The sequence below is a fragment of the Camellia sinensis genome, chromosome 9 (genome assembly GCF_055761805.1).
Source record: "Camellia sinensis isolate YWXY chromosome 9, ASM5576180v1, whole genome shotgun sequence".
Taxonomy (NCBI): Eukaryota; Viridiplantae; Streptophyta; class Magnoliopsida; order Ericales; family Theaceae; genus Camellia; species Camellia sinensis.
The window spans coordinates 142,602,194-142,674,282 of record NC_138969.1 but is presented as its reverse complement, the minus strand read 5'-3'; the positions used below and the strand labels follow the sequence as shown (position 1 = coordinate 142,674,282).

At 40.2% G+C, this 72,089-nt stretch overlaps 1 protein-coding gene and 1 pseudogene across 2 annotated transcripts; both read left to right on the top strand.

Annotated features, from left to right (window-relative positions):
• The first annotated feature begins 22,868 nt into the window (after window positions 1-22,868).
• LOC145798781 (uncharacterized) lies at window positions 22,869-34,196 on the top strand. The gene is made up of 2 exons (XM_082887736.1): window positions 22,869-23,014; window positions 33,036-34,196. The coding sequence occupies exons 1-2, from the start codon at window positions 22,975-22,977 to the stop codon at window positions 34,067-34,069; spliced, it is 1,074 nt and encodes a 357-aa protein (XP_082743862.1). The 5' UTR covers window positions 22,869-22,974; the 3' UTR covers window positions 34,070-34,196.
• A 4,226-nt stretch (window positions 34,197-38,422) lies between these two features.
• Window positions 38,423-42,580, top strand: LOC145798782 (protein MID1-COMPLEMENTING ACTIVITY 1-like; annotated as a pseudogene). The gene is made up of 6 exons (XR_014340399.1): window positions 38,423-38,627; window positions 39,641-40,076; window positions 40,287-40,372; window positions 40,687-40,758; window positions 41,602-41,708; window positions 42,318-42,580. The product of XR_014340399.1 is annotated as a protein MID1-COMPLEMENTING ACTIVITY 1-like (transcript).
• The last annotated feature ends 29,509 nt before the right edge of the window (window positions 42,581-72,089 follow it).

Sequence of the window (72,089 nt, the reverse complement as noted above, 5' to 3'; positions counted from 1 at the left end):
AAATGTTATATTTTTTTTCTTTGTTAGTAGATTATGTGAATTTGTGGTTCCAAACCGAACCGAATTGTATTTAAATGGTTTGGTTCGGATTGGTTCCACGATTGGAACAGTTCTAATTGTTATGGAATCATAGACAACGGATTAATCCTAATTTTATTCCAAATCAAACCAATCCAGACTATGCTCAACCCTAGTTATGGAGGTGAAATGTAATTGTAATAGTGGTGGAGATGTGGTTGTAATGGTAGTTGTACCTGTCCGGTTCAAACGTCTCTTCAATCACAACAACTGAATTGTTTCTTCTTCCCATGACACGTGACACGCCCTTATTGGCCTATTGCAGCTGTCACGCCGTCCTCGTACTTCGCATAATTTGAACAGTTCCCGCCTTTTGCCCCTTCTCTTTCCACAAAACAACCCTTTGTTTCTGAATCACTTACACCATTCACTCTTTCTTCTCTCCTTTCGCCTCCATTGTTCTCCATCCTTTGCAACTGTGAAGCTCGTGCTCGCTGCTATTTTCTACTTCCATTTCCTTCTCTTCACCTGGTAAGTTTTTCAAACCTGTTTTGCTTTTGTGGTCTTTGCATTTGCTTTCTTTCATTCTTGGCACACTGTTTCTGTTTTTGCAAAACATATTTTCTTGCTCTACCTTGCATTTTTTAGGAAAAAACTTCATAAGAACCCCATAAACTTCATGAAGCTGTCTGCAGAACACTTAGTTTAATCCAAAATTACAATATAACCGAACTAAAAAGTAATTTGTAGTCGATGTCATTCTATCAGACTACTTAATCGAACTAGCACTCCATGTTGGTACCAGTAGTTTCAATAAGTCAAACCACTTCTAGATAGACCTTAGCCGAGGTATCCAATCGAACTAAGTCTGCACTTAGCATACTGGGAAACCTTAATTTCCACCGATCTAGGTCTTTGGAGCTAAACCAGCTTTCTTAGTTTTTAGACCGAACTCAGAAAGCTGCCCCTAGGCGCTCAACCGGTCTAACATTACCTACTAATCCATCCGAGCTACCAAGCACCTTGTTGAAACCGAGATAGAACCTGTAACATCCTACATAGCCAAAGTAGGACTTCTTTTTTCTTGCTTCTTATTTTGTAGCACGATCCAGCAAACTGTGCTTAACACCTTTATTTTTCACTTTGCAGACTTAGGTTACCCAGATACTCCTTTGGGCGCTCAACCGATCTACACAGCACTAGTCTTCGAGCGGGATAACACAACTTTTAATTTATTCATAACTTATAAAATAAATGGGGAAATATAGGTTTTTAGTAAACATTCCAGGTGGCTTGGCCGAATTCCGAAGGGATTATAACATCCCTGACGATGTCCACCTAACCTTAGCCGAAAAAGATGTTATACCTTGGGGAAACCAGGGCTTTGTACCCTTTACCCTTTTATCAATAATAGAAACCGGACTAAGATTTCCAGTCCAACCCTTAATTTGTGAATTCCTTAGGCAAACGAGAATATGCCCAACCCAGCTTTCCACCAACTCGTACCGCATTATAATGGGCATATTCGAGCTAAACCACCGAGCTGGCATTAACCTTGGCTTAGCCGAAATCTTCCACCAGTACTCCATAGGGTCAAAAGAAGACGGCTGGGTTTACTATCTTAGAATACGCCGCCGCCGAGAAAAAATAATAAAAAACACACCAGACAAAGACTTGAATGATGATGACTTTTTCTGGGTGTCTGGCAATTTTGAAGACTAGCAAGCCCAGATCCCTGGCCGAAGTATAAACTGGAATAAAGGCGAACCTGGTATAATTTACTTCGGTTTGTTGTAATGCTTTGTTTTATTTCGGTTACCTATTCCTGAACCGAACTAACAGTTTGTCTGCTTTATGCAGATTCAGCCCATCTTCAATCCTTGTACAGTTACCCTAATCTGAACACTATCCGTGCCGCACTTCGTTTTCCAGAAAGAAGTTGGGCCAAACTTCTTAATTTTGAGCCGACATACCGTTACAGCGGTCGCCGAAAAGCCAAAGTAACAGATTTTCTGCTTGAGGACGCCCCAGAACCGGACCCAACTTTGCCCCAAATTATCCTGGTCCCTCTCACAGCCGAACAAGAAATGGCCAAGAGAAACAGAGTCAGGGCCCTCTTGACCGAAACCAACAGACCCGAAGTACCGCCACCAAGCCAAACGCAACAGGCCGTTGTGGCCCTTCCTTTTCAACAGCCTTCTTCATCTCGGGTGAACAAGCGTGCCCGGACTAGCCAAACCGAGCAGCGCCTTGTGGACGAAGATGAGACCATTCTTCCGCCACCAAGCCTTCCACCGAGCCCTCAGCCGGAGCGATCCGACCAATCTAGCTCTTCCAAGTGGGAACCCAAGCTCACTTTCCAGAACCGAGATATCCAGGACACCGACTCGGTGGTCGCAGAGAAGGATCACGTACTGGCCTTCAATCTGGCCAAGAGTGTGTGTCTTCCAAAAGACATGGAGCACCACCACAACCAACTGAACACCGAACTGAAGTCCATCCGGTCTTCAACGAAATCAATGATTCTGGTAAGTAGGTTTTTTCGATCTTTCTAATTCTTCCAAGTTTTAGCTCGGTTAAAAAGAAACAATTCTTTTGCAGGCCATTCAGAAAAACAATATCACTCACAGGCGAGTGTTGGAGCTAAGGAAAACAACTAGGCAAGCCATGGCGGAAGTCGAAGCCAAGACTGCCGAACTAAATCAATCCCAACAGAGGACGGCCGAGCTGGAGGCCGAGATAACTCGTCTAATCGGACTAGTTACCTTGGCTAATACCGACAAACAGAGAGCGCTAACCGAGATGAAAGACAAGTACTTGCGGGAACTGGCAAAACTTGAGGGTGTTAAGGACGCCGAAATAAACGTTTTGAAGAAGAAAGCTGAAGATGCCGAGCTGAAGGGCTTCAAGGCAGGCGAAGCTGCATACATCCAGCAGTGTGAAGCTGCGAAGGACTTGTTCTTCAAGTGCGGCTGGAGGGGTGCGTGGAGCAGCTCGGTTGTGGTCCCGACACCGAGGTCTACAATGCTCCTCAGTATTTTATTCCAGCCTCACTGGCGGAGTATGCAGCCGATCTTCAGAAGCAATTCCTTGAAGCGTCTGACGATGACGATGAAGAGAATGAGCCAACTGACACTCCGGTTGACAATGTTCCAGCTAACCAATCAGTTCGGGCGGAGCCTGCGATAGAAGATTTGACCATTGAGCAACCTGCTGAAACCGAGCTCCAGGCCGAGACCGAGACCGAGACCGAGCTCCCAACTCAGACTGTAATTCCGTCTGAAACCGGACTTCGGATTGATGCCGAGCTGGATGTCGAAATAGATGACCTTTTTAGCTGATTTTGTATTTTTTTTTCTTTTTCTCCTTTTTGTTTCGACTTGTAACCGGGCTGGGAGCCCCTCCCTTGTAATCGCTTTGAACTTGATTAATGAGAATCATCTTCTTTTGCACTAACTGTTATTCCGGTTTAAATACTTTATTCCAGTCCTTGCTTATCAATCTGACTAGGCTGACTTGCCCACCACTCTTTAGCTGATATAAATACTGCGGCTGAAGAGTACAAAGAGTTGGTTTAATCCCGCCAACCACTTCTTCAGCCCAAACCCTTATTTCGGCTGAAGAGTAATAAGAGTTGGTTTAATCCAGCCAACCACTCTTCAGCCATATCCTTACTTCGGCTAAAGAGTAATAAAAGTTGGTTTAATCCAGCCAACCACTTCTTCAGCCCATAACCTTACTTCGGCTGAAGAGTAACAAAAGTTGGTTGAATCCAGCCAACCACGTCTTCAGCCATACCCTTACTTTGGCTGAAGAGTAACAAAATTTGGTTTAATCCAGCCAACCACTCTTCAGCCATACCCTTACTTCGGCTGAAAAGTAACAAAAGTTGGTTCAATCCAGCCAACCACGTCTTCAGCCATACCCTTACTTTGGCTGAAGAGTAACAAAAGTTGGTTTAATCCAGCCAACCTCTAAGTTAGTTTTTCCAGCCAACTTAGAATAAAATGTTTGGTTATTCCGACCAAACGTCCTGCAGCCTGGATCCTTATCCTAGGCTTAGGAGGGGTGTTGGTTTAATCCAGCCAACCTCTAAGTTAGTTTTTCTAGCCAACTTAGAATAAAATGTTTGGTTATTCCGACCAAACGTCCTGCAGCCTGGATCCTTATCCTGGGCTTAGGAAGGGTGTTGGTTTTTCTAGCCAACCTTTAGATTGGTTTTTCCAGCCAACCTAAAGTAAAGTGTTTGGTTATTCCGACCAAACGTCCTGCAGCATGGATCCTTATTCTGGGCTTAGGAGGGGTGTTGGTTTAATCCAGCCAACCTCTAAGTTAGTTTTTCCAGCCAACTTAGAATAAAATGTTTACAATGTTCCTAACTTCACTAAAACTAACTTTTACAGAAAACAACTATGCTGAAAAGAATCGACTTGTTTTATTGAGGAAAGAGAAAATTACACATGTTTGTAAGGGGAAAGCTAAAAATAAAATAACTTGAGATTGGCGGTGTTCCATGGCCTGGGGATTGCTTTGCCGTCCTTGTCTTCTAGGTGGTATGCCCCTTTGCCTGCTAACCCAACCACTTTGTAAGGACCTTCCCAATTAGGCCCTAGCTTGCCATCTCCTGGCACCAGGGTGTTTCCCATTACTTTGCGCAGCACCCAATCTCCGATTTTGAATTGCCTTGGATGCACTGTTTTGTTGTATTTCTTGGATAACTCTTGTTGATATGAGGCAATGTGGACTAGTGCTTTTTCTCTTCTTTCTTCGGCGAGGTCGAGCTCCAATGCTATGGCTTCTCCATTCAAGTCTGGATCAAAATTTTCGCTTCGAATTGTGGGGATGCCAACTTCCAGTGGGATTACTGCTTCCATGCCGTAGGCTAAGGAGAATGGTGTTTCTCCTGTTGATCGCCGAGGTGTGGTGTAGTAAGCCCATAAAACATAAGGAAGTTCCTCCGCCCACTTGCCTTTTGCCTTCTCTAATCTTTTCTTCAGTCCATCGAAGACAACCTTGTTTGATGCTTCTGCTTGGCCATTTGCTTGAGGATATGCTGGTATAGAATTGTAGAACTCTATTTTGTATTCTTCACAAAAGCTTCTAAAGATTTTGCCATCAAACTGGGTGCCGTTGTCTGATATGAGGGCTTTAGGTATGCCGAATCGAGTAATGATATTTTGCCAGACGAACTTCTTCACATCTTTTTCCTTGATTGATGCCAATGCTTCTGCTTCCACCCACTTTGTGAAGTAGTCTGTTGCTGCGAGAAAGAACTTCCTGTTTCTGGGTGCTGTTGGAAGTGGTCCTATTATGTCCAAGCCCCACATTGCAAAGGGCCATGGGCTGGTCAATGGTAAGAGTTCTCTGGCCGACTGATGTATTTGATGTGCGACCTTCTGACATTTCTCGCACTTCTTCACATACTTCTCGGAGTCTGCTTGCATGTATGGCCACCAGTATCCTTGTGAAATGGCTCTGTAAGCTAATGATCTTCCTCCTTGGTGGCTTCCGCACACCCCCTCATGTATTTCGAACAAGAATGCTTCTACTTTACTGGGGTGGACACACTTTAGATAAGGTCCTGAGAAAGATTTTTTGTACAATGCCATAGATGGGGAGAGCCAAAATCGCTGCGACTTTACTCTAATTTTGTTGGCTTCTTTCTTTTCTTCCGGTAAGACGCCATCTTTTAAGAACAATATGATGGGATCCATCCATGAGGGGCCTAGCTCGGCGCAACATACCTCTTCCGCTTTGGGGTCTTCAATGCTTGGTCTTGGTAAGTAGTTGATGAGCAACGGATGAGGGATGGAAGTATCTGCCATTGAAGCAAAGCCTGCTAGTTCGTCTGCTCTGCTGTTTTCCTCTCTGCCAATCTGTTCTATCCTCACTACTTTAAATTTCTTGATCTCTATTTTGACCAATTCTTGGTACTTGGCCATCCTATCATCCTTTGCTTCGTAGTCGCCAGAAATTTGGTTTACCACCAGCTGTGAGTCGCTGTAGACCATTAGTTCGGTGGCCTTCATGTAGAATGCTGTTTTGAGTCCTGCAAGAAGTGCTTCATACTCTGCTTCGTTGTTTGATGTTGGGAAGCCAAGGTTGATTGCTTGCTCCACAACCAGGCCGTCTGGTGAGATGAGGACTATGCCAAGTCCTGCACCATGCCGGTTGGATGCTTCATCCACAAAGAGCTTCCACATCTCTCCAACGAACAACTTCCAGCAAGTGGAGGGGTCAGATGATGTCGTGGGGTTAAGAATGTGGCTGGTGTTTTCTTCAAGGTCCATGCTTGCGGTCTGCCCCTCGCTATCTGATTGTACCAAGTCTTTATTTGTTGGTGAGTCTTGGTTCGGTGTAGCTTGGTTTGCTTCTTCCTTGCTATCTTTAGTTTGGTCTGCCATGGAATCTGATTGAATATCCTGCACTAGGGGTTGCGCTATTCCGGCGTCAATTTCTATTCCTGGTTTGGTTGTATCAGTTAGGTCGACTGGGCAGATATGATGACTTCCTGGGGTGAATTCTGCGACAAAGTCTGCCAAAGCTTGGGCCTTTATCGTGGTCCTGGGTTGGAACTTGATGTCGAATTGTCCCAACTCAACTGCCCATTTCAAGATTCGCCCAGAAAAGTTTGCCCTCTCAAACAGAGCTTTTAATGGGAAAGCTGTGAGGACAACTATGGTGTGGGCGTGAAAGTAGTGCAACAACTTCCTTGAGGCCATCATCAAGGCCATTGCCAGTTTTTCCAGTGGCAAATACCTTGTTTTGGCTCCCAGCAATGTCTTGCTGACATAATAGATGGGCAGATGTTGAATTCCTTCTGCACGGACCAACACTGCGCTAATTGCGTGCTGAGAGACTGCCAGGTACAGGAAGAGTTCTTCTCCAGGTATTGGGGTGACTAGCAATGGCGGAGAAGACATGTATTCTTTCAAGCTTTCCAGAGCTTGGTCGCATTCTTCATCCCATTCGAACTTGGCTTTTAGTGCATGGAAGAATGGTCGTAGTCTGTCCGATGACCGGCTTATGAACCGATTGAGTGCAGCTGCCATGCCGGTGAGATGCTGCACTTCTTTTACTGAGTTTGGTCTCTCCAAATCCTGGATTGCTTTGATCTGGGAGGGGTCTGCTTCTATACCCCGGTTGGTCACAAGGAAGCCCAGGAATTTGCCAGATCCTACTCCGAACGCACACTTGGATGCATTGAGGCGCAACTTGTGTTTCTTCAGGATCTCAAACATCTCGCCTAGGTCCTTGAGATGGTCATTCTCATCCTTGCTCTTGACCACCATGTCGTCGATGTAAGCCTCCATTGTTCTGCCTAACAATGGTTCAAACATCTTGCTGACCATTCGTTGGAATGTTGCCCCTGCGTTCTTTAGGCCAAAGGGTATGACCTTGTAACAGTATAGTCCTCTTGGAGTGGTAAAGGATGTGACCTCCTGGTCTGGTTCATGCATGAAAATTTGATGGTAGCCTCTGTATGCATCCAGAAAGCTAAGTCGGTTGTGCCCCGCCGTTAGGTCGACCATTTGATCTATCCGTGGTAGAGGAAAGCTGTCTTTCAGACATGCCTTGTTGACTATTTTGTAGTCGACACAGACACGCCACTTGCCATTCTTCTTTGGCACCACGACTGTGTTGGAGATCCATCTCGGATAGTGCACCTCTCTGATTGCTCCTGTCTCCAGCAGGTTTCCTACTTCTTCCGCCACTATCTCGGCATGGTGGAGTGCCGATCTACGCGTGCGTTGAATGATTGGTCTGGCGGATGGGTGGACATTGAGTTGGTGACAGATGAAGTTGGGATCAATGCCTGGCATGTCGTATGGTGTCCAGGCAAACACTTCGATATTAGAGGTTAAAAATTCCAAGACCTCTAATCTCTCAGTGCTGGACAATGATGAACTGAGCAAAAAGAACTTATCCAGGTTCTTTTCATCTATTCTTACCTCTACCAAGTCTTCCACCGCTTTCTGATTAGCTACTTTGCCTACATCTGCGAACAGTTCTTTGCTCTCAGGTTCTTCCACCGAATGAATGTATCCTTTGGCAGCACGGCTGCCATTCACCATGATAAAGCATTGCTTGGACATAATCTGATCTCCATAGACCTCTTCAATTACACCGGTATCGTTGGGGAACCGCATTACTTGGTGGTAGGATGACGCCACCGATCGCATGACATGCAGCCATGTTCTGCCCAAGATGATGTTATAAGTGGAGGGGACCTTTAATACCCAGAACTCTACTTGTTTTGTCACGCTTCCTGCCTTGACTGGGAGGATTATTTTGCCAACGGGCCATTCTGGCATGGAGTTGAATCCAATCAGGGGAGATACGACAGGTGCCAAGTCTTTATCTTGTAACTTCAACTGTTTAAAGGTGTCGTAGTATATTATTTCACATGAACTACCTTGATCTATCAAAATCCGCTTGACGTCAAAATCCTTGACTCGGAGAGTGACAACCAAGGCATCATTGTGAGGGCAATATATCCTTGCCAAGTCCTTATCCGAAAAAGACATGACGTTCGTGGCCTCTGTCTTCCCCTTTTTGATGGCAGGTTGGGCATTTTGTACCTCTCTTAAATGCTCAGCCTTTTTGATTGATCCTCTAAGCTCGCATACACGCTCGGGTTCGAAAACTCCATGTATCACATTGATAACGCCTTGAGATGGGGCGTCGATTGGCATTCCGTTGGGGTTATTATGGTCCTAGGGGGCTGGTTGGGCCCCTCCTTCAATGTATTTATCCAGGTGACCTGCTGCCACTAACTCCTCTAGGTGCTGTCTCAATGGCGTGCAATTTTCAGTGCGGTGCCCCTTTTCTTTGTGGAAGGTGCACCGTGATCTTTCGTCATAGTCCTTCTAAGCTTCCCCAAGCTTAGCTGGCCATCTGACGAAAGGCTCATCCCGTATTTCACTTAGAATTCGATAGATCGGTTTCTTGAAGACCGTGGTTATGGCAGTGCGGACTCTCAACCATCTTTTATCCTGGTCCTCGTCGTTGTCTCGTCTGCCTCGTCCGTTTTTGCTTGGATGGTCTACCGTGTTGACCTTTGCTGAGGCCTTCGTCTCTGGTACTGTGGTCGTGCCAGATTTTGTTTTGGCACGTGCGCCATCCTCTTCTACCCTGATGTGTTGATGCACTCTTTCCATCAAGGCTTCCATAGTGAGGGGTGGTGTCATGGTGATTGAGTCCCTTAATCTGTTCCCGACCGGAAGGCCTCTCTTATATTGTGCAATGGCGAGCTTGGTGGGACAGTCCCCAATCTGGTTGAATGTCTCCCAGTAGCGACTATTGTAGGACCTTAATGTCTCTTTTTCGCCCATGTCGATGGAGAGTAGCTGGTTAATCTCCACTGGGGTTTTGGTGTTTGTTCTGAACCTTGTGACAAACGCCTCCGCCAATTGCGCCCAGGAGGCTATGCTACCTTCTGGAAGTTTTTCAAACCAAGTCAAGCCTAGATCGCCAAGGCTTGACGGGAAGAGGATGCATATTAGAGCCTCGTTTCGCCGATATACCGCCATAACCTGGCGGAAGTGGCTTAGGTGAATGTAGGGGTCCATCTTTCCCTCGTACGTAGTGAATTTAGGCTGAAGGAAGCCTGTAGGTAGGGGCGCGTTTTCAATTGCCGAAACGAACGGCGAGGTCTGCAGCCTTGCTAATGCTTTGTCCGTCGGTTCGTAGGCAGGGCGTGGTAATGGCATTCCAACCTCGACGCTTCCATGAGATCGAGGAGCCAATCGTTGAAAGGCAGAAACTCTGCGAGGGTCGCGCGCCCTGGTGTCCTCCTTCCATCGTGCCTTTTCTTCCAGCATGATCCGCAAATCGGATGATCTTGGCAACTCCGTCTGTTTGGATGATGTTTGGTGCGAGTGTGAGGGTCGGTAGGTACTTCCCTCTGTGTAAGACCTCAATGATCTCGTTCTCTCAGACCTGGAGTAACGAGTTCTGGAGGTTCTAGACTGAGTATCGCCTGTCTTGAGGCTTCTACTCTCTGCTTGTGATGGTGTTGAATGCCTTCCATGGCCTTTTGAGCGGCGAGGGGTCGTCTTGTTTTTGCACCCCTCTCCTGTCGCCACTTCTTTTCCCTTCATCTGGTGCTTCAAGGCTTCCATGTCCGCCGTCATCTTCCTTATTAATTCGTCTTGCTCCTTCACGCAGTCCTCCAGAACTTGAGGATCAATCCTCTGCCTTTGCCTGTCAGGACTTTGTGAATGAGAGTGACGGGGGCTGTTAGTCCGCCTCCCCCTAGTATCTCTCCTGGAGTTATGTCGTTGGGGCTCCAAGTCCGCCATGGGAGGGATAGAAGGTAGTCCTTCATGCCTTGCACCCCCATCTGGTGTTTGCCCGTCGATGGCGGACTGTGGTAAATCTTCATTGTGCGCCATTGTTCCTATAGAGGTAAAGCTTGATCAAGAGGTTTTGTCCTGTCTGTAGTTCCCACAGACGGCGCCAATTGTACGGGAAAGAAATAAACCTTCTCGTATAATCCTGTTGATCAAGTCTGCGCTCCTCCAAACGTCGTCGCTTTACTCCTTGAAAACACAAACGTGAGCTAGCTGGCGAGTGTGTGCCGGAAACCCCTCCGATGCCTAAGTCAGAAAAAAGGACAAAGACAGAAGCTCTGTGTATTCAAGAATCAAAGCTGTGTTACCTCTCCATAGGTGATGTTTGTGAGCTTTTATAGGTTCCGTGTGGCACAATCCAAGTAGGACTCTTACTCCTCCATGTAGAGTCCTCCTAGGATTCATACTTCTGAAAGATAATGCTTATCCTTCAACACTCCCCTCACTGCTTAAACCAAGTGAGATGGTTTTTACCATGGCCGAACTCCAATATGACCGAAATAACACTGCCATGCTAGACTAACTGGAGTAACCGATCTAATTGTTAGTTCGGCTATTCCTTGTTTTTCCCCTACCTCGGCTTCACATGCCAAGACTGAGCTATCCATAGAAGAGTTTAAGCCGAACTAACCCAAAACCAAGACCGGAAAAGGGCTCAGTAAACTTCTTTACTTCTACCTCGGTTTTGCATGCCATGACCGAACTAACCAATTTGGCCGTGGCAACCGAGATAACAACAAGGCCTTCTAAGACCGAGCTAATGAAAAAAGCCATTTTACTCTGCCTTTCTTACTATGGCCCAAAGCGGCCCATTACCCAATCTCGGCCCAATTTATTCATACAAATTACTCTCTCAGTAGTGGTGACTGTGGTGATAGTAGTGAAATGATTGTAGTCCATAAAACGATAACAATGGTGATATAGGTTGTGGTAGTGAGTGGTGGTGATGAAGGGGTGGTGGGAATATTTGTAGTGGTGGTGTGATGGTTGTGATGGTGATGACGATGGTGATAGTACTAGAAGTAGTGGTGGAAAGGTCGTGGCAGCGTCAGTAGCTGTAACGGTGACATAATGGTGGTAATAGTAATAGCAATGACAATAATGATGGTGATACATATAACACAAAAAAAATTCTTAAATAAAAATGTAATTTAAATAATTGTGTATGTTTATTTGTAATTTTTATTAAAAAATAAGTTGAAATGTATAAAATGTTAAAAAATAATCTTCAAACAATTGTGCTAAAAGTGTAATTTGGATATGTGATAAATTTAGTTATATTATTTAAACATTATGTTCATTTTAATTGATAAAGATTAATTTTTTTACCATGTTATAATGTAATATGATATTTCTGTAAATAAAAAAAAAATTCTAAAATCATATGAAGTTAGCTTATACATTGATTTAAATACATTTTTATATTACATATTTTTCTTTCGAATTATTATACAATTGTCCAACATAATTTCTAAAAACAAAATAAAAAAGCCGATTGTTTTTCACTTTTTTTTACTAAATTTATTTTTAGTGCTTTTCTTCAAAAATTTTTTTTTTATTTATTTTTTTAATCTGTTTAGTAAAATAAAATTTATAAGGGTAAATTTTTAAAAAATTCAAAAAAAAAAAAAAAAAAATCGGCCACATCTAGGAAACTTCTGCACATGTTCCATTTGTGTCCACTAAAATCTCCAATTGACCGAAATGTATTGCCAGTTGTATGAATTAATTAGTTGTAGAAATGTTTCTAGTGAGACAAAAATAATTAAACAATATCCTTGTCTTCTTCTTTTTTGTTTCTTGTGGGACCGAGAAGTCTATATAAATATTAAAAATCTTTGTAGTGAGACAAAAATCATTAAACAATATCCTTGGCTTCTTCTTGCTTATGTCGCTAACAACGTAATAAATCCACCCCTAACGACACTCCTGTATATGTCCACCTCCAACAACACTTTTGTATATATGAAAGAAATATATGCCTAAAAGCAACAAACAAAATAAAAATAAATAAATAAATAGGAGTTGGATTCTCTCTAATTCATAATTTAGATTAGAGGGTACTGTTTATTACTACAATATATGAGAATTTTAGAGACCAAATTTTTTAGCCTTTAAAAGTGAAAATTTGGTTGCAAAAAACATTTAGGGACCAATTTCTATCGCCGTAAGGATAGTCGCTAAAAGAGCATCCTGAAAAGTCAAAAATAAAGCTTTTACTAACAAAATTTTGAAAATATCACTAATAAATACACTTTTATGTTGTGTTTGGTTGGGGGATTTGGTAGGGGTGAGCATGGTCCGGATTGGACCGGATTGGGGGAAAACCAAGACCAATCCGTTATCTACGGTTCCTGAAAAATTGGAACCAATCCAATCCATTTAAATCATGGAACCAATCCGAACCAATCCATTTAAATACGGATTAGATCGGTTTAGGACCACGGATTCACGTAATTGAATAACAAATATAATATATATATATATATAACACTTTAATTTCATAAAAATATAAACATAGCGCTATATCAATTCCATAATAGCAACATGTTTTTCTATAATAGTGATATACTGTTCTTGAATTTAAACAACCATAAGAAAATACAAACAAAAGTAATAAAAGAAGATATTATATGGTTTTAGGTTTGAGTTTAGATTTTATATAGAATAAGAGAAGATACTATGGGGAGGATGTATAATAAAAATATAGACTATTTGTATACGGTCCGGATCGGTTCCAATCCGGAACCGTGGGGTTCAATCCGGAACCAATCCGTGAACTACGGATTTTTAATTCTTCAATCCGGAACCGAACCGCGGATTTAAAAAACCAATCCAAACCTATCGGATTGGACTGGACTGGATCGGATTACGGATTTCACGGATTCCTTGCTCAGCCCTAGGATTTGGAGAGGGATTTGGAAAGGGAAAGGGAAAAGGTGTGTGAAACTATGTGAAATGTAGGTGTATTTTTTTTACATTTCACCTACCTTTTCCATTTTCCTTTCCAAATCCCTCTTCAAATCCCTCAACCAAACACAGCATTAGGGACAAAATAATTGTCTCAAAATGGTTTATTTTTTGAGACAAAAAATATGCTCCCAAAAAGATAATAATTCATCACTAATATCCGATTTTCGTTGTTGAAAATATAATATCAACATTTTTCGTAACAAAAATATTTGGTCTCTAAATAATAATTTTGTCCTTAAATTTTAGTCTCTAAAATCTTAATTTTTTTGTAGTGTTATGATATATATGATTAATATCAGGCCCTGAGCAAATAATCACGCATACAATGAACCTAGAACGAAGACGTAAAATAACAGAAAATCAAGCTCACTAAAACAACACAAGAGATTTAAGTGGTTCACCCAAATCATGAGTTACGTTCACGAAGTCACTACGAATTTACCAAGATCAATATGAAAGGAGTTACAAGAGTCTCTCACACTCAATCTCACAAACTCTCTCTCCATAATGATCTATCTCTCACTTTCACTATTGTGTATCTCTCTCCAAGATCACAAAACTAATGAATGAATTAAAAATATAGAGTTACATGGGTGTAATTATAGAGCTAGCCTTAAACCTAATCTTAAATTAATAAGGAAACCAAAATCTAAACTAAGAAGGAAAAACTTTAACCAACAAGAAAATAGTTTAGAGTCCAAATGTAACCAAATACTAATTTCCTTGTTTCATTTTTCTAATCAGATTAGGTTTAATCTTGTTTCAAGCTCCACCAATAACAATCCCCCACTTGGAGACTAATCGAGACGCAAACAGCCTTCACCCATAACTTTATAGTACACTGCAATGACTTGAACCATCAACCTCACGTACTGATGCCAATTGAAATTGCACATTGCTTTAGTTTTCAACTATAACCGCCTTGGTTAACATATCTGTAGGATTTTCACTTGTGTGGATCTTCTCTAAGCTAAACTTGCCATCTTCCAAGAGCGAACGAACAAAATAGTACTTGATATCAATATGCTTTGTTCTTGAATAAAATGTGAAATTCTTCGCAAGATGTATTGCACTTTGACTATTACTGTAGAATTTGCAATCATCGAACTTCTTCCCTAATTCACCTAAGAAACTCTGTAACCATGCCATTTATTTGCAAGTTTCTGTAGTTACAACATATTCTACTTCTATGATTGAGATAGCCACAATCTTCTGCAACTGAGAAACCCAACTTATTGCAGCACTGCCAAGAGTAAACACATACCTGTCATGCTCTTTCTACTATCAATGTTACATGCTAGATCAGAATCAATATACCCAAGCAGTCTTATTTACATGCCGCTATACTAGAGAGCCAAATCACTCATACACACTTAACAGTTTCCCAATGCTTTTTCTCGAGATTGTTCATGAATCTGCTAACAACTCCCACTGCATGGGTAATGTCTAGTCTTGTACCTCCGCCGTGTATTTTCACTCTTCATATGTACTTCTACCTTGTTCCTTCCTCAATTTGAAGTGGCTTGCTAATGGAGTGCCTACAGGCTTTGCACACTCCATGTTGAATCTCTTTAGTAGTTTTTCAATGTACTCTGCCTGTGATAGCTTCAGTTTCTTGTTCCTACTGTCCCTACTAATTTGCATCCCTAAGATTTGTTTTGCCACATCCAAATATTTCATTATGAACTCTTTGGACAACTCTCCTTTGAGATTCAAAATCTCATTCATGCTTGAACTTGAAACAAACATATTATACATGTACAAGAGAAGTATTAAATACGAAGTGTTAAGTTTTTTACAATAACAACAATGATCACCATGGCACCAATGGAAGCCTGTACCTACCATAAAAGCTATCAAATTTTATGTACCATTGTCTAGGCGCTTGTTTCAGCCAATACAAACTTTTTTTCAATTTACATACCAGATTTTCTTTCCCAACCACCCCATAGGCTTGGGTTTGATATAGTTTTAACATCTACCTGCTCTAGCTGTAGATCTTCAACCATAATAATGCTAAGTATGGTATGAATTTGTAGAACTTTTTACCACATGAGAGAAAATCTAGGTATAGTCGATACCTGCCTTCTGTTGGCAACCTTTCACCACAATTCTGGCCTTGTATCGCTTGGTGCCATCAAGGTCTTCCTTCAACAAATAAACACATTTATTGTGCAATACAGATTTACCTTTGGGAAATTGTACTAGTTCCCAAGTCTAATTCACTACGAGAGACTTCATTTCATCGTCCATTATGTACTCCTACTTTTCCCTCCTCTTAACTTGTAAAGATTCCTCATAACATTGTGGTTCGCCATTATTAGTTAACAATAGATAATGTAGGGAACGAGAATAATGATCAACATGTTTCTTTTCTTTTGTCGACCTCCTAAGAGGTTTAGGAGTTTGCTTCTCAATAGGTGATGTCAACTGTAGATAAGAGTTTTGAGGTTTCAACACATCACTTTCAGAAATCTGCTCAAGTTCAATTGTTTCATGTTATTTAGTCTTGTTATCAAGCCTATCCTTATACATGATAGACTCATTAAACACCATATCTATGCTTCTAATTATTTTTCAATTTTCTATGTCCCAAAATTGGCACCCGTAATTATCAAAGCCATACCCAATAAAGATGCATTTATGAGACTTGGGATCTAACTTACTTCTTTTATCAAAATCAATGTGAACATAAGAGATACAACCAAATATTTATAAATACGATAAATTTACCTCTTTATTAGTCTATGCTTCTTCAGGGATTCCGCAATTCAAGGGAACTAAAGGACCTCTGTTAATCAAATACATAGTTGTACTTACAACATATTAGCCCAGAACTATTTTAGCAACCCAGCACTAATCCTTATGCTCCTAGCACGTTTTAGGATTGTTTAGGTCATGCACTCAGTCCCACTGTTTTGCTGCGATTTGCATGGAATTGTCGTCACATGCTGAATTTCATTTTTCTACACAATATTTTTCCAGAGCGCCATCTATGCACTCCCCACCATTGTCGAACTCGAGACACTTCAATTTTGAAACAGTTCCATTCTCAACTAAAGCTTTCCACTTTTTTGAAGACATCAAACACATCAGATTTATTCTTCAAAAAATATACCAACAATTTATGCGTAGCATCATCAATAAAAATGACAAAATAACTAAAGCCTCCAAGAGATCTTATTAGAGATGGTCCCCACATGTCTGTATGAACTAACTCCAACCATTCTGACTTCCAAGCTCTTGGAATCTTAGTGACACTAGCCCTTTTATGTTTTTTGAAGATGTAGTCTTCACAGAAATTCTAGTTCAAAGATTTCGAACCTGGTAGTTTCCCTTTTGACATCATAACTTTCATACATTTCTCACTCATATGTCGAAGTCTACAGTGTCATATGCCCGTTTTGACTTTTGATGATATCATATTACCATAATCACAATATAGGTACCTGACGTCACATAGAAAATACCTTCCCTTTTTCCACGAGCCACTACCATGGCTCCTTTGGTCATCTTCCATGCATCACTAGCAAAGATTGTCACAATTCCAGAATCTGTGAGTTGACCGAAAGAAATTAGATTCTTCTTTAAACATGGCACATGTCTGATATTATTGATTTTCAAAGTTGTTCCATTGGGCTGGTTTATCTATACTTCACCATTGTCAATTATGTTGCAGGTTTCATCGTTTTCCAGTGTACACCTTTTTGAAATTACTTGAGACATAATTGTCGAGCAACTCCTTTTGTGAGGTAGTGTGAAACGACGCCACCAGGATCAATCACCCATGATTCTCCATGAGTTTCTAAAGACCACGAATGCTTTAAAACCCTTTTCAACAAAAACGTTCATGAACTTTTTCTCACCTTGGTTATTGTTGCTTCGTTTCTTAGCTTTGCAATCCCGTTTTGCGTGACCAATCTTACCACAACCCCAGCACTTACTTGTAAACTTTGGTTGAGATGGAGATCGACCGTTCTTGGATTTACTTGTGCTTCTCTTCTTGTTGTTGTCCCTGATGGGCTTCTTGCCTCTGTCATCAATTGCCAACACTAAACTAGAGCTTCTACCATTATCTTTTCTTCGAGTGTCTTCACTTAGAACCAAACCCACCACATGATCCATGCTCAACTTTGCCGAACTACTGGAATTGTTTACTACAACAACCAATGAATCCCAACTCTCAGAAAGATTTGATAACAGTGCTAAGGCCTTGACTTCTTTGTCAAATGAAATGCTAACGAATTCCAACTGACTGATCAATGAGTTGAAATCGTTAAAATGCTCAATCGCAACTCCTCATTCGAACATCTCCAAGTTGAACAACTTCTTGATAAGATGGACTTTGTTTGTGGTTGAGGACTTCTCATACATCTATGACAAAGCAGCCATCAAATCTTCAATTGTCTTCTCATTGCAAATATTAAACGCAACTGATGCAGTAAAGGATAGCCTTACCGTAAGGCTTTATGGTCAAGTAACTCCTACTCACTGGTCTTCATCATTTCTAGCCACTTCTCCAAAAGGAAGATAAAGATCCTTTTATAGAGATAATCCTTTATCTGCATCTTCCACAATCTGAAATTTGAACCGCTGAATTTTTCAGTATTCACTTTGCCTTCATCTACCATTATTCTTGCTCTAGGAACTAATGCTCTAATGCCACTTTTTATGGTATATATATGATTAATACCAAACTCCAAGACCTGAGAAAATAATCACGCACACAATGAATCTAGAATGGAGAAGTAAAATAACAGAAAATCAAACTCACCAAAGCAACACAAGAGATTTACGTAGTTCACCTAAATCACGGGCTACGCCCACAGAGTCACTACGGATTTATCAAGGTCAATATAAAAAAAAAGTTACAAGAGTCTCTCATACTCAATCTGACAAACTCTCTCTCTACAATGATCTATCTCTCACTCTCACTATTGTGTATCTCTCTCTAAGATCACAAAACTAATTAATAAATTTAAAACATAGAGCTACATGAGTGTGTTTATAGAGCTAGCCTTAAACCCAATCCTAAATTAATAAGGAAACCAAAACCTAAACTAAGAAGGAAAAATATTAACCAACAAGAAACCAGTTTAGAGTCCAAATCTAACCAAACACTAATTTCCTTGCTTCCTTTTCCCAATCTGATTAAGCTTAGTTTTGTTTTAGGCCCCACCAATAGTGGTTTAGGCTCATGAGGCTTACCACAGTTCTGTTTCAATGACTTGAATTGCTCAATTTGTCGAGTCCTCCATGTATATCATCCACATAAAAAAACTTAAATAGATTCGATAATCATAATTTATTCGATTTAATCGTGTTTGTCACTAAAAAATAGATGATCTATTTTTAAAAACACAATTTTCGTTCATTTTTATGGAGATAAATTCGATAAATTGAATTGAATATGATTATCTCATCAATATAATTTTTTTATAGTATGAAAGAGCGTTGCTAAGATGAGGATGCTTTTGTGGATACGTGGCAAGACTAGAAAAGACAGAGTTAGGAATAAGTATATTCGAGAATGGGTAGAAGTACTACTGATAGAAAATAAGTTGAGGGAGAATAGATTGAAATGGTTTGGTCATATACAATAGAGAGCAACAGAGGTAATAATGAAGAGATGCGATACAATGATGGTAGATAGAAGTGTTAGGGGAAGGGTATACCTAGATTGACGTGTGCTAGTGTAATAAATAGAGATATGAATCGCCTTAATTCGACCAATGATATGGCTTTGGATAGAGTTGAATGGAGAAGAATGATTTACGTAGCTGACCCCATTTGATGGGACTTAAGGCTTGGTTTGGTTTTGTTGGTTTGGTTATGAAGAGCTTACAAAATAGACGGTTCAGATTATTGAAACGAGACTTTGGATGGACTCTACAGGCACAATCAATACCCTCCAATGGACTGGAGGGTTTCCATGTCCTAAAAAATAATGTGGTAAAAGCAATTTTAATGGCCAACAATAGATATATGAACTAGCCTATCTGCAGTGGTAGAGCTATATGAAGACCAAGGGGTCACGTTACCCCCTTGGGTTTTGGATTTACAATTTTTTTCTTTTTCTTCTTTTTTTAAATTTTTTTTTACACATATGTATATAAATAAAATTTTAAACAAAAATAATATTTAGAATAAAATATCAATCATCATGTTTGGTTCCATTTTTCTAAACCAATTTTTTTTTTTTAAAATTTTGAAGTTTTTGTTTGGTTATTTTGAAAATGGGATAAAGTTTTCAGAATCTTGGTACAACTTTTGGAGGGAAATTTGACAAATTTTTGGAATGTGACAAATTTGACAACTTTTTAAAATCTTTTTCAGAATGTGACAATTTTTTTTTAAATTGGTGAATGTATCTAGCCCTCTCTCTCAACTTTTGGAGGGAAATTTGAAATTGCATAGTGCGCTTTTTTGAAAACCAAACATGTATCCATTTTCAAAACAAAGTTTTCAAATTACTTTTCCAAAAAATAACTTAAAAAAACGAAACCAAACATAGTTATGTATTTTTTTAATTTATGAGAACAATAGTGAATTTTGTGAAAAAATTTCAATATGAAGGTAATATCCATCATTATTGACATGCAAATATAATTAATCTCACTATGTATACATAAACGTTACTAAAGTGTTAGTTACATTTGAATGTGGAGTTCACCCTTCATATGTTGTTTTAGTATTGATTGGTGATATCATATGCCAATGATGACGTGATACGCGATATTACTATTATATGAAATTTTTACTGAAGTTTTGTAAAAATTTAATGTATCTTACCATTACATCACTACTAGAAAAGAGGCTTTTGACATGGAACTTTTTGCGACAGTATAAAAATCGTAGCAAAAAGCAAGTTTTTGTGATAGCAAATGAATCTGTTGCGAAATTTTTTGCGACAGACTGATATCCATTGCAAAAGCTACACATTTGAGACAGATAAAATAATTCATCGCTAATAGTATTTGTTGAGATGGAAAATGGTTGTTGCTAATAAATGAGCAAAAACACGTTATCAATAGTGACGAAAACAAATGACACATCGCAAAAGGGTCCATCAATTATGACAGATATTAAACCGTGGCAAAAAAAAAAAACATTAAAACGACGTGGTTTTATGGTTTTTCCCGTCTGTCTGTCTCTCACAAATAGTACAAGCCCTAACCCTATTTCATTCTTACGCTATATCTCTTCCTGCCATTGGCGTTGCCTCACTCGGCCATCCTCCGACCGATGTCGCCTCACTCCGATGCCGTCATCTTCCCACCGACGATCATTCGAGGGGAAAGTGCAGCAAATCCCAATCAAAGCTATTTGAGGTTCTCTCTCTCTCTCTCTCCCTCTCTATTTGTGAAAAGCTCATATAAATTTCTGTATTTTATCTGTTTGATTTAGTTTGATCTTTCACATTTGGAGATCAGGTTTTTTTTTTTTTATTTGATTCGATTTGTTGAATCCTGATTTTTATTTTGAATAGTTCAATAATTATTAGTTTTCTTTTTTGGAACCCCAGATCCTTTTTGTTGAAGCCCTAGGTCAGCGAATCTGTTCTGAATCGAGTTTCTTCAAGCTGTTCTCAATCGACAGTCGAAGGAGGTGCGAATTGTAAATATCTCTCTCTCTCTCTCTCTCTAATAAAGAACAGAGCTATGTTCCCAATCTCTATTATTATACACTTGGGTCCTACATTGCCCTGATTCTAAGCTACTGATCTAGATAGGTTCAAATTTGTAAGAGGCTTCATTTGGGTCCTACATTGTTTAGTCTCTTAATACTTAGTTGCTTAGAACAATTTATTTTGTTTTTTGCACATTTGGACTTGCTTTTTTTGAGGTAATGCAAGAGATTATGAGGCTTTTGTTTCTTATTTATTGCAGGTTGGTTAATTTTTTTAAAAGAATAGTTATACAGAAAAGATCTAGATGTCAAACCATTTTCCCCATCTCTTCTTGTTAATCATGCTTCCAATGCACATTTGACATACCATTAGCATTGATTTTATGTTTCTTTGTCTTCAGGAATCAAATTATTTCTTCTTTTTTTTTTTCCCCTTTTTTCTTTTTTCTTTTTTTCTTTTTCTTTCTTTATTTGATTTACTTTGTTATATACTTGGTTTATTGCTGTCGAGCTGGTAAGTTTGTTGGCTTTGAAATGTGTTGTCTCTGAAAGTATGATAATTTATCTGTATTTGGTACTGGATTCATGTGGTTCATTCTTGCATTGAAGAGGAAGATGTACAAGTACTAGTTTGGCCAGTATGCATGGACACACATGATTCTTATTGTAGTCTTTGCCCAGTCGTCATTTACTGTCGCCAATATTTTTTAAGGGATTTTCTGGTAATGTGATTCCCAAGATAAATTTTTCTTATCATAATTTTTTGATCAACAGCTCTATTTGTATGCCATCTTTGAATTGTTTTGTGATTCCTTGTTACACCGTCGTACATACATTTTGTCATCCCACTTCTCTATTTTTCTTAATCCAGTAATATAGTACGTTGCGAGTGGATTGTAAATTTTTTTTAATAACATCTAAAGGGGATGGAGTGAAGTTTTGGAAACACAAGAGGTGTTGAGAAGGGGCTCTTGATAGAGCCTTTCTTGCTATTTTCCTTTTCTTGTTGACAACTAAGAGTCATAGATACAGGTCCTAGGTAGAGGCTCTCTTGATTATGGAAGGAGATAAGCAAGGGGGGTGGATTCCTGTTGTGAGGCAAAGGGGAGGACATCGAAGAGGACAAAGAAGAGGAGTGATTGAGGGACGAACAAGCTTCTTCACTGTATTTGCGGATAATATACCAAGATCAGTGAATCCAAAGGGGTTGTATAACATCTTCTCTAAGTTTGGGGTGGTGAAGGATGTTTTTATTCCGCAAAAGAGAAGGAAGCTCACTAACACAAGATTTGGGTTTGTAAGGTTTGATTGCTCTGTAGCTGCAACAGTAGCTGTTCAAAAAGCAAATGGATTATGGGTGGATGGTACGGCAATAGAGGTGAAGCATGCAGCTTTTGGCAAGGAAACGGTAGAGGGACAAGGTGTAACAGGCCCATTGCGTCTTCAAGCAACAAGATACGATGGCTACCAAAAGGAAGGAAGAAGCAGGGTAGGAGTATCTACAGGCCAAAAGTCATATGTAGAAGCAGTGGTAGGACAAAGTAATGCTCAGAAAGACAGCCTTACTTTGAAGGCTGAGGAAATAGGGAATGGGTGGCTATACGAAAGTGTAGTGGTTCGCTTGAAGAATGAGCATGCAAATGTCAATCTGAAGAAGGAACTTGAAGGAATAGGTATGGAAGATGTTCTGATCCGAGAGAGTGGAGGCCGTGATGTGGTGATAACATTTAAGACAAAGGAGGAGAAGGTATTAAAAATATAGCCTATTAAGGAGTTGATTTTGGAGTGGTGCGAGGCTATTTTAGAAGGAAAAGATGGACTGGTTCTGGAACAAGAAAGGTGTGTGTGAATCAGCTACTATGGTATTCCATTAAACTTATGGAATAGTACAAATCTGAGGAAAATTGGTGAGCTGTGGGGAAATTTTCTATGCTTTGATGGTGATAGTGACCACCCTAAGTCCTTTGTGTGTGCCAAGCTTAAGATCTCCACCAAATGCATGGAACCAATCAATAAGGTTATTAAATTGGAGTGGAAATGTAACGCCCTCAAAATAACAACATTAAACCCATCAGATAAGACATGCATTTACATATAAACTAACCACATTCTTTTATTCATTAGAGTTCCATTACATAAGTATTACATGTTACCATCAAAACAAAATGCCCTACGGGCTTACAGCTTTCCAAGTTAACACTTGGTTACAACAAAAGTGTACTAACTCGTTTACACATTAAGCCCTTGGCTTGAAATTACATGTAATACATCAAAAGTTAAGCGACAAAAGTATGTCCGCCTCTAGCCTCCCAGCTATGTCCTTGGAGGTGGCATGCTACCTGTACCTGAAAATGATATTCCCATATAGGGTGAGCCACAGCCCAGCAGAAATACACTAAACCAACCATGAACAATGACTAAAAGATTAGCAATTGATAGATGGCTAACACAGATACATTCACATAAATTACACATTTATGTCATACAACTTATGAGTCTAAGTTACCTTTCATTTTCCCTTTTTCAACAGATAAGCATACTAGCTCTATCATCATTTCCACAGATATGTATAAAAACTATATCCCACATTCAGATAAGCATAAAAGCTATATCCACATTCTCAACAGATATGTATAACAACAATATCCCACATTCACAGATAAGCATATAAGCTAGGGGTGCAACTCGGGCGGGCTCAACCCGAGCAACCCGAGCCCAGCCCGAGTTTTTTTAGGGCTTGGGCAACTATATCTTGTAATCTGGACGGGCTTGGGCAGATTTTTGATGCCCGAATTGCAATTCGGGCCGGGCTTGGGCAGAACCAATGGCCAACCCGAGCAACCCGAACCCGAATTCAATTTAATATATTATATAAATTATATAATATATAATATATAATATATATATAATTTAATAAATTATGTAATATATATAAATTAAGTAAAAGAGTTAGTCTTAATTTTTATTTTTTATTTTTTTTTGGTTAGTTTTCTACTATTAGATTAGTATCTTTTATGTCTACCCTTAGATCTACCTACAAGTTTCTGAACTCGGGCAATTCGGGCAATTCGGGCAACCCGAGTTCAAAATACAAAGCTTGGGCCGGGCTTGGGCAACAATGTTCGGGTTCATGGTCGGGCTTGGGCGGGCTTGGGCAGTGCCAAATACAATTCGGGTCGGGCTTGGGCAGACCCCCAACCCGACCGAACCCGCCCGAGTTGCACCCCTAATATAAGCTGTATCCACACTTTACTAAGATAAGCATAATAGCTCTATCTTCACTTCTCTAGACAAGCATATGAACTGTATCTACGGAGTTCATCCCCTATCTTCTCCCAACACTATCCGGTTTAGAGGTACATCCCCTATCTTCCCCTAAACCGCGGAGTACATCCCCTATCTCCTCCTCTACACATAACGTATATAAACACATTGGTTCTATATACAATCACCCAATACATACAGTTAATGTATTCTATCAACCGTCAAGTTCCATGACACATTTCATTGATTAGTTTCAGTTTGCCTAATCATCATGCATTGTCTACAACAATCACGACTATCCTCCACCGATAGCCCAAAGCAGTTATTTCTAAACAGAAAATAAATGCACAAATGGATATTCAATCAACATTTCATTTCCTCATTTCTCACAATTAATTATCCCAATTAATCAAACAATGTAATTAGGCCATTTTCCATAATTACCATTTCAACCCTTAGGTCCCATTTTCATCAATGATTTAACATCAATTCCATTTCTCCATGCCAAACATGCATCTAGGTTTATTATGAATAAAACCCCAACTTTTGTAAAATTACACAAAAGCCCCAAATTTTCACAAAATTACCAAGCCAACCCAACATCTCAAAATACCAAAATTTAAAGACAAAATCCATAGGGAGGAGTAGGATATCCCTACCTCGAAGTTTAAGCCAAAAAGGAGATGAAGACTCGAAGATCAACGTGCTCCAAATCCAAACTTTTTCAGATTAAAACAAAGCTCTCAACGCCCTCTATCTTTTTAACAAAGGATCTAGGCTAGATTCACACTCTAGGGAGATCAAATCTTAGAGAGAATGTAAGTTTAGAGAGAGAGAGTCTCGGATTTAGGGTTTGATCAAAAAAAGAAATGAAAAACTGAAGTTTAAAATCGCTACTGTCCGCTGATATAAAACACGCTCGCTCGAGCGAGGACTTTATCGCTCGAGCGACCAGACACAGAAACTCTCGCTCGAGCCAAGAAGTTCTCGATCGAGCGAAGAAAAATCCCAGACCGCTCGAGCGAAGGAAGCTCGCTCGAGCCAAGAAAGGCAACTCTCAGGTCCAGAACCAGACGCAACACTCGCTCGAGTGAAGCCACCCTGGCTCGACCCACCAGACACGAACCTCACTCTCGCTCGAGCGACTAACTCCTCGCTCGAGCGAAGGTCCAAAAATCTGGGCAGCAACACTAGGCTCCCAAACACAACCAACCTGAAACAAACCTGCCCAACACATCCCATAACTCAATATACAAAGTAAAGAGGATGCAAACAAGATAATAAACAAATACCAACATCCACGGACACATGTCCGGATCACTGTACAACAAGGGTAAAAACCCGGGATCGCTATAACCTCCCCCCCTTAAAGAATTTCGTCCCCGAAATTAAGCACAAGTTTTCAAAACAAGTTTTCCTCCATTTTAAACAATGTTACATTAACATTCAACAATTCGACCCATTACCGGTCATCCCATCCCTTTAACAAGAGGCATTTCACATTATGTAAACAACATATGTATTTTCAACATGCATCAACATTATGCACTATTTTTCCAATTTCAACAATATATTCAACACATATAGTGTCACATTCAACTTCCATATGAGGCAAGTTCCAAAACATACTTCCAATAACCAAAACATTTTCAATGTTTCACAACTTAAGACATATATAAAAGCTCTTAAGTTCAACAAAATGTAAAATTTAAATACAAGATCACACATCAACAAACAAGTCCGGATATTTCTCACGGACTCCCAACTCACGTTCCCAAGTGGCTTCCTCCACTCCGTGATGTTTCCACAAGACTTTCACCAAAGGAATGGTCTTGCCACGCAGGACCTGATCCCGCCTATCCAAGACCCGAACCGGTCTCTCCTCATACGAGGCATCCTCATCTACCTCTAAATCAGTCCAATCCAACACATGTGATGGATCTGGCTCATACTTCCGAAGCATACTCACATGAAACACGTCATGCACTCCGGACAACTGCGGTGGTAAGGCTAATCGATAAGCAACCTCACCAATCCTCTCAAGGATCTCAAAAGGACCAATAAACCGAGGGGATAACTTCCCACTCTTTCCAAACCTCATCAAACCTCGCCTATGTGATATCTTCAGAAAGATATGATCACCTACCTCAAACGCCAAAGGCCTCCTCCTACGGTCGGCATAACTCTTTTGTCGACTCTGGGCTGTAACAAGCCTCCTACGGATAAGCTCAACTTTCTCCGTCGTCTCCCTAACCAACTCCGGACCCAACAAAGGTGCATCACCCACCTCGGCCCAACAAACTGGAGACCTACATGGTCGGCCATACAAGGCCTCAAACGGTGCCATACCGATGCTAGACTGAAAACTGTTGTTGTAAGCAAACTCTACCAAAGGCAAGTGCCTCTCCCACGTCCCGCTAAAGTCCAGGACACAACCCCGAAGCATATCCTCGAGGATCTGGATAGTACGCTCGGACTGCCCGTCAGTCTGAGGATGATAAGCCGTACTAAAGGTCAACTTAGTGCCCAAAGCACTCTGCAAACTTTGCCACAACCTAGCAGTAAAACGAGGATATCTATCTGAGACGATCATCACTGGGACCCCGTGCAATCTCACTACGTCCCGAATATACAAATCGGCAAGATGATCTACCGAATCTCTCACGCGCATAGGAATGAAGTGCGCCGACTTAGTCAACCGGTCTACAACCACCCAAATAGCATCACTACCCCGCTGAGTCCTCGGAAGACCTACAACGAAGTCCATAGTGACATGCTCCCACTTCCACTCGGCAACAGGCAAGGGTTGCAACAAACCCGCTGGCCTCTGATGCTCGGCCTTCACTTGCTGGCAAGTAAGGCACTTCGATACGAAAACAGTCACATCTCTCTTCATACCCCGCCACCAAAACTGGCAACCCAAATCCTGATACATCTTAGTACCTCCCGGATACACCGCAAGGCGCGAATGGTGAAACTCTCGGAGTACTTCCTCTCGGCAAGACTCCGGTACAAACAAACGGTCTCGGTATCTCACACTCAGGTCGGGATACACCGTCAAACCCTTCTCAACTTTCCCACTGGAGATCTTCTCTTGGAGGGATTCTACCTCAAGGTCACCTCTCTGTGCCTCTAACACTCTAATCACAAGTGTAGGCTGCGCAACAACAGAAAACAAGGCCGCAGCCTCAACAGATTCGCCCAGTAGCAAATCAAACTCGCCAAGTGCTCCCAACATCTCCCATTCTCGGATGGCTATACAAGCTACATCACTAATGGATTTCCTATTAAGGGCATCGGCCACAACATTGGCCTTTCCCGGATGATAGTGCAACTCAAAATCATAATCCTCGATGAACTCCATCCACCTCCTCTGCCTCAAATTCAAGTCTCTCTGTGTAAACAGATACTTCAAACTCTTATGATCCGAGAATACCTCGAACCTCTCACCATAAAGGTAGTGCCTCCAGATTTTCAAGGCAAAGATCACTGCTGCTAACTCTAGGTCGTGTGTGGGGTAATTCTTCTCGTGTATTTTCAACTGACGTGAGCCATAAGCTACCACTTTCCCCTCTTGCATCAACACACAACCCAAACCCTCTCGTGAGGCATCACAATAAACCGCATAACCCAACCCTCTCTCCGGAATAATCAACACCGGAGCGGTGGTCAATCTAACTTTCAGATCTTGGAATGACTTTTCACAAGTCTCACTCCACACAAACTTGACTCCCTTCCGAGTCAGTCTAGTCAACGGTGACGCTAACCTGGAGAAATCTTTCACAAACCGACGATAATACCCAGCTAATCCCAGAAAACTGCGGATCTCAAACACACTCTTAGGCTGTGCCCAATCTTGCACTGTCTCAACCTTGGATGTATCAACAGACACCCCTTCCCCGGATACCACGTGGCCTAAGAATTTGACTTCCCTCAGCCAGAACTCACACTTCCCAAACTTGGCATACAGCCTATGGGCTCTAAGCAACTCAAGCACCACTCTCAAGTGTGCCTCGTGCTCCTCCTCTGAAGGCGAATAGATAAGGATGTCGTCCACAAAGACGACCACAAATCGGTCTAAGAACTCTCGGAAAACCCGGTTCATCAAGTCCATAAAGACTGCCGGTGCATTGGTAAGCCCGAATCGCATCACCAGAAACTCATAATGGCCATACCGCGTACGGAATGCCGTCTTCGGAATATCCTCTTCCCTGACCCTCAACTGGTGGTAACCCGATCTCAAGTCTATCTTAGAGAAACAACGGGAACCCTTCAACTGGTCAAACAAATCATCTATACGGGGCATAGGATACTTATTCTTAACTGTAGCCCGATTCAACTTCCGGTAGTCAATACACAATCTCAAGGCACCATCTTTCTTTTTAACAAAGAGGGCCGGTGCTCCCCACGGTGAAACACTAGGGCGAACAAAACCCTTATCTAGCAATTCCTGGAGCTGAACTTTCAACTCAACCAACTCTGCTGGAGCAAAACGGTAAGGTGCCATAGAAATCGGCGCCGTGCCGGGCACTAAATCAATAGAGAACTCTATCTTTCGGTGAGGTGGCAAACTAACAAGATCTTCGGGAAAGACATCCGAATACTCACAAACCACCCTCGGCAATATAACCTGGGTCTCACCACTCTCACCACTCTCAAAGCTAGCAAGTAGACTACTAAGCTCACTTCGCCCTCGCGAATCATACCCCGGTGGCAAAACACTACCAACCCGGTCTCCCAAGAAATGGAACCACTCCCCCGCTCAAGGTACATAACGTGACCCTCTGGCGGTAGCAATCAATAACAGCCCGGTATGACGATAGCCAGTCCATACCCAAAATAACATCAAAACCCTTCATGGGCATGACAACAAACGGAAAAGGAAGCCTATAGTCGGCGACCTCTATATCACATCCTCTAACACCCTGTTTCAGGATCAACTCACCACTCAAAGGCGATACCAAACAAATAGGAGATGCTAACTGTGCTAACTCCAATTCCAAGACCGATGCAAATGCAGCAGATACAAAAGAATGAGATGCACCCGTGTCTATCAACACACTAGCAACCGAGTTGCAAAACAGAAAAGTACCTCTCACTACTGATGGAGCCGGTACTAAATCCTGCGCGGTAACAGCATACACGCGCCCCGTAGGCCCCTGGTCTACCTGCTCACCTCTCGGAGCAAAAGACTGCTGCACAGACTGGGATGACAAAGCTCCCGGATTGGCCCTCGAGGCCTGCACAGACTGAGCTGGCTGAAAACCCTGCGTCTGCCTAGAACCAGATGCTCCCGAAGTGGCACTCAACTGCGGGCAAAACCTCTTCAGGTGCCCAGGCTGTCCACACTGAAAACAAGACAAGGGCTGCCCCCTGCCCAAACTCTGACTCTGCGATCTAGCTGAAGAAGAAGCAGCTCTCTGACCCCCACCCTTCTGCGGGCAAACAGAAACCTTGTGACCCAACTGGCCACACTTGTAACAGGTGAAATCCCCCTGACCACCTCTCCCGGAGCCTGCACTCGGGACTGGGAAGGTCGATCTAGCAACACCACCCTGCGACTGCTGAGGGTTAGAACCCCTCTGCCTCCTGCCATCACCCTGACTATCCTGGCTCCTCTTGGAGCCTCTCTGCCCCTCATCCTCCTCCTGCATCATGAGCTCCATATGAGCTGCAGCATCTACCAGGTGTCTATACTCTCGGATGTAAGACCCACCAACCCTCAACTTGAGGCCCCGCCTCAACTTCCGCTCAAACTCATAGCAACGGCGTTCCTCAGACGCCACCAGTTCAGGTGCAAACCTGGACAGACTGGTAAAAGTAGCCTCAAACTCGGCCACTGACAAGCCCTGCTGATTAAGCCGGCTAAACTGATCCCTTAGCTTCTCCCTAGCTGCTGCAGACAAAAACCTCTCCTGAAAAGCATTTATAAACGCCTCCCAAGTACCCACCAACACGAGCCTTCTCGTACTTCCACCATTGACCCGCATCTCCCTTCAGTTGGAAGGATGCCAAGGTCACTTTCAGTGCTCCGTCCCCGATGCCAAGCATCTCGAACGTGTTACTCATTTGCTCTAGCCACTCATCAGCCTTCAGTGGCTCCTTCGGATCCCCGACAAACTCATCCGGATTAGACCGGAAGAACTCCCTCTTCAAGAAAGAAGGCCCTGCCTCAGCGGCCTGATTCCCAGCTCTAAGAATACCCAAAGCTCCTGCTATCTCTCTGGCCAAGGCACCCATAGCCTGCTGACCCACTGGCTCGGCCACATTGGCCTGACCAACTCCCTCCTGCACTGCCGGAATCTCACCCGGTAACGGTACTTCCTGCCTCGCAGGTCTACCACGCCTAGCACCTCTTCCTCGTCCTGACATCCTAATAAAGGTAACACAGAACATTAGCACATTCATAAATGTGCCGAAACTAAACACTCACGTCCTAATGCATGGACAACTGTAATTCACTCCACATAAGCACATAAACACATAAGCACTTACGAATTTCATTTCCGGATAATGATAGTCCCGAGACGTTACTAGAGTTCCGGTTAGAAACAGCATTGATCAAGTGCTTTTCCAACAAGACTCCCAGAAACTCAAGGATCCAATGAACATCCCAGAAATTAAATCCCATACCCACATAGTCACATAAGCATGTTATCAATTAAGCACATAGCATATGATACTACATCTAAGTCTCTATCAAGCGAGACAAACCCATTGTGATACTAATCACTTCCCACGTACCCAAAGTATTCGAACCTGGTACGCTCTGATACCAAGTTGTAACGCCCTCAAAATAACAACATTAAACCCATCAGATAAGACATGCATTTACATATAAACTAACCACATTCTTTTATTCATTAGAGTTCCATTACATAAGTATTACATGTTACCATCAAAACAAAATGCCCTACGGGCTTACAGCTTTCCAAGTTAACACTTGGTTACAACAAAAATGTACTAACTCGTTTCACCCTTGGCTTGAAGTTACATGTAATACATCAAAAGTTAAGCGACAAAAGTATGTCCGCCTCTAGCCTCCCAGCTATGTCCTTGGAGGTGGCATGCTACCTGTACCTGAAAATGATATTCCCATATAGGGTGAGCCACAGCCCAGCAGAAATACACTAAACCAACCATGAACAATGACTAAAAGATTAGCAATTGATAGATGGCTAACACAGATACATTCACATAAATTACACATTTATGTCATACAACTTATGAGTCTAAGTTACCTTTCATTTTCCCTTTTTCAACAGATAAGCATGCTAGCTCTATCATCATTTCCACAGATATGTATAAAAACTATATCCCACATTCAGATAAGCATAAAAGCTATATCCACATTCTCAACAGATATGTATAACAGCAATATCCCACATTCACAGATAAGCATATAAGCTGTATCCACACTTTACTAAGATAAGCATAATAGCTCTATCTTCACTTCTCTAGACAAGCATATGAGCTGTATCTACGGAGTTCATCCCCTATCTTCTCCCAACACTATCCGGTTTAGAGGTACATCCCCTATCTTCCCCTAAACCGCGGAGTACATCCCCTATCTCCTCCTCTACACATAACGTATATAAACACATTGGTTCTATATACAATCACCCAATACATACAGTTAATGTATTCTATCAACCGTCAAGTTCCATGACACATTTCATTGATTAGTTTCAGTTTGCCTAATCATCATGCATTGTCTACAACAATCACGACTATCCTCCACCGATAGCCCAAAGCAGTTATTTCTAAACAGAAAATAAATGCACAAATGGATATTCAATCAACATTTCATTTCCTCATTTCTCACCATTAATTATCCCAATTAATCAAACAATGTAATTAGGCCATTTTCCATAATTACCATTTCAACCCTTAGGTCCCATTTTCATCAATGATTTAACATCAATTCCATTTCTCCATGCCAAACATGCATCTAGGTTTATTATGAATAAAACCCCAACTTTTGTAAAATTACACAAAAGCCCCAAATTTTCACAAAATTACCAAGCCAACCCAACATCTCAAAATACCAAAATTTAAAGACAAAATCCATAGGGAGGAGTAGGATATCCCTACCTCGAAGTTTAAGCCAAAAAGGAGATGAAGACTCGAAGATCAACGTGCTCCAAATCCAAACTTTTTCAGATTAAAACAAAGCTCTCAACGCCCTCTATCTTTTTAACAAAGGATCTAGGCTAGATTCACACTCTAGGGAGATCAAATCTTAGAGAGAATGTAAGTTTAGAGAGAGAGAGTCTCGGATTTAGGGTTTGATCAAAAAAAGAAATGAAAAACTGAAGTTTAAAATCGCTATTGTCCGCTGATATAAAACACGCTCGCTCGAGCGAAGACTTTGTCGCTCGAGCGACCAGACACAGAAACTCTCGCTCGAGCCAAGAAGTTCTCGATCGAGCGAAGAAAAATCCCAGACCGCTCGAGCGAAGGAAGCTCGCTCGAGCCAAGAAAGGCAACTCTCAGGTCCAGAACCAGACGCAACACTCGCTCGAGCGAAGCCACCCTGGCTCGACCCACCAGACACGAACCTCACTCTCGCTCGAGCGACCAACTCCTCGCTCGAGCGAAGGTCCAAAAATCTGGGCAGCAACACTAGGCTCCCAAACACAACCAACCTGAAACAAACCTGCCCAACACATCCCATAACTCAATATACAAAGTAAAGAGGATGCAAACAAGATAATAAACAAATACCAACATTCACGGACACATGTCCGGATCACTGTACAACAAGGGTAAAAACCCGGGATCGCTATAGGAAAGGTCTTCTATATCCAGTAAGAGTGTGTGAAGAACAATTGGTGATGGTAAAAACCATGAATGTGGTGTGCAAGTGCCAGAAGGTTCAAATGCAGGAAGAGAAGTGTAGCTCAAATGAACCGGTGATACAGGGCCTGGGTAGGAGCAACAATGAGGAGGAAGAGGAGGATGACATGGAGGATGACTCAGGCTATGCGCTGGTCCCTAGAGATGAAGTGGTTATAGGTTGTAAGGCACGCAGAGAGAGCATGAATGAGGAGGTGGAGCAGGTGTGGGGTGGGAAGAGTGATACAGCAGTGGCAGAGTCTAGTGGTGGTGGGAGGGTGGAGACTAGTGGTGAGGCATGCAAGGTCATGATGGGTGTTGGGAACCAAAAAAATGGCTTTGCTGCAGGTGCTAGCAAATGTAAGAACATTGTTGACCATGTCCTCACACCAGGCTTTGTTAGAAGCTTAAGTGGGCCAAGTCTCAACAGGCCTGGGGTAGAAATTGAAGTGGTTTGGGGCCATAATCAGAGGTTATATAAAGGACATGGGCTGAACCAAGAGAACCAAGTCCAATCTGGGCCTACAAGCCAGGTTGCTACCACTATTGAAGGTTGTGGTGCTCTTAGGCTGGGTGAAAGAGAATCAAGTGTATCTGAAGCCCAGGAACTGGAGCGTAGATCTCAACCTGTAAAAAATAGGAAGGGTGGGAAGAAGGTTAGAACTAAACCTACTGTCTGTTACCAGTATCCAACTAAGGGCTCTCTTAGTCTACTTAGGAAGTATGCCCAAAGAGGGGCTTCAACCAGTAAGGCAGCCTCAAAGTCTATAGTATGGAGAGCAGCAGTAGCAGCAGTCTCCCTATCAACCTCTTGCAATAATGGGGTTGATAAAGGGAGACATTTACTGGAGGAAGCCCAAGCAACTTTGAAAATGGGGGAAATTTTGGGCGTGAAGTACAATATGAATGAGGATGTTGTGCTAAACAAAATAATTGAGCTCGAGGTAAAGGGTCAAGGTAGAATTGAAAGGGGAGCTTCAGCTGGGATATGAAGTATATTTGCTGGGGGGTTGTTGGGGTGTCTGAATGTGTTGTTATGAAGATATTATCGTGGAACATCAGAGGGCTGGGGAAAAAAGGGAAGCAAGGCAAGCTTAGGAAGCTCTTTCAGGAAAGAAATGTGGATATGGTGCTCCTCCAAGAAACAAAAAAATCAGAAATCTCTGAAGCAGAAATAAAATCCATGTGGGTGAGAGACGAAGTAGAGTTTTTGGCTGTGGATTCTGAAGGTTCAGCTGGTGGTTTACTTTGTGTCTGGGATCCAAATGTTTTTCAAATTTCAGAAAGCTGCAGCAACAGGAGATTTCTCCTTCTGTCAGGTACATTTTTTCATTCTTTTGAGTGTTATTTTAAACATCTATGCACCTAATGATGTAGGCTTAAGAGGAAATCTATGGGAGTATTTAGTAAAACTGAAGGAGGAATTCCCTAAGCCTTGGTGCATGGGTGGGGACTTCAATGAGATAAGAAACATTGGTGAAAGAAAAGGGTGTTCAAGAAGGGATAAGGGCATGAAGGAATTGAATGAGTTCATTGATAAATGCGAAGTATCTGATCTACTTTTGCTAGGAAGGAAGTATACCTGGCGCAATTCATGTGAAGGTGAAAAGTGGAGTCGAATTGGACAGAGTTTTAGTAGAGCCGAAATGGTTAGAGTCTTTCAAGTTAAAATTATGGGGACTACCAAGGTTGTTGTCTGATCACAGTCCTTTCTACTAATGGAGGATGAATGGGACTAGGGCCCTAAACCCTTCAGGGTCCAGAATGCATGGTTCCTACCCAAAAACCTTCACTCTTTTTGGGAAAACAGTTGGAAAGAGGCCAGAACAGAAGGCTGGGCTGGGTTTATTTTGTTAAATAAATTGAAGACTTTGAAGGCAGGCCTAAAAAAATGGAATGTGGAGGTCTTTGGTAATGTAATCAATAATCTAAAAGCAGCTGAGTGAACTGCACAACTTTGATCTTGTTGCTGAGAATAGAGATCTTGATGAACCTGAAAAAACAAGAAGGGAGGTTAGAGGAGAAGTGTGGAGGTTGAGCAAGATGGTGGAGAGACTATGGTTTCAAAAGTCAAGATTAAATTGGGCTTTGAAGGGAGACAAGAATATAAGATTTTTTCATGTTATGACTAAATGTAGACAAATAAGGAATGAAATCAATTCAATTACAGAGGGGGAGGTGATGTATGAGGACCCCTGTCACGTGAAGAAAAGAGTGAGTTCTTCAAAACTCATTTTTCTGAGGACTGGGTAGGGAGAACTGAATTAGGAGGCTCATTCAAATCAGTGCAAGGATGCTATGGTTTTGAAAGGCTGGAGGCAGTGTTCTCAAAAGCTGAAATTAAATCTGCAGTGATAGATTGTGATGGTAACAAAGCACCAGGGCCAGATGGTTTTAATATGGGGTGTTTTCAGAAATTTTGGAATGTGATGAAGAGTGAAGTCATTAATTTTGTGAATGAATTCCATAAGAATGGAAGGCTGGTAAAGGGTATAAACAGCTCCTTTATAACCTTGGTACCCAAAAAGGAGAATCCCAAGGGCTAGCAGACTATAGGCCCATAAGCTTGGTGGGGTCAATCTATATGATCATAGCGAAGCCATTGGCTCATAGGTTAGAATTAGTGATGCCTCACATAATTAGTGAAACACAGTCAGCTTTTTTATCTGGAAGGAATATTTTGGATGGGGTGTTAATTGCTAATGAGGTCGTAGAGGGGTGGAAAAAGACTAAGAAGAAGGGGATAATTATAAAGTTGGCTTTTGAGAAGGCATACGACTCCATCAATTGGGGCTTTTTGTTCTTTATGATCTCTAAGTTTGGGTTTGGTGCTAAATGGTCTAGCTGGGTGAAGGAGTGTGTAACCTCTGCTAGGGTTTTTGTGCTTGTCAATGGGTCTCCAACTGAGGAATTTAGCCCACAAAGGGGGTTAAGGCAAGGTGATCCCTTGTCCCCTTTCTTGTTTAACATAGCTGCTGAAGGTTTGCATATTTTATTATCCAGAGCCCAGGATTTAGGTATGATCAAGAGAGTGAAAGTGGGCTCAAATGGGGTAGTCCTATCTCATCTTCAATTTGCAGATGATGCAATTTTATTCTGTGAAGCAGCTGTAGAAGAGGTGAGTCATGTGAAAAGAGTGCTGAGATGCTTTGAATTAATGTCAGGGTTAAGAATTAATTACCACAAAAGTGTTGTGTGTGGGGTGGGGGTTTTAGATGAAACAATGCTCAGTTGTGCTTCAGTGCTGAATTGTAAGATGAAATCCCTTCCACTCACTTACCTTGGGCTACCCCTTGGGGCTAATCCTAAGAAGAAATCCATATGGAAACCTGTGTTGGATAAAGTCAGAGGTAGGCTGGTTGGGTGGAAAAGAAAGTTGCTGTCCTTTGCTGGGAGGTTGACACTTGTCAAAGCTATGATATCCTCATTACCAGTGTATTATCTGTCCCTGTTTAGATTACCTGAAGGGGTTGCTAAAGAATTTGAGAGGCTTCAAGCTTCATTTCTGTGGGGTGGTTCAACTCTAAGGAGAAAGATTCACATGGTTCGTTGGGAGGAACTATGTAAAAGTGTGGAGCAAGGAGGGCTAGGCATTAGGAAGGTGCGTGATGTTAATAAGTGCTTTTTGCTAAAATGGTGGTGGAGGTTTGGTTGTGAATCTGGAGCTCTGTGGAAGAAGATTATCTGCAGCAGATATAAATTGGAGGATGGTAGCTGGCTGCCATCCCTTGTTGCTAGTAATAATTATTCAGTTGTATGGAAAGGAATCATAGCAATTGATGATCAGTCCACCAGCTTACAAGAGATCTGTTTAAATAATTACCAGTTGAAGGTTGGTGATGGAAGAAGAATTACTTTTTGGATTGATAAATGGTGTAATCACCTTTCCTTTAAAGATGAGTTTCCTGGCCTTTATAGTTTATCCTCAGAGAAAAGTGCTACATTGAAAGATATTTTTGACAGGAAAGATGCATTAGGTGTGTAACCTAGCTTTCAGAAGAGAGTTGTATGATTGGGAGGAGGCTTAGTTGCAGAATCTTCTTAACCAATTAGCAGCAGGTCCTGTGCTAAGGCCTGATCAGGTGGATAGGCCTGTCTGGTTAGCTTCTAATTCTGGTGAGTTTTCGGTAGCATCATTGTATAAGTTTGTGGTTGATAACCTTGCTCCAACCCTCAGTGTTAGTAAGTTGGTGTGGTTAAAGTTTATTCCTCCTAGGGTGCAAGTATTTGGGTGGATGGCTTGGAAAAAGAGATTCAAGACAAAGGAGTTTCTACAAATACTAGGGATCCTAAATGTGAATGGGTCTAATCTGTGTAATCTGTGTGTGTTCTGTAAGATTGATTTGGAATCTGTGAATCATGTTTTAGTCTGCTGCCCTTTTGTGTGGAGTATCTGGTCTCATATGTTGAATTGGTGGGGAACCCAGGGGGCATTACCAGGAGCTGTGGATCAGTTATTGTTATGGTGGGCAGGTGGGAAGGTGAAGAAGAGGGAAAGGAAAATCTGGAGTGCTATCCCTTTAGCTGTATTGTGGTTAGCATGGAAGCTTAGAAATGAATGCATCTTCAGATCATCTACTCCAAGCAGGGCTGAATTGTGTGAGCTGATTAAGACTGGGGTAGCTCTGTGGTTGAGGCCACATCTGAAGGACTTTAATTTCTTAATCAATGATTTTATTTTTAACTTCACTCAGATTCGGGTGTGCTTGGGTGGAACTGTGTAGCAGCAGCAGTTCTGCTGCTGTGGGTTGCTGGTGTGTGTTTGTGTTGTGTGATCTGTATGTTGGGGTGGATCTGGTGTATGAGTTAGTGATGTGTTTCTGTATGCTGTGCCTTGTGGTCTGTATGCTGTTCTGTATCCTGGGGTCTTCTGGCCTGTTGCTGTGGGTTGCTGGTGTGTGTGCTAGTGTTGTGTGATCTGTATGCTGTGGTGGATCTGGTGTATGAGTTAGTGATGATGTAAGTTCTGTATGCTGTGCCTTCTGGATGTGTTAAGTCTTGGTGGTTGCCATAAGGGCTTGGTTTGTTGGATTGATATACTCAGCTGCATGCATGAGTGTTTATGTCTTGCTGATTGGTTGATATGCTTAGTAATGGCATCCGGTCTGTTATGTGATCTTCTGGTATGAAAATGGATGAAGTTTCTGCATTATGTGGTATGTATGGGTAGTAGCAGGGTATAAAGTATATAGTGTTGCTAATAGAGAGAGGTGGGCTGTACTGTTATATGGTCATGAGGCTATCTGTTTTGTGACTGTTCTGCTAAGTTGTGAAATGCTGAACTGATATGGTGACTGCCAGGCTGTGTTAATGATATAGAGGAGACTCCATTTCCTGATGCTGTTGCTGTGGTGGTTCCTCTATGTATTTGGTTCAGTATGGTTTCAATTATTTTAGGCAGGGGAGTTGACTCCAGCCCTGCTGGTCTTGGATGTTTGCAGTGATTTCTTTGATTGTTTGACTCCAGCCCTGTCATCTGCTGTCTGCCTTCAATGGTTGAGCTGAAGCTAGATTCAAGTTGCTGTTGCTTCAGAGTTTGCACTGCTGCTGGTAGGGTGTTTTGCTCCTTAGTTGTTTTTGCTTCTTAGTTGCTCCTTAGCTGCTCAGATACGCTCAGGCTACTCAGGCTATATCCTTGTTGGTCTGCTCTACTCAGGCTATATCCTTGCTGGTCTGCCTTATTCAGGTGTCTGTGAACTCAGGATTAAGTGGTATGTTAAATAGGAAAAGCCAGATTCTGTAGAATTGACTGTGCCTCTGGTTGCTGGTTTGGGGATTTTGTGCTGGTTGGTCTCTCTGCTGTTTGTGCTGTTTGTCTGTCTTATCTGTTGTCGTGTTGGGTGGTCTCTTTCTCGTTGGTCTCTCACCAACTCTGGGGGTGCTAGCAAATGATAGGATGAGCTAGATGGTGCCAACCTCGTTGGGATGATTTAGCCCATTGTGTTGCTTTTGCACCTCCCTTTTTCTTTATTGATGTAATTCGCTTTGTACTATGTACTTGTTTATTCCATCAATAAAGTTCTTTTTTTGCTGATCAAAAAATAGTACGTTGCGAGTGCAACAATGCAAGTTTTGGAGAAAATGGATGGAACCAAGAGTTAAGCTTTGGTACTTTAGCCTTGCTGTGATATATGGTCATGCTAGCCAACAGTGACATTTATTTGCTATTTTTTTGTTCCTTTTCCCATGTGTTCCCCTCCATGACCACCATATTATTTGTTGTTCTTCATAGTGGCAGTTCTTGTAAACTGCAATTTCTGGGTTCTAATAGTTGCTTGGACTTCTTGAAAAAGACGGCTTATATTTTTTATTTTGTTGATTCAATCGTGGATATATTGTTACACACACAGTCAACTCTACTAGACTTGGTGGCCAAAATATTCAGAGTGGAACTTGGATTTTGCTTATTTATTTATTTTGGGTAATGGAACCTGGATATAATGTACATGTTTATTTTGGGTTGATGGAACCTGAATGTCCTGTTTACTGTTAGTTGTAATTTGCTTTAGGATGTATATGTTAATTTGTCAATGTAACCCTTTTCTAAGTTTTTTAATCTTCAGTTCCCTCAAATTGGCTGGAAAAATTGGAGTACATTGAAATGGATCAGCGTGAATACACAATGGATGATGAAGACATGAAGGTGCAAGATGTGATCCTCAGACCAGATCCCTCAAATAATGACACCATGGTCTTGAAGAAAACTCCATCTTGTTCTTACCCAAACTTGCCTTTTAATGGGGCACTTCAAAAAGAAAATGAGAAGCTTCAGTTAGAACTACGACGCTCACAAGCCAATTTAGATGTGGGCGAATGCAAAGTAATTTAGCATCTGATTGACATCACAGAGGTTGTTGCTACAAATTCTCAGTTTGAGAAGAGTTCGCCCAGGAAAAATTCCAAAAAGGTGGAGCCGAACTATTTTGATGTTAATAATGATAAGGAACATTCATATGATGAAAGTTGTGCTAACAAAAGTGCGAGTCACTCAACTTTGAGGTTTTTTTCTCTTATGTATAGGATGGTGAATTTAAATTCTAGTTGCTGAAAATGCACCTTCTATAGTGTTAAATGACTTGTATATGTACTTATCAGAAAACAGTGTATGACTCTACTATGTAATTAACAAGAAGGCTTATTAACTAGAGCCTGCTCAAATTTGTGGCTCAGTTGCATGATATGGGATATTTCTGTGTAAATTCTGTGCAGAAATACATCTTCAGTTTCGTCAGTTTCACATTGGGATGGCGAATGGCGTTCAGATTTACTTGGCTGTTCTTCCGAACCTCTTTTGTGTATGTTCTATCACAATGCTTAATATTCTACTACGTAAAGGGGAATTGTGTTTATTTGTTTTTTTCAGTTTTTAATTTTTTTATACAAGGTTTGTTTTTCTTCCTCGTGTACTTATTGTTCTTCTCCCCTTTCTAGGAGCTATTCAATAAGTAGCACCTATGAGCTGTTTCCTTATTGCCTTTCAAGTGCAGCTTTTTTTTTTGCTATAATTGTGCCAAATGTTTGATGCACATGATTGTCCTTTTTCAAGTTACTGAGGTGTTGGTCTTTATGTCCCTTAATGTATTCTAAGCAGTTTGTCTGTACCTGGCAGGTATTAAAACTTTCTTCTGCCCTTGTGGGACATTTTCAAAGATTGCTACTGTGGTGACCAACAGGTACATGTGTGAGTGGTTATCTTATTGCTCAAAATTTCTTGTCAACTTTTATTACCTTCTGACTACATCTAACTGGGATTAGAATTTGCATGCTTGTACTAAATATGCTTTTATATCTATGTATTTCTTGCAGTGAATTGTTAATTTCTTGGTTTCATTCAAAACTTTGATGGTGTAGACTGTAAGAGTATTCTTCGGATTTGTGAATTTCATGTGTTCATATATATGTGTGTGTGTGTGTATGTGTCAAATGCATGTATGAGCTGCTGTACACTGTAGACTAGTTAAATGCTATTTTCATTTTCAAATATTGCCGAAGTTAAACATTGCAGTGATGATCTTACTTTAATGAATATGAGGTGCCTGTTGCATTTGTTTGATTGAATACAACGCAAGGTAGATGGTGCATGAGCAGTGAGGCACATCTTGGCAGGGTGGAACCAAAAAATTTCTTCTGGAGAGGGTAAACTAAAAATATGAAGCTAATAGTCACATCATATGTAGTGCAGAAGGAAATACTCTAAGGTTCTCATGTTATACGTGTGATTACCTATATAGCCCCTACATAACCCTCCTTGCTTCTTCCCATGTATCTTGGAGTCTATTATTTGCAATTTTTAAATTTTTTATTGTTTTAATGGAGGATGTATCAGAATTGGGTTTGTGGAGTTGTACATGTAAGTGTACTAGTCTTTGAGAATAATTTTTTAGGCTACAGATGCTTCTATCTGAAAGAACTACTTCTTTTCTTCTTTTAGCTTCAATTGGCACGCTGCAATGCTTTTGAAATTTTGTTCATGATTTTGTACCATACGGAAGCTTACACAGAAACTTCTTGTCTTACTCACCAGCTTCGGCAGAAGCGTGCAATGAATTAATGGCTTATTCATTGATTTTATCGTGTTATTGCTATACTTGCTGCATTAGGAGGAAGCTTTGCAAGATGCTGAATATCAAGGTAACCCCTCCATACTGTTGTTGCACCATAATATCTTTATGTGAACCCACTAAAAAAAAGAGGAAGAAAAGTTTACCCTATGCATGTTTCTTGCACCTTATGTCATAATTTAGATTGAGTTAAAGGTTGCCTTTATTCACAGTGCCAGTTTTAGATCAATGCTGTGTGCATTTAACCAAAAAACTAGCATGATGATCATTTGATTAATTTTACTTGAGATCTTTCTTGGGTTTCCCAATGAAATAATCATGCTAATTCAGATCGTTCAAAGTCAATTTTCCATTTGTATTATATTATAGTTACAGTTTATTTATATGTGGGCCCTCAATGTCTTTTACACACAAGCCAAGTGTACATAAGGTAGGAAGCTACTAGTGGTGAGGTATAGGATTCAAGAATTCCAGACTTCTTACAGCTAGTTTTAATGTTGTTCTGATTTCCACAAATAGTATACTTGTCACGTCTTTCTTCAGCAGGGAGGATTTGTTGATGATTCTCTCACATTTGATGTGTTGTTGCTGTGCCCTTCTCGCCTAAAACAAACAGAAGTTCCCTTTAATTATGTTGTAAATGATGAATTTTTTTTTTTTTTCAAGTTTCTTTTTGCAGATGTAACCCTTTTGAGTTCGTGATGATATATTCGCATATCGATATTGGAGCTTACTATTGATATCAAAACAAACTATAATATATATGTTTTTTTTATTTGTATTGTTGATACTTTTGTTTTGCTTTAGATCGAAAAATTTGAGTTGTTGAATATCAAAAATTATTATTATTATTAGAGGATGTTTTATATATTTCTGTAAAGAATATTTGGTTGACAATTGTTGCAAGGTACATATATATTATTCTTGTTATGAGTTTGTGAATGTGAATGTGGATGTATTTATTTTAAAAAATATTAATAATTTGTACAGGGAATGAATTAATAAAACATGTATTGATTTTATGAAAATAATTTTATTGCGACAATAATAAACCGTCGCTAATGTTATCATCATTTTCTTACATTTTATTAGCAACGGGTTAAGCTGTCGCATATGCATATTAGTTCAAATTTTTAGCGACGGTTTAAATTGTCGTAAATACAATATTAATTTAATTTTACTTTTTTTTGACATTTTAGACCGTCACTAATAATACTTTTTGCAACGTCAAAAACCGTCGCTAAAAAAGTTTTGGCGATGGCAACCAACATCGTCACTAAAAGTGAAGTTTTTTTTTCTTTTTTTTTGTGTCAGGTTAAACCGTTGCAAAAACTATTGATTACCGTCGCTACAAGAAAGCGACAGTTTGTAATCGTCGCAAATATTTTTTGTCACGTCCCGTTCCGCCACTCCCTCCATTTCCCATCGCTACTCCATTGCAAAAAGTCTTTTGAGACGGTATGTGGATCTTTTGCGACGTTTGAGACCGTCGCAGAAGGCCTAGCTTTTAGTAATGTATAATTTATTTTGAGACTTGTATATATGACTTTTTTTTACATTATCCATGATGTACTAATTACACGTAATACTTTCTTTTTTATTTTACTCAAAATCAATTGTAAAATTTTATGTGAAATTTTTTTGTAATAATTTTTAAAATTTTTGTACTTAATATTAACTCAAAAAATATTATTATCTTCCTATTGTTGGTTATGGAAAAAAAAAATATATATTTGAAGTTGCAATTAATAAGTATCTTTTCTGATTTAGTTTCCTGACTCTATCACTGCATATCTGTATATCTATTTTTCATAATAAAAAAATGAAAAAACAAGATGAAAAGTCTACGCACTTGTAGTTATACAATCTGATTTGAAAAATCAAAATGTGTGGAATTTTGAGTGATGGTGAGATAACATAACGACAACTTACCTTCATTTGGCACAGTCACTCCCAATCAAATATTGTTTTGCAAAAAATCTTCAATAATATGTCATTGGTATTACTATTTAATCATTTTTTTTATTTTCTATTTTTCATATATATATGACAAGGCACTTGTACCTCAAAATAGGATTGACCCTACAAATTATATAGTTTTATTATTGCTAGTGATACTGCGCCAACAGTATCATTGTTATACTGTGTTTTTATTCATTCTCATAACGTGTTGGTTTAGACAGCGTAGGACTTTTAGCAACTTGGACTAAAGCAAAGATGGGTTACAAATTCTGTGATTTGAAATGTATAAAAACAGTTGCAAATTCATTTAAAGTGATTTTACCCTATAAAAGTATGTTATATATACATTATTCTTTTTCATAGGTATCTAGAATTAATGTTGCGATTTTTTTTTGAGTGAAAAAATGGAGCACATGCATGTTTAATTGGAATTTTTTATTTTTTATGATTAATATTATACATAAAAGTAAATTTCATTTCACAATGACACACGAAGGTAGAGTGATACACAATATAAATACATAGAGAAGATGTATTTGATAGGTTTTTATTCTTGGCAATCTTGTTTGACAAAACTCCTTTCAGTTGTGATTTTGTTCAACTTTTATTTTAGTTAGGCTATGAGTTTTTAGACGTGAATCCAATTTGAATTGTGCTTTGTAGAGAAGTTTCAGAAAATAATTCTTTCATGTTTGCCACTTCGCTGACTATGCAGTCGAAGTTGCTTGTCCGCTCGAGCGGCCATTTGTGCGCTCGAGCGGAGAATCTTTGGTTCCAAGAGTTTGAACTGTCTGCAAAAGTAATGGAAGTTGTGTTTTTGCGTTTGAGCAGAACTTCCTACACTCTAGCGGCCATTCTTGCTCTCAAGCGGAGATCGCGTCCCTGTTTTCTATAAATATGTGTTTCAATCAGTTTTTTAGGATTACGGCTTCTAGATCTTCTTCTTGGATATTAGGGTTTATATCTGTAGCTATTTTGCTAGTTTTCTTTGATGTTTGATTGAGTATTCAACTCATGGTTTAAGAAGTATACATCAAAGGATTGTTCGTTTATTCTATACGAAAGAGAGTGTTCTTCTTTGGTGAATTCTGAGGAATTCGGGCCTGAAGCTTTGGTGGATTCCGGAGTGGCTCATTGTCGTGATTCGACATCAGCGTTGTGGATTCAACGTTGGGCAAGACAGTTCCGAGGTGAAGACCGTGGCGGAAGAGGCATACAGGGGTCGATTCAATTCGGGCGTGGATTCGCTAGGTAATTGAGAATGTACTTGTGTAATTCCTTTTGTCTTCTTAGTGGAAGGTTTTGTGGCTTTGGCCCGTGGTTTTTTATCACAATTGGAGGCGCTCCAATTTCGGTTTTTCTATGTTAAAATCGTTGTGTCGATTTATCTTGATTGTTTGATTGTGATTTATATTTACTACTTAAAATTGATACATAATCACAAATCAATAACTAAGGGATTTCTAGATTTTCTAGGATTATAATGTAATAGACTGGTACTCTTGAGATAAACAATCTTGGATTATTTAGGTGAAAACACTACAACATATAAGAGTTTTAGAGATCAAATATTTTGGACTGTAAAAGTGAAAATTTTGTTGCAAAAGGTATTTAGGGATCAATTTCCATCATCATGAGGATAGTCGCTAAAAGATCGTCTCGAAAAGTCAAAAATAAGGCTTTTAGCGACAAAATTTTGAAAATGTCACTAATAAATAGACTTTTAGGAACAATAATTTGGTCTCAAAATGATTTATTTTTGAGACAAAAAATTTGGTCTCAAAAAGATAATAATTTATTACTAATGTCCAATTTTTGTTACTAAAAATATAATAACACTTTTCGTAACAGAATTATTTAGCCCCTAAAAAGTAATTTTGTCCTTAAATTTTCATTTTTAAAACCTTAAATATATATATATATATATATTTTGGTGGTGAAACAATATATATTTGATTATTAGTTGGACTTTTATTTTTCTAATCAAACAATAGACTATTAATATATTGAACATAAAATCCAATCTGATTATATTGCCACCTAGATAAATGGAAGCGCTACAAGAATTTTCACTTTTGGCGACTAAATTTTTAGTCGCCAAAAGTCACTATTTAGTCACCGAAAGCTTTTAGCGACAAAAATTTTGGTTGCAGAATTAGTCGGGAAAGAATTGTCGGGAAAGATCATTGGCGACTAAAATTTTAGTCGCTAAATGTACTACATCGCCGACTAAATTTTTAGTCACCAAAAGGTTTGAAATAAAATTAAATATCATATTTTTGGCGATTAATTTTTTTTCGCCAAAAGTTCAGTTATTTTTAACGACTAATCATTTAGTCACGAAAAAGAGTTTTAGCTACTAAATATATTAATGGCCTAAAGTAAATGACAATGTTTTGGCTACTAAGATTTTAGTTGCCTAAAGTCAATTTTTTTTTTTTTTTGCATACTAAAGGTTTAGTTGCCTAAAGTCTTATGTTTTTAGCTACTAAGATTTTAGTCAGCAAACATTTTGTGTTTTGGCTACTAAACATTTGGTCGCCTAAAGTCCCACATTTTTTTGCTACTAAAGTTTTAGTCGCCAAAAGTTTTTTTGTTTATTTCTTCACCTTATTTTTTTAGCTACAACATATTTTAGTAGCCACATGTTTGATTGTTTTTTTCTATACAATATTTTAGTTGTCAAATGTTTGATTGTTTTTTTGGCTACTAAACTTTTAGTAGCTAAAACTATTTTTTGAATTTTTTTTTTTAGTTACTAACAATTTAGTCGCCAAAAACACGCTCTTATGTTTCATCACAAAATTATAATTTATTCACCACCTGCCTATATTCCATACAACCTGTAATACGTATATAAACAAAACAATAAATATACTTTCCATCATTTCACAATGTAAAATTATCAATCATGCCATAGTTCATATTACTTCCAACCATCCAAAAATGAATTACTTTAAATGTATATATTCCATACAAACCAACTATTGTCCAAACTAAAATTACATTTCCATACAAAAATCCAACCTGCCATATACAAAAAATATATTTACTACCATGCGATATGGCCATGTGGTGTGGTACAACTTACCATCGTAATCTGTACCATGACAAAAGGTGATCTATATGCCATACCAGCAACTATCATTTGGATTACAAAAGTTATATGTATCAGTAATGCTAATATTCACAAAAGCAGAGGAAGACATAGTTAGCAGGATTATACAAAAGTGTCAAGTGTCCTCTATAAACAAAAATGTAGACTATCCACAAGTCCACGCCAAAAGCCATCTACAAAAAATAAAAAAAACAATTGCACCCATTACAAAATATCAATTCATTCAGACATAGGAAAAAGGTTGTAATAACATGCATTTAAAGTAGAACAATCTATAAAAACCTTTTTTCGAAATACAATCTTATGTATGTATCATGAAAGATTTATTCCAAACTTGATTTCAATTTACAAATAATACAATTTTTAGGAGCATACCACTTTAAAAAATAAATTTTTATGAGTAGAATGTTTTGGTAGTAAATTTATTTTAACTCTTTTTCATTCTCATTTTCCTAGTCAAAGTAAAATGATTGAGTAATCTACGGGGTTATCTCCATAACCATATCATGCTTTCTTAATACGTTTACCACCCAAATGACCACTGTGTATGATGAAACAATGGCATCATTTACAATGAAAATGTTGAACATTTATTAGATGTCAAACTCTCCATTTTTCGAATAAGTTTAAGTTGTTTACGGCTCTAATTCCCAAACTACGTGTGCTAATGACATTCCGTCTGTTGTCACAAGTCCTATATGTCATGGGGAAGCTGGCCGTGACATCCCTATGGTGGTTTCGGGGCTGTTTCGCTTTTTTGCTCCCTTAATGCCATTTTTCAGTTAAGCTTAAGGCGTTTTTGGCTCTAACTCCCAACCTAAACGTCTAATTACATTTCGTCTATTGTCACAGGTCCTATTTGTCACAGGGAAGGTGGTCGTGACATCTGTATGGTGGTTCAGGGGTTGATTCGCATTTTTGTCCCCTTAACTCCCTTTTTCGGTTAAGTTTAAAGCGTTTTTGGCTCTAACTCCCAATCTACACGTGCTAATTACATTCTGTCTATTGTCGTAGGTCCTATTTGCCACAGGGAATGTGGCTGTGACATCTGTATGGTAGTTCGAGGGTTGATTCGCAATTTTGCCCCCTTAACGCCCCTTTTTCCGTTAAGTTTAATGCATTTTTGGCTCTAACTAACAAACTTAATGTGAGTACTGAGAAGGATCCTGGCTTGATCCCGATTGGTTCTACATTGTCTTCAGAAGAGCATGAGCGACTAGTCGCTTTATTAAATGATTTCAAAAATGTTTTACGTGGTTTTACGAAGACATGCTTGGAATTGATCTTGAGATTGTACAATATAGGATCACTCTCAGCCTCAAGACTCGACCCCTTTGCTTTCAAACCTTGAACCTTGATTCAAAATTTTCATTGATCAACCAAGATATGAGGTTTTCATGGTCGGATTGGAAGCAACCCTTGAACTAGGGGCAAGAAGGTCAGATATGATCCAAAGGAAGTTTTCATAGCTGGATGAGAAGCATCCCCTGAACTAGGGGCAAAAAAGGTCAGATACACTCGAAGATTCAAAATTAGGTCATTTCTCAAGCAAATGAAGATTTGGCAAGTGTAGACACCCCATTTTTGACCGTCCTCAAGACTTGGACGTCACCGTTTGAACACTCGGTGATCATCCATGTTTGTGTTCGTTTGGAGTTCCCGGAGGCCTCGGCTACGCGCCTTGCCTCAGGATCTCCGAACTCGACCATTTAGTGTCTGGTTTTGCACCAAACACTGACATCTTGCCTTTGAGAGGCAGGGTAGGGCTTGTAGACCATCCCCACCCACCGCCGGCAGTGGCTAGAGGCCACCGGCTGGTTTTTGCTTCCATCGACACTTTTTATTGCCGGCCGGCACTATTTGTTGCCGGTCAGTACTATTTAGTGCCGGTCGGCACTCTTTTTGGCCAAGATGGCATTTTTGGCCGGCCGACTACTGTGCATCTGCTTTTGTAGATATTTTAAGACAGCTGTCTTGCTTTTGCTCCCCTCCATAGTGTATGGAGGGATCTCCCTCTTATGAAGCTTGTCTTGTAAGCTTTACAAGACAAAAAGCTTCTATATAGAGAGGGGCTCTCTCTTGTTGCAAAGGTTAGAGACTGGAGATATTTTGGAGAGCTTAGACAGCCATTGTTAGGGTTTGAGTTCTGGGGTTAGGGTTTGATACACCTTATCTCTCTCTTTTTCCCTCTTGTGTGTGTTTTAGTGTGTTTAGTCCATACTATTGCACACAAACACCTAGTGTTTCACCTTCACTTAGCTACTGAGGTTCTAAGGGACTAATTTTGAAGTTTTGGTGTTGGATTCAAGCCAAGGAGGGCCATTGGAGCACCATTTGTGAAGGGGTCTTCAAGGGTAAGAATCTAACCTTTTTATTCCCCAATCTTGCATTGTATTTCTACCTATCTTAAAATCATTTTTGAGCTTAGTGTATAATGCAAAAAAGTTTTGTTTTTAGGCCCTCTTGATTGTTTATTAAGAGTAGTTTGTGGTTTGGAGGTGTTTGACCCCTCTTAGGCCTTGAAAGGCCTCATTTTGTGCTATTTTGTGCTAGTTTCGGGACTTTGGTGTTTGGGCCTCTTCACCACTGAAATCCCTCAGGATTTCAGTGGTGGAGATGGTGCCTTGAAGTCTCCAAAAGGAGAGGGCCACCCCCTCTCCTTGTTGTCCTTGAAAAGGGCATGTTTTGGCCTCTAAAAGGAGCCTATGTTTGAGTGTGTGTTGAGCATGTATAGACTGTTTTTTTATGCTTATATTTCCATAATATAACATGATTTTAAATTGGTTTTGGTACTCCATGCATGCTTAGCATAGTTGCCATGTAATGCCTTGTGATCCCTTAACATGTCTTAGGTTGTGTGCCTTTGTTTCTAGCATGTTTTAGGCTTACATTTGTGAAGATTTTGTGCTTACCTTGACGTGTTTTAGGTCTGTCCATAAGTGTTTGGGTTGATCTTGGCATGCTTAGTATAGTTCCTTTGCATTCCGGCTTGTTGGCCTTAAGTATGTGCATGTATAGCATGACATCTTTACATTGATTTGGTGATTTGGGGTCACCCTACATGTTATTTCAGTCCCATTTTCATGCCTATGTGTTTGCCTTGAATGCTTCTTTAATGCTTTGAAAGCATGTGTGGCATGTTCCATGTTTTGGCCATAGTGCATGCTTTAAAATTGAGCCCCTTAGATGCCATCTAGGGAGTCCCTTTTGCATGGTCTAGGTCTGTCTTGAACCTATTTTAAGCCCTCCTAGCCTTGTGAGGCTTGGTTGGCTTAACCATGGTTCAAGTCCCCTTGACCGGCTTCAAGTACTTGGACCATTTTGCATGTTAATGTTAGCCTATCTTGTTGCTTGGTTTGACACCATCCTCATGCATTTTCAGAGCTTATGTTGCATGTTAATTGTCCATGATATGCCTCTTTCAAGTGTGCTTGAGAGTTGTCCAATTTGTGCTTAAGTGTTGGCCTTAACATGTGCATGCATGTATGTGTGTTTTGGTCCCTTGTTTTGGTCATTTTGGCCACTGTTTTGGGCCTTATTAGAGCTGCCCAAATCTTGTATAAGTCCATCTTTGCATCCATTTGCATGGCCCCATGTTTGCTTGTATGCTTGCATAAGTTTGTTGCCATGTCATGTTGCATCCTTAGCTTGCATGCCTAGGTTGCATTGCATCTTGCATGCATGCCTTGTTCCTTGACTTGATGATAGGAATTGGGCCTTAGTTTGTTTGATTGGTTCGCATTTCATTTGACACGAAAGTTGCATACTTGATTCCTTGGGCCGTCATGCATGGAAATGCGTGATTGGTGGTCCGAGAATCGAGGCACATGCCCCTTCGAGTCATTACCATGATAAGGGACATGGTTGGTGCATATATGCCTTGAATTGTGCTGCCATGCTTTGCCTTGCCCTCTGTTGCTGTCATTTGCAGATTCTGCAGCAACACCCTGCCGACCGGCAGTGAAAAGTGCCGACCGGAAATCATTTCCCTGCCGACAGCTTCACTTTGTGCCGGTGGCCACATCCCACTGCCGGTGGCAATTCCATGCAGCCAGTGATGTCTCCCAGCATCCAAGGAAGCAGTCCTGAGGTTTTGGCAGCCTCCAGAGGAGTGAAGGAAGGAAAACAGAGGCAGCCTATGCATGGCGATGCATTTCCCGAGGCGGTTTTACTGCTTTTCTTAGCTTATTTAATTTGTTAATTAATTAGGCAATTTGTAATATTAATTAGCTTGCGTAGTTAATTAATTTGTAATATTTATTCGGTCCCTTCGAGTGAGGGCAAATCTGTAATAAGTGTGTGTGAGTGGTGTGTATGTTTTCCAATCCCCACTCCTTTCTTCCCTTTTACTTACCTGCTTTGATGGTTAGTATTAGGGCACGTTTAATTTAGCATACCTTATGCTATGCATGCGTGCATCCATGCATTTGTATTACATGCATTAGGCTCAGTACATCACACTAACTGCATTTGTATTTCAATTCCAATTTGAATACGTGCATCGATTGATTGCATTTCACATGCCATGTTTAGGATTAGCTGAGCCTATCTAGTTGCATCCTGTATGTGTTGCACTAGTCAAATTGACATGAACTAGGACATGCATGTTTGCTAACTAGTTTATTGTTTTGGCACGGAGTACGATGTAAGTATTTTCCTGCTTTAGCATCTCGCATGCGTGTGAATGCTACCATGACAGCATGTTTACCATGTGGCTAGATGCTTATGTGATAAACTGTTTTAATGCCTGTGGATGAAGGTTGGATTGTTTGAGTTGGAAAAACTCGTTGAAATCCGTATTTTAGCCTACTTGCGAGTAGCAAATTCCAAAGCGCTTTTCAAAACCGAACGGGTACGCAATGCTTATTTCCAAATTAGGCAATCTAGTCTATACTTGTTTGCTGCGCGCATAACATAGTAATTCTAGGCTAATAAATGGAATAAGAACACATAACGTCTTCAAAATCGGATATCATGGTTAGTAGAGGCCGGTCTTCGGACCGGGCGAAAGGGGGTGCTCATAGTTGACCTTCCCCGATCGTACCCAAGCTCCCGAGCCGAGACAACTCCGGTGATGACGGACAGGTGGCCTTCGGCACCGAGTCAGGGTTTCCTAAATTTCCGCATTAAAAAATATTTAGGTGGCGACTCTGTATCTGGCAAAGCAGTCCATGTTTGGCACTACTTTTTCAAAAATCTGCCTCTCAAAACGATTTGCCAGATTTGGACTCTTTGGTTCAGATTAAGAACCGCGACAACAAAATCGCGAGTCCAAACTGTAGTAGCATAAGGCCCCCCCTCCGCGGGCGCGTCTACAGCAAGAAAGCCAAATCCCAGAATCTGAGAAAAGAAAATTTTTGTTGAAGGACAATCAAGTTCCTATCCACAACACTAGGAGCAAATTCAGCCCCAATTGGATAGGCTCTTATTTCATCAAGACTATTTCATTAGCAACTAGCAGCCATTCTCCTGGATTCAGATGGATTAGAGATCCTACGACCGATCAACATGGACAAGTTAAACTTTTCTATCCTTGAGAGGCTCGCTGGGCCGAAAACCTAGAAAGACGACCCAAGCAAAAGTTAGAGCAAGACAAAAAAAAGAAAAAAGAACAAAAATGAAAAAATGGAAAAAAAGAACAAAAAGGAAAAGAAAAAAAGAAGAAAAGAAAAATGAAAAGGGAAAAAATAGGGCTCGCAAGGTTGAAAATCCCGAAGGGTGGCTTTGGCAAAAGTTAGAGCGTAAAAGGAGAGTGTTAATACCCGAGTGAACCTCAGCCCCATCTTGGGATACGTAGGTAACTTCATCATGAAGTTTGGCCCCAACAATTTTTAACCTGCTTGTCTCATCCATGTTGATTGGCTTACCCTTATTCAACTTGGCTATCATATCCGTGTGCAAATTGGCTCATCTTCGTGCTCATCTTCGTTCAAAATCGATTGTCTATTCCGTTAGAAGGATTCAGCTGCAAGACAATTCAAGTTCAGATCTGGGGTTGCGCATCTCAAGAGTTAATTCCTCGTTGGTCGGGTTGTGGCCATTTGGAAACAATTTTGAGGATTTTTAGTAAAGTTGACTAATTCTCTTGAAAATTATTCCATTTTTTCCAAAACTGGACCATTTTCTTGGATTAAAATTTTTTTTTTTTTAGTGCTCATAGCTTGACTTACATGATTTCAAAGCAGAAAGTCAAACAAGTATGTTAATCTAACTCTCATGTTGGTCAAAATTGTTTTAGTAGAAAGCCAAAAACAAAAAAATGGTCAAATGATGAACTAGGGGCATAGTCGAGTCAGGTTTTCTGTCTTTTCCCCATTATCAATACTCTCACCAGAAAAGGACACAATTGAAGCTAGCAGCAGAGGCTAAAAAACTCTATCATCCTTCGAGCAGTGAGGTATCGAACTAAGTGTGAAGCACAAATGTTGGATATTGGACCCCCCTCATAAGGTCCACCACTTTCAGCTTATTCATCAACCATCCTAGGGTGGGATAAAAAAAATAAGAGAGATTAAAGAATAGAGAGATGTGCGTTGAGAGAAAAAGTGAGAAAGGTGCTTTTCAGAGAAAAAGAGATTGAGGGCCAAAGTGATGTGAAAATCACAAATGAGAAAAGGATGGGAGATAATACTTGGAGAAACAGGCTCCTCATGAACCGGGAGGTCTCCCGCCGATGGAAAGCAAATGTCCGAGTGTTGTGTTTGTTGTTTTTCTTTGTCTCGATTCTTGTTTTGAGTCGTTTTGATTTCAGTGAGTGTCAATAATTGTGTTGTTTTTAATTTGCTTTTTCTTTGTTGAGTCGTTTTGACTATGGTCAGTCGAAGGCTCAATACCCAGCTAAGAATTCATTCTTGGTTTCAATTTCAAAAATAAATTATTTTGTGCTCAGAGTGCTGTGTCATTCCCAACATGATGTACAAAATAAAATTTCTTTCTTTCAGAAACTGCAGGGTCCAACCTCGATAAAAAAAGAGAGCAATAGAACAAGGACCTATCTGAAGCTGCATAGGTTCCGGACTGCAAAGCAAAAGAAAAAGAGGGAAAATTGGAGCATCTGGGTTTGTTTCAACTTCAGAAAATTCTGAGATTGCATTCCGGATGCACCATCTCAGGTCTTGTCTTTTTTCCAGAGTATGAGTGTACCTCTGCCTCAAGCTCAAGCTTGCTTCAAGCTAGAATGGTGATCAATGTGCTATCCCCGGACAACATTCCCTGTTAGAGGCATCTTGGCTTTGTTTGCAATGAGTTCCTAGGAGACCAACTGCGACGGTGGAAACTAGAGTTCGAATGGCGATGCCTAGAACACAGAGGTTTGGAATTTCTGAGACTAAAGTCTAGTTTAAACACCCAAGGGTGTATTCCCGGCTTGAATTCTGTATGGCCGCCCCATAGATTGAGATAGCATGTGTGCACCTCAATTCTGGATACTGAACCAACCTAGTCTGTGACCCTATTGGAGAATAGGGAAAGTTGTGAATATGATTAGGAAGAAAAGCAGCATCCGTGGCTTCTACATGCAGAGGTTACCCCTTGTCAGCATTTGAGGGCCTTTGAACTGTGAGTTGAAGGTAAGAGTTCGAAGAACACAAGGGAGAGATCCCCGTTAGAGTAGAGTGGTTCATCACCACTCACCCCATGAGGTACTTTCTAAAGTGCCGCTTTATTTGTTTACTGCATTTCCTTTGCATCGATCACACAATCTCATCATACTCTTTGCATCCATCGCATCGTCTCAGGACCTCTTCTTACGGTTTCAGCGTGGTTAGAGTGTTTTTTTCCTCACACGATTTCAGCGTGTTTGGAATATTTATCTTAGGACGCGTGGAACGTGCCCCTGAGTGGTTTTCTTAGGACCTCTTCTCATGATTTCAGCATGGTTGGAGTGTTCCTTTCCTCACACGATTTTAGCGCGTTTGGAATTTATCTCAGGATGCATGGAACACACCCCTGAGTGGTTTTCTTAGGACCTCTTCTCATGATTTCAGCGTAGTTGGAGTGTTCTTTTCCTCACATGATTTCAGTGTGTTTGGAATTGATGTCAGGACACGTGGAACTCGCCCCTGAGTGGTTTTCTCAGGACCTTCTCTCAAGATTTCAGCGTGGTTTGAGTGTTCCTTTCCTCACACGATTTCAGCATGTTTGGAATTTATCTTTGGATGCGTGGAACACGTCCTTGAGTGGTTTTCTTAGGACATTTTCTCATGATTTCAGCGTGGTTTGAGTGTTCCTTTCCTCACACGATTTCAGCGTGTTTGGAATTTATCTCAAGACGCGTGGAACGTGACCCTGGGCAGTTTTCTTAGGACCTCTACTCACGATTTCAGCGTGGTTTGAGTGTCCCCTTCCTCACACGATTTCAACATGTTTGGGATTTGTTCATCCTTCTCTCATAATTCCAGCATGGTTGGAGTATGTCAGCATATTCATCTACTACATTATCCATTACATCTAATACATCATACCATATTATCGCCTGCATCCTTTCCATGTTAAGCTTAGTTTGGCATGTGCTCATACCTTTCCCTCGTTGAAACATGGCTCTGTCATGTGTAAGTTCACATGCTGTACTGAGGCCAGTATTGAGGATGTCAATACCCTTTCTATGTTAGACGTGGTCTGTTTTGTGTCCATACCTTTTCTAGGTCAAATGTGGTTCGGCCTACGCCTTATTTATTGCATCCACTGCATTCATTGCATCATACTTTGTTTTCTTGCATTCAGCATTTAGTATCATTATCTTTCCCCACCAGATCATTCCTCACTTATTTCATACCACCCAATTACTTGTACTCTTTCTCTTTTTACGAAAAACATAATTTTGCATGTGCTCGCACCCTTTTCATGTTAAAACATGGTTCTATTATACATAAGCATCCATGCTGCACTGAGGCCAGTATTGAGGATATAGGTACTTAGCTTGTGTTAGGCGTCGTTTGGTTGTGCCCACTTCTTTCCTATATAAAACGTAATTCGATTTTGTATCTCTATCCTTTTATGGTATTCGTGTGGTTTAGCACTGCTTGTCATTTGATTATATTATTGCATTGCACTGCATATCATTTGTATTATTTAGTTATATTATGTATCATTCGCATCTTGCCCCTGAACTACGCAGGTTTGATTCCTTGCAATGGGATACGTAGGCAACCCTCGGGTTCAATCAACTGCATCTGTATTTTGTTTGTTTGCCCAAGTCTTACGGCCTTGTCAAAATGGGTCGTCTTTGGGCTTTGACATTCACTCATGTCATTTCATGACTCTAAGCTCTGTCAAAGAGGGGCAACTGTAGACATCCCATTTTTGACTGCCCTTAAGGCTGGGGCATCTCAGGTTGATCACTGGATGATGAAAGTTATGTTGTATAATCGCTCAATTTCTTTAGCAAGAAGAGCTTTTAAATACCAACCTTACACCCCATTTTCGACCAAAACTATTTTAGACATTAAAACCCTCTCTTTCAAAATATTTTTGAAAATGTTTCTACGATGTTCCAAAGCTCGCATTTTGTTAAATGTTGCACTTTTCGGTAAACCGAGCAAGGACAAAGTTGAAATAAATGGAAGGGAGGTGAACTCTTTGAAAAATCTTTTTAAACCTCTTATTTATAGGTTTGGAGTTGAAGAAAATTAGAAAAGAGGGAAGAAAACTAGTTGGGGAAGAAGTTGGGCTTCATACCGTTAAGAGAAACTAAGTAGTCTTCACTAAACCAGGCCTATCACTTTGTAAACTTAGACTTTAGTTGTGAGGCCATCACCATTGGAAAGTGGACTTCCGGGGCTTCATTTTAGACTCAAGAATCTCGTAAAGGCGAGTCTGGTTGAGGGAGATATAGTTGTTTGAAGTTAGACATCAATCCAGTGAAGACCAAACCTGAGCAACCTTCACTAAAATAGGCATATCTCTTTTCACACTTAGAATTTAGATGTGAGGCCACCTCCATTGGAAATTATACTTCCGGGGCTTCAATTTAGACTAAAGAATGACATAAAATCGAGTCTGGATAAGGGAGATATGCCAATTTGAAGTCGGGCCTGGAAAAAGATTTTTGGTGGCCGGTATGTGGCTGGCAGGTAGCCGGCAGATGGCTGGCCGGCCACCATTGATGCCCGGCAATGCACACTTCTGGCCGGCCGGCCATGTGCTAGCCACTAGTGTAAAACCCAGATATTTTCTCCAGCTATTTCCACAAAGTTCCAGCTATCCCTTTTTAGATATTTTCAACCTAAGGCTCGTTTTTTTCAATATGTAGAGGACCTCTCTTCTTGCTTTCAAGGTTGGAAACATTTAGAAGTGAAGAAATAATTTTGAAAAATATCCTCTCTCTCTCTTTTGCGGCTTGCATAGCCTATGCCCAAACACTCTAAACCAAACATAGAGAACTTCTTGCTGAGATGATTTGAGCTTGAATTTGAGCTCTTGAAGCATTTAAGAGTGTGAAATTGGTGGTTTATGACTTAAGTGTTCATTCCTCTTCAAGAGGTATACCTTCTCTTGCCTTTGTACCATCTTTACACCACTTGTTTTCCATATTTTCTTGCTGTTTTTAAGCTTTTTAAAGCCTGTTTTTATGGGCTGAAGCTTATGGTTTAAGGCTATTAAAAGTAGAGGGGTTAATCACCTTTCCTTGAACCTTGTTCTCTAAGCCTTTACACTTGTGTTTCCCATCTCTTCATCAACTTTTTTTGAGCTTTTTAACACTAATTTTCAAAGGTTTTCAGAGGCTAAAAAAGTGGTTTTGAAGTCCCAAAAAATGGAGGGGTTAGCCACCCCTCCTTTGGCTTGTTTACTTACTTAAATTGCTTCGTGTTTTAGCTTATTATTTTAGCTACTTTTGTCTTCATTCCAGCACATTTTTGTACTATTTTTGGACTATCTAAACTCTTAATTTTTGAGCTGAAACTTGTGGTTTAAGGCTATTAAAGGTTGAGGGGTGATCCACCATTCTTTGTACCTTGTTTTGGAGGCCTTTGCCCTTTGTTTCCCACCCTTTTACTATCTTTTTATAATCTTTTAAACACTGATTTTAGAGCTTTTTCAGTGGCCAAAATCATGTTTTGAAGTCCAAATTTGAAGGGGTTAGCCTCCCCTCCTTGTGTCTTGCTTACTAGCCTAGTTTGTGCCATGTTCTAGCATGTTAATCTAGCTATTGTTAGCTCAATTTCAGCATGTTTTAGGACATATTTTAGACCGTTTTAGCACTGTTTTGGGCTGTTAGTTGAATTTGAGCGTTATTTTGCATGCTTGTAATGTAATTGTCCTCATGAGTTTGGTGTTCTAGGCCTTAGACACCTTCTCCTTTTAGTTGATAGCATTTATTTATGTTTTTCTCACTTATTTTCAGCATTAATAATCTCTGCAACCTCCCTCCTTTTTTGGCTTTTGTTTTGCTTTGAGGGTTGTTTCAAGCCTCTTGTTCTTTTAATCATGAGATTGAAGTTGTCATGCTTAATGGTTTAATCCCTTTTAGGGGTTCATTATCAATGACATGATATCTCTTTCATGTCTTAAGTTAGCTCTTGGTTTGGTACTTCACTCCATTAGAGGACTTAACTTCACCATTGGACTCAATGACTTAAAGAATGGTTGGTAATTTAAAATGGAGTAATTAAAATTGAGGCTAAAAATGGTGAAATATAATAATTTGGTCATGTTCAATTGAACGTTAATTGAACACATGGAAGCTTGAACCATTTCATACTTACTAGTGATGAAATGATTCAAGTTTCTGAGGTCACCACTTCCCTTGATCATGCATGATAGGGAGGTGGTTTTGAGAGCCTCATTTTCATTGCATTTATTGAACTTGCACACTTGGTTTCACAAGCGATCAAGCAATGAAATTGCATCCATTGATGGTTTGTGAACCAAACTTGCTACTCCTTTGATTTGCTCATGAAAAGGAGGGGTGAGTTGTGCAAACAAACCCTTGAAATACCCTGTATATGCTCTGTTTGTCCTTTGTTGCAGCAAAGAGAACTGGGCAGCAATGGCCGGCAGGCCACTTTCCATGGCCGGCAGGTGGTCGACAGACCACCTTTGATGGGTAGCCGGCCATCACTGGTGGCCGGCAACACTCATCACTGGCCAGCAGGCCACTGATGCAAAATTTGGTAGTATGTTCTGCAAGCAGAGCAGAGTTATTCTGGAAGTGGACAGTAATGTATGTGTTCTATTGTGTAACAGAGGCTCTCCGGGAGCAAAACAACGGCTTTTCGGGTGGAAACCGAGTACGTGCATGAGCATCCCTCGCATTCCAAGCTTGTTTTAAGTTTAAATACTTAGCTTAGCTATCCATTGTAATTAATTAGTTGTGGCTAGTCAATTTTAATATTTGTTGTAACTAATTAGTTAACTAGAATAGTTAGTTAATTCGTTTGTTGTAATAATTAGTTAAGTAGTTTAGCTAGTTTATTCATTTTGGTTTGTAATAATTAGCATAATTAGCTTAGCTTTAGTTAATTAGCTAGTTTATTTATTCGAACTGTCTTTCGTGAGAGCACAATGATGTAATAATGTGTATGTCTTCAAATCACACGTCTTTCTCCCTTTTATTTACTAGCTTATGATGGTTAGATTAGGGACATCATGTTTTGTTTAGCATACTTCATGTTTGCATCCATTTGTATTGCATGCACCGAGGCTCGGTTCATCATTCTAACTGCATTATGCTAGTTTAAATACTTCTTGGAATACGTGCTTAGACCGTATGCTATTTAATTGTCTCATATGCCATATTAGTAGCCGAGCCTATTAATTGCATTTTTGCATGTATTGCCTTAGTCATCTTACATAAGTTAGGAATCATGCATTTTTTTTCTAACTATTTTGTTCATTTTGGCTTGGAGTACTAGGTGAGTCTTTACTCGCTTTAGCATATTGCATAGTATGTTAGTGTTGCCATGTTTAGCATGCATGCCATGAGGCTAATTGCTTAAATGCTATAGCTGCTTGAATGCCCGTGGATGAAGACTTGTTGCTTGAATTGGAATAATTTGAGTAATGCTCATATGCGATCACTTTTTCAAATGGTACATATTCGAAACAACTTTCAAAACAAACATGACTCGAGGTGTTCCAATCCTTGCAAATTAGTCTATATTTGTGTGTGTGCGCATCACATAGTAATGCTAGCCTAATAATTGGAACAAGAGCATATAATGTACATAAGATTCATATCATGATTAGTAGAGGCCAATCTTTGATCGGGCGAGCGGGGCTGCTCAAATGTATTCATGACTTTCCCTTCTCGTACCTAAGTTCCTGAGCGGAGACAATCTTGGTGATGACGGACATGTGGCCTTTGGCACGAGTCATGGGTTTCCTAAATTTTTCAAAATATTTAGGTGACGACTCTGTATTTGGCAAAGCAGTCCATTTTTGACAATTTGATTCAAAATCGATTTTTCAAAAGATTTGCCGGATTTGGACTCTTTGGTGTTTATCAATTTCACTTTGCACTTGTGAGATTAGATTTATAACCGCGAGAGTCCGAACTGTAGGGCTTATATCCGAACTTCTGAAAGGGGCGCGAAAAAGTCGAGCTACAACAAGAACTCAAAGATTAAGTCAAACCAAGTGTTGAAGGTCACACAACAAAACACACACACACAAAAGGTGGGAAACCTCTTGACGATGTGATCTAGAGTGTATAGAGATGGTAGAACACTCAACAATCATTGTAATTAAGTGCTAATTTTATTTATTATGCAATTGTGGGCCCCTTTCTCCCTAAAGTCTTTTTGGTGTTATGAACTATTAATAAAAACATTATTTGAAATGCATTCAGTTGATTTTTAAATAGATATAATTAATTTTGCATGTGATTAATGCATAAAAAATCACTTGATAAATGTCTTTACTTATATATGTATATTGACGCTTTTATGGGACTCTTGCTCTCAAGATATTTTTGCAAATGGGTGCTCAAAATTCCCACTTAACTAATTGATCACTTGATGTTCAAATCTGCCTGTTCTTTGATTTAGTAGTCTAAGTGACTGGTTAGCAGTGGTTGAGTTTAATACCATCACTAGTTACACCAGTGTCAACTCAAATTGTAAAAATAAGAATGGACATTCAAACAACAAAACCCTCACCCACTTCTAAGCTATAATATTGGGGTTTCAAGTGCTCAGTAGAAAGAGATTTTCTATACCACCAAAGAGATAATTCAATATTCAATCTAGGAGCCCAGGGTAAATCCTATGCAGTATTTAGGCAGAGCACAAAGAGAATTGCAGAGAAAAAATTCGTGTTAACTACAATTAACATAAAAGAATGATTTAAGTATTCGACGTTTGAACGTATCAAGAGTATAAAAGTTAAACCAGCAACGAAGCATATGACAAACCCTTGAAGCCTCTGTTAATATGTGGGAGTGAGAGAGAGATCAATTAATCAAAACCCATCAAGGATCTTAGAGTGAAATCTATCTTAATAGTATAAACAAAGCGTAACTAAATCTTAAGTGAAACTTATAATTCAACACAAGCACCACAGTTTAACAAATAATGAAAACTAAATGCAGTTCCAAGTCATTGCTAGCTGAAGTTGAGCCTGGAACCTAATTTCCATGCAATTATTCAACCAATTGAGCTGTACTATAGCACTGACACATAAATCTTCATTTTCAAGATGAGTGAAAAACTTCAAGTAGCAACATTACATAAAGAGTTACAAATTTTAATATCTTTTACAAGGCTAATGACAATAGTCCTTTGAAACCACTTGTTTCCCAGCATACAACAACAATAATTTTTTTTCCCTATATCAAAACTGCAATTTTAGCCACTTCAAATGATTCTTGTCAAACATGAAACATCTTCTACATCCTACTACTAATAAACCAATAAAGTTTCAGTTTTCCCCTCTTTAATACCTTATTCTACAAATGAATCTGCTAGATTGGAGAGAAGTTGAGAAACAGAGTCTTCATTTGACTGGCAAGGCAGTGGACATAGAAGAAGTCATTGGAATTGTAAGAGAGTAAGAGAGAGAGTGTGTGTGTAGTCACAACATCAAATCCACAAAAAAACCCAATAAACCTATAAAACTAAAATCCATAATTTCAATTCAAACACATTACACCCATAATTTCGTAAGAACAAAATCAAACCTACAAAACTAAAATTAAACCCATTTTGGACATGAAGATTTAATTAACTTCGTACAAATCGAAAACTTCAACCAAGCCCATTTACGAAATCAACACAAAAAATAAACCCTAGTTGAAGTGTGAGAGATGGGGAAATACGGGAAGAGAGGGAGAGAGTGAAATAGAGAGATGGCTCGAGAGAGAGAAGACCGACAGTGAAAGAGAGAGAGAGAGAGAGAGAGAGAGAGAGAGAGAGAGAGAGAAAAACCTATGATTTGCAACAGTGGCGGTGGCAACCTGCGATAGTGGGGAGTGACAGTGGACTCGGCATCAGGTTTGGTGGTGAGTGGTTTGTGTGTTTGTGAGTGGTCTCTGTGCGTGTGTGAAACAAAGGGGAGGGCGCCAATATTTGCACTTCCCCCCGAAACAAATTTCCTGCCTTTAGCGACTAAATATTTCTTTTGCTGACAAAAACTAATTAATCAATGACTAAATTATTTAGTCGGCAAAGAGTTTCCAAAAAAATAACCCTTTTTTTTAGCGATGAAAATTTTTTGGTCGGCAAAAGGCAGCGTACGCTAACTAAAAGTAGAATTAGTAGCCTAAAATTTTGACAAACGCCGACTAAAAACTTTTTAGTCACCAATAACTATTATATGGCTACTAAAATACTTTTTGGTCGTCTATTTTGAATATTTTTAGCGACTAAATTTTGTTTTAGTTGCCAATAGCTATTATATGGCTACTAAAAAATTTTAGTCGCTAAAATTCACAACATTGCTGACCAATAGGAAAATTTGTCACTAAGGTCTGACTTTTGGTGACCAAAAATGTTTTAGTCGCCAAATTTGATCGCCCAAGGTGCATTTGCTGGAGTGAGGTTTTGATGCCATCCCAGCTAAATAACATCAATTTAACTTTTGCATAAGATGTAATCTTATTTGTAAGATAGTGCATCTAGTTGAGTTGAGTACGTGGGATTGCCCATAGGTCCTACTCCGGACATTCAAGTTAATCATTTTTGTAACAGCAATGGTAGAGGGCCACAAAAACAGTGGCTCAAATGGTTCAAAACTGCCAAAACGAGTCATTTTGGCAGTTTTGAGCCATTTGAGCCACTGTTTTTGTGGCCCTCAAATATTTTTTTTTTTGTAAACTCTTATATATAAATCACTTATAATAAAATAAATTGATGTAATAATTTTAGACAAAAATCATACTTCTTATAGATTTCTTAAAGACAAATTGATGCGATTACCCAACTATGGTTTCAGATTTATTTTATTCTATTTTTTATAAGTCATCTCCTTACAAAATAAATGATTCAAATTACCAAAATAAAATTTCTAATAATCCTTACTATCCCAACTAGACAGAACTGCATTTTCTCTAACAGTTCCTTTTGTTGTATTTGGTGTAAGAAAAATGTTATTCCTAATTTAAAATTTTTATTTATATATTTATTTATTTTTAATATCTTGTTATAACATATTATCTCTCAACAGCTTGATATATCTACTCTCCCTACATATACTCATTCCTTCCCAAAATATTAGTTCACTTACAAAAACCAATGATTAAAATAATATGATTTTCCCATTTTGCCCTTCTTTTAAAATTATTAACAATACAAAAAAGTACAATTATGATAATTGATATTCCCAAAAAAATGTACTATCAAAGGATAATTTTGAAAAATTAATATTTATAAAGTGTAATAATTGTACTACCAAAAAAAAATTAGAATCTCCAAAATGAACTATTATTTTGGGACGGAGAGAGTATACTTAGGGGTGGATTGGGATGTTCCAATTAAGTTTACTTTTTGACATTTTATTAAAAAAAAAATATGTAGAAAAGTAGAGAAAGTGGTTGGAAAAGCAGAGAGTAAATGTTGATAGATGTTAATTAAAATAACTTAAATAAGTGTATTTATGTAAAAAAAAATACACTTTTTTAGTTCTTCCCAAATACCTAATCTATCATAGTATTCTACGAGGATATAGTAAATTTAATCCATCAAAGTATTCTATGAGGATATACATCTTCTGTTTAATCGTTTTCTCTGTAATACACAACTGTATATATTTATATAAAAAATAATAATAATTCTTAACTCTTGTACATATTTGAGTGTTGGGCAACCAATGATTCGTGAGTTCCACTCTACTGCACATGTTCTTTGTTTCAGGTAGTGGATTTCATCTAGTGCACATGATCTTCGACTTTATTCTTAGAATCTTTAGACGAGGAATCAATTTGGCTGTGTAGTCAAATTTTAGTATACACAACTATAAAGCATATCTAAGGACCGCATCTCATATGAACTTGTGTTCAAAGATCCGTCGCTAATTTTCCTTTAAATAAATAAGTAGTATTTCTTTTTCTGCTTCCACACTCCCAACCATCCCATTGTTTATTGGATAAATTACACTTTGTCCCGTTTCACCATTTTTCTATAGTTGGCCATTAATTTTTTTTATTTTTTATTTTTTATTTTTTTTTCACCTCTAACATAAATCTAAATCTCAATTTAATAGTATATATTTTATGTGATGTGACAATTAGTGTGACATTTTCTATCTAATTTTGAACATAAGTTAGATTTAAGAGTAAATTAAGAAATATTTAAAACATGAATAGTCAATGTGATAAAAATAAAAAATAAAAAATAAAAAATAAAAAATAAAAAAAAATCAAGAATTAAAGTGGAAAATGACCGAAGATAAATGAGGAAAAATGTAGTTTACCCGTGTTTATTCCCCTTTGTTGGGTAAAGGACCTTCTTCCTTGGACAAGACCAACCTACTACTCTTGTAACTCCCAGGAGTCCACTACAATCCAATTTGATAAGCCCAATTCCAGCCCAATTCCAGTCACTGACATCCCATCCCACCTCTCCACCAAAACTCCTAATGGGCCGAACTCTATTGTGGCTCATAAATCGCCAAAGCTAAAAAAAAATTAAAAAAAAAAAAAAAAAAAAATTTAGGGAAAGAAAACTAAGGTCGTCTGAATTATTTTTGTTGTGATTCTCCATTTTTGTGCCTCGAAATTGACACCTAATAGCCGTTTGTATTTAAGTTTGTCCATTGATGCTTAGGCTTCTTCCAATTTTCAGGTTATTTAGTGAAAAAACATTTGATAAAAAATACTCTATGGTGTTTTTTTGTTTGTGCATCTGATATACATGCTAGAATTCACTGCCTAATACAAAGAACGAAACTCAAAACTTAGGTTGTATTTTATTGCTCAAGTCAATTGCTCTTATTCTGCATGGGCTAAATTTTTTGACTGCTTTGTTTTGCGCCATCTTGGTAGTGTTGCAATATCTGTTTTACAAAATATCATGATGTTTGCCCCTCTTTTTTTTTTTTAAATTTTAAAAATGAGTTCTTTTTTTTTTTTTTTTATTTAAAAAAAGGACTCTCCGTGGGTATCATGACATCCGTTGGTCCTGACTCTAGAGTAACTAGTTGTGATATTTACAATTTTTCTAATGATGGTTAAATGGTCGAAGAGTGGTGGTGGGTGCAAGTCTGTATTCTATCAGCTCCTCAAGGATTGTGCAAAGAACCATGTTCATGATCTCCGAGGCATGTTAACAAATTTGCAATCACTGATCCAGAAGTGTTATGTCATCGATGTGCTTGTGCTCCAAAAGCAAGTGATGCATCTAGAGCATAGTTCTAAAAACTGGCCGATACGTTATGTACCGGTCAGTTCGTATAAAAAAAATAGAGCACTGCAACGGATACATGCCAGTATAACACTGAGATTGAAAATCGCAGGAGAATCGGCCGAGTTCCTGTACGTAGCGGTCTGTAATTGCTACACAAGCCATTACACAAGCCGCGACGGACCAATATTCACCGGTTCGGACCGATATAGGAAAGAAAAAGATGAAAAACTTGTGAAATGATTTTTAAAATTTCACCGTTGCGACGTCCGATTTTCAATACGTACCAATCAATACCATTACGTTACCCTATACCACGATTTAGAACCCTGATCGAGAGTGGTAAGTTGACTTGAATGAACTGTACCTAGCTTTTTTCCTCAGATTTGCACCTTCTATTTGCATCATTTACACCACACGCTTATATACATTTCTACATATACACCTTTATATATATGTTTACTTTTTGTAATTAATATAACCCATTCCACCCTATTTTCATTAAAATATCATAAGCTAAAATTTATATATTTATTCATATAAATCTTTTGTTATTTATGTTTGTATTATTATTATGGTGGAAAATATGATCTGGTCAGTATAACCCCTGATGATACTGCGGGTTCCAGATGGAACGGGTCGGATTGATCCACACTTCTCAAACCGGTGTTCGAATGACCAAGCCTACCGGAAGACCTGCACAAGAGTTCAGCGGGGAACGGGGAGTCCCCCAGCGAACCCTCTGACGAGCAAGTTAGAAAGAGTAGTGGAATGTAAGAATAGATTAGAGATAGAAAGCTTAACCTTCTTCTTGTCTTTGACGTCTGCTTATATCCTTTGGTAATCATTTCGTTGTCCCTTCCGACCTGCCATCTTGGCCGAAAGTCTATGCTCTAGCTTGCCTTGTTCATGGTGAGGCTGTTCTGTCTCGACGGGGAGGGCTTATCGCAATAAATGTTGTAAGGGGCTTCATTAATGGCTGATATGCATTGCAATAACTTTGCAGGATCTTTGCCTGCTTATGTGGCTTGTCCTTCACCTGCCACGTGCCTGAGTGTCATTGGTTCTTAATGCCATGTTGAGTTCCTGCCATGTTGGGCCTCATTAGTTGAATTATGTATTGGGGCCTAAGTGATGGGCTTGGGTTGTTTATAGTGGGCTGTAGCCTTTATGGGCTTACCCACGTCAGTAGTCTCCTATTCCTGAGTGCAGCTTTAGTCCAACGAAGGGAATAAGGAAGAAGACAGTGGTTGTGAAAGACTGGTGGGGTGAGGACCGACCGAGAGGTGGGTCGAAGGCGGTGTGGCCACGGAGGAGGGCCAGGTGAGGGGCCGACCTTGAGGAGGGCCGACCGCGAAGGGTGGCCGAGTGGTGGGACCGACCATGAGGAAGACCGATCGTGAAGGGTAGGTGGTGTGGCGTGGGGCTCGAGGGGCGGCGGGTCACGTGTTGAAGTGAAGTGGAAAAGACATAGAAGGGGAAAGGAGGCAGTGGATCGTGGGCGTACACATGGTGGAATCCCGTGATGGAGAAGGTTAGGCGTTGAGCAAGAAATGAAATGACTGGTCAATATAGGGTGTTGAAAAGACAATTTTGGCGGATTTTTGAAAATTTTCAAACTGGCGAAATTTAATTGTGACCCTTGGAATATAGGCAAACCTTGGGCTTTTGGTATGATCTGTTTTACGTATCTCTTGGCAAACAACCAAAATATCCCAAGTGTAAACTCCTTCGTGTCGAATGATACACCGTTGAAACATTTTGTGAACTATCTTGCACCAGCATTTGAAGCTATTCGCAGACACACGAGAGAGATGGCCCAAGAGGAAGCAACAACCACAAGGGTTGATCCATTGGGCGACGACGATGCGGTAGATTTGGCGGAACAATACCGTACGGAGTGTAGAGAGGGGGAGGGAGCAAGTCAAGCTGTGTGGGCTCGCCCTAAGACAATAATCTGGGCTGCGAGACCTATTAGCCAGGTGGAGTCAGACCATTGGCACACCAAACCGAACAGATCTGTACTAACAGTAGAGGAGTTGGAGGGAATAAGGAAGAAGTATCAAATTCCCTCGGAGATAGGGCTAAGGTTTCCCACAACCAAGGAAAGGGCATCAGATGTGCGGCCAGGCGAATTTAGCTTGTACGAGGAGGCGTTGCGAGGGGGTTTGATACTACCTCTCCCCCAAGTAGTGGTGGATGTGCTAAACAAGCTAGAAGCGGCGCCAGGGCAACTGATGCCGAACGCCTGGAAGATAGTAATGGCGTGCGCGAGTGCCTGGCCACAGGCGACTAGAGGGACGGTGATGACAGTAGTGGGGTTCTTCTCCTACTACAAGGCCTCCGGTCAGCAGGAGACCTGGGTGACACTGCAAGCAGTGGCAGGGCGGGGTCTGGTGGCGGGTTTTCCATCGTCGGTGAAGGGGTGGAGACCGAGATGTTCTTTGTGACGACGAATAGTGGGGCTGGGGTGCATACAACGTGGAAGGTCCCTACCAAATCAGTCGAGCCGAAGTTGGACGGGGCGGCCGAAGACCGAGTGAAGAGGGTGAGGGAATGGAGGAAAGAGAAGGGGGTGAGGTGGAACGAGCTGGTCCTGCCTTCAACATTGTTTGCCATGAACTTGGGGCCGCAACCATTGGGGAAGGACCCAGTAAGGAAGGAGCTAGAGGTGCAGAGGAAGGCATAGGAGGAGGAGGAGAGGAGATTGTTCACCCGAGCGAACAAGTATAAGGAGACACAACTGGGACCTGCTCCAAAGCCGATCGTGAGGGGGCGAATCTGACCATGCCTGAAGCCGCTAGGAGAGAAAGATCTAGGCGGCTTTGAGCCACGACTGCCCCTAGTGGATCCTCTGAAGGAGAGGAATAAGAAGGAGATGGAGGCGTTGTTGAAGAAGAAGAAGAAAAGAGTGAGGGAGAGTGAGGAGGAGCCCGCCTTGAAGAGGAGGAAGGAGGTGACGGTGGACGAGGCCCCCGAAGTGAGATTGGAGGAGGCATCAAAAGAGATAATGAGTGGGGCGAATGGCCCTGAAAAACAAGTTGAAGATAGGGCGACTGGGTCTGAAGAGAGGGCAGAGCAACAGCCAAAGGGAGGGGCTGTCCCCCAAGGAGAGGGAGAGGGGGTCAAATTGAAAACTGCTATCTACCATGCTCCAGCAGTTTCTGGGCGACTGGAGGGAGAAGGAGGCCCAGCCAGGACTGTTACCGACAGGCTCTTGGGCGTGGTGAAGGAAGCAGCAGTGTGTTCGATGGCCAGTTTCACTGAGGCCGAACTGCTAAAGGGGTTGTGCTCTGCTCAGATGGAGGCAACTGCCTTAGCAGGAGCACTACTGAGAAAGGCTACGGCTGCCAAAGGCGAAGAGGGGCCACTGAAGGTAAAGTCGGAGGAGGCGAAGACCCAACTGGAAAGTTTGAGGAGGGAAACTGCGGGGTGGAGGAGGACCGCATGGAGCGTGTTTGCTAAGGGGTTGGAAGAGGCCCATAAAGCCAAAAAGATGGAAGTGTTGGCGATGGTGCAAGGCTATTTAGCCGACCGAGCCAATGCTAAGCTGTTCGCAACCAAGTTAGAGCTGGAGACGGAACGCCGTAAGGCAGCATCGCTCGAGTTCCAATTGGGGAGCGAGCAGAAGAAGCTGAAAGAGGCACAGAAGGCTTGCACCGTCGCCAACAAACGGTGGGATGAGGCCATGACTTGCAACGAGGATCTGCGGGCCCAGTCGATCAAGGAAAAAGAAGAAGCAGATTCGAAGATCGCTGGGTTGGAGAAGGAGTTGGCAGACGAGCACGCCAAGGCGGCGGCGGATTAGGCAGGGCTGAAGAGGGCCTTGGAGGAAGAAAGGAGCAAGCTAGCATCTGAGAGGGCGGCGTACCCCGACCTGTGCGTTGCAGCGGTAGAATAGTTCAAGGGGTCCGCCGACTTTCAGATGGCTATTGATGCCGCAATCGCCAATAGCTTGGCAAGAGAGGGGTCTGAGGGGGCTGGCCCATCAGGAGCGATCGTTGGGAACAGGAGTGAAGAAGAAGTGATTCAGAGCTTCCAACGGTCGGACTTCTACAAACATGAGATGGCTGAGTTCTGGGACAGCGGCTGGAAAGCGTTCAAGCGAAAGGCTGAAGAGCTGTTCCCAGACTTGGACTTCAACAAAGTTAGAGTAGAGGAAGACGATGTGGCCCAGACCCTCTTAGATGAAGGAGTTGACGAAGAAGATCTTGTTTCGAGTGAGGAGGAATGAAGAATGTAAATTTTTTGTACTTCGTTTGTAAATAAATAAATAAAAATTTTGTTGTTGCGTTGTTTGTGGTTGTTTTTCTTTCTCTCTTTTTTTTTTTGCTGGGCGTGTAACTTTTGTAGTAAACTTATGTATAAGTCTGTGAAGAAATAAAATTTTGAGTTATGTTTGTCACATTGTGGCCTTTATTTTTGTAAATTTGAAAAGAATGAGAATGGTTGTGAAAATAAGGTTGGTGTATAAATTGTAGTGAAAATTGAGAAGTAGGGAGCCAAGTTAGCTTGTGAGAAAATTATGATGCAAAGGGTGTTATCAATAAGCACGTTGTAATGTAAAGGTCTTAAAATGTGAACTTTTAATGCGTGTTGTAGGAGTGTTGAGAAATGAAAGACTGGGTTGGGAAATAAAAGTTAAAAAATTTAAAGAATGTTCAAATGCGTGAAATCATGGACCTAGAATCCGATTAAGTATGGCAACTATGCCACAATCATGAAATAGCAAGAATGGCCTTGGCCGAGCTCTTCATTCGTGCTCAATTTGGGTTGAGCCATGATTAACTCGGTCGGGCTGACTCTTCAAGTAACTTAGTTTGGCTGAGCTCTTCATGCTCAGTCTGGCTGAGGCTTTTCATGCTCAGTCTGGCTGAGGCTTTAATTGACTCAGTCTGGAACTAATTTCTGAAATGAAGCAAGATTGGGTTTTTAAATTTCTTAAGGATAAGCATAGACAACAAAAGAAGAGGCTTGAAGGATCAACCTAAGTGAGCCTTTCTTTCCTAAATCGTGCAGAATAAATTCAAACTTGATTCTTATGACACGTGTTGGCTTTCTAGAGCTTGGTGGACAAATGATGGAGTTTGAAGATCAAAACCGTTCCTACACTTAGAGGATCAAGCTAAGGATCAAGGACACATGTCACCAAGAAGAGCTGCCATGTTTCTGGCAGTTAAGCAAAATTATGGGCTTCCTCAACACTATATAAAAGGCTTCAAGTGCGACATTCGAAGGGTCCCTAAACAAACACTCGACCAAGAGTCTTTCAATACATCTTTTTCAATACATTTATCTTAGCCTCATAGTTTATTTATCTTAACTTAGCTTCATTGCTTACTTATCATAGCTTCATAGCTTAATTACCATAGCTTCTTAGCTTAGTTATCTAGATTACCAATTGTACTACATTTCCAATCAATTCAAGTCACAATTTAAGTCAAGTTTTTGGCACCTATAAATTTAGTAAAAGTCTTCTCCATTGGGGCAAGATCCGAACTAGTGACAGTTCTTCTTACCCACACACAATCATTTTTCTGTGTTAGAAGTTAGAAATGATCAAAAATTCTTACACCTTGAACTAGGTTCACAAGTTTTGGTACGCCCACATTTAATCAACAAGTTTTTTTTTTTTTTTTTTTTTTTTTTTTTTTTTTTTTTTTTTTTTTTTGCGTGTTCAATCCTGCAAGACTTCTTGAGTGGCAACAAGAATTCCTGAGGAGTGCAAACAATTTTAGCACACCCAATGGGACCTTAGGTGCTGCCTTTATCAAACATTCATCATGATTGGCAAATCTAGGAGAAAAGGTGTCATAGGTCAATTAGGAGTAGTGTCACTTCCTAACAGTCCAGGATCAAGTGATTCTAGGCCGTCATCAGTGCAACACACTTTTGAAGAATTCCAAGCTATGGCAAAAAAATATAGGACATTGCCTTATCAAGGCTACAATGGAGCTTTCTTTGGAACTCTCTCACTCTTTGGCTATTCCACTACACGAGATGAGGCAATCCTAGACAGATATGATGCAAGCAATTGCTAACATAAAGGTGACTCTAGGAGACAAACTTTTGGCAGTTCTTCCACCAACTCCAGTTTTTCCCACAACAGGAATTTTCAATGTCGTTATAGAGCAGAATCCTCAGAGTAGGCCGATTGCTGCAAAACTATCGCCTCTAGGAGTTTTTCAGGCCTCTTTTTCTAGTAACCCCATTTCTGGGGGGCATGGAGGATAAGGTGTTAAACGAGGGGGGCAGACGTTGAGACATGGGGCAACTTCCTAGGTTTTGACCGTTCAAAATCAGGAACAATCAAACTCCTTAGAACCCCCAAAACCTGCAGAATCTACAACATTAGGATTCTCCAAACCAAAGTTTCCACAACCAGAACCTTCAGAATCAGAATGTGCAGCACGTCCAAGGAGTTGGTCCTAAGCCTATACAGAATATTCAGCCTTAGTTCCAACATGGTTGGTTAGAAGTTAACCCTTTATTCGTTGCTCCGGAATAAAGAGAATTGAATTACACTTCCAAAATTGAGGGAGCAGAACTTTGCTTCGATTCTTGAACAAAGAGTGATAATTTTATTCCGATTCCAAAA

Coding starts and splice junctions, on each gene's coding strand:
- LOC145798781 (XM_082887736.1), top strand. CDS start 22,975: ATGGAACCAATCAATAAGGTTATTAAATTGGAGTGGAAAT. Junction 23,015..33,035: donor TATTAAATTGGAGTGGAAAT/GTAACGCCCTCA, acceptor GCTATAGGAAAG/GTCTTCTATATCCAGTAAGA.